This window comes from Myodes glareolus, chromosome 8 (assembly GCF_982192425.1).
Source record: "Myodes glareolus chromosome 8, mMyoGla1.1, whole genome shotgun sequence".
Lineage (NCBI taxonomy): Eukaryota > Metazoa > Chordata > Mammalia > Rodentia > Cricetidae > Myodes > Myodes glareolus.
The window spans coordinates 22,359,642-22,431,730 of record NC_142033.1 but is presented as its reverse complement, the minus strand read 5'-3'; positions in this window follow the sequence as shown (position 1 = coordinate 22,431,730).

Genomic DNA, 72,089 nt, shown 5'->3' with positions numbered 1-72,089 from the left:
ACTCCATTAGATTCCTATGATTATTTGTGTGTGTGTGTGTGTGTGTGTGTGTGTGTGTGTGTGTGTGTGTGTGGTGTTATACCATTCTTACAGCATTTAGTTATGACTGCTTTATAGTATGGTTACTTCCGGACACACCTTGGCAAAAGCATCTTGTCTTTATCTAGATATCCTGTAGTTTTACATTTTATACAGTTCATCTATTCAATCAGTACCTGGTAAGCTAATAAAAGACATAAAATAAAATTAGCTGTTCACATATTTGAAAATGACTATGTTCTGAGAAGACGATCACCATGAAAATATTGATAGCTGAATATGAGACAAGAGACGCTCCAAAGGGAAAAAAAAGTATGTATAATCTATTGAACATCTAGCAACTAATGACATTCTAAATGCAGCATTTCTACAAGGTAATGGCATGTGCTGAAATTCAGGACTCTGCATTGGTATTGACAAAGATCACTAATGGATTGAAAAAGTAGCAAATAAAGGCCAAAATAGTTCTTTGCTGGATACCAATTAACTGCTAATCTGTTTGCTCTAATAGGCCACTATTAGAGGAAATGATAAAATTAGCTATGCACATAAGAAACATTTATTGCCTACATATTACATTTGCCCTGGAACCAGTGCAATTCAGCAAACTTGTACAAAGAAATTGGACCCCAAACAGTTTAAAGTAACATTAACTTTTATCCCTACTGGCTTGAGACAAGGTTTCTTAAAACTCAAATCCTAAGCATTCAAAGGAAGTGAGAAAATCTGTTTCTTCAAATGATTTTAGAACAGAAAACTTCAGAATTGCTTTCTGTATCTCCACTCTATCTAAATCCCTGCTGATGTGGCCTTACACTTTCAGCAGGATTCCGTTGCTCCTGGGCACCAGACAGTCTTGTTAATAATGGCAAATCCTTTCGGTCACTGGTTGGTGCTGTTGGAACTTTGATTGACAAGGTAATAAAAGTGTTAATGAGTCTGAGTGGTACAGTCAGGAATCAATAGCTGCCAATAAGAAAAACAATTCTGATACTTAAGTTTACAGAATTCTCTCAAACCAGTTAACTATTTCACATCAAAATAGCATTCCATTTCACAGTTGACATTTTTCAGACTTTGACAAAACTGTTATAGGCATTATACTGAAGCCTGCTCATGCTCACAATGGGTATTGTTCACTCAGCCATGCCTGCTGGCTGCCTGGAGTTTGCCCTTCCCAGTCCTGCTGATCTGAAGACGGTGCTTTCCTATGTGGAGAACAGACCTTTGTAACGTGGCTGTCCAAGGCAAGTTTATAAATTTATCTTAGCCTCAGATTTCACATCGGCTAAAGGACACTAATTCTCTTGCAAAGTATTCAGTAGGCTAAATGGTATGAAATATGTATAAAGCAAAGAGTATCTTGAACATTTCAGGGATGGCATATATGAATGCCTGACGTATGAACAACTTAAGCAAAGGTTGTCTCTCTTTGTTCTGATATTCTTTCTCATTGGGGTATCAGATTGTTATGCTACTTGGATGTGCGAGGTGTGCATGAATATTCATAATTTATTTGTGATACTTTGCTTTTTGTGTGTTTGTTTGGGACAGGCTCTCACTATCTAATTCTAGCTAGCCTGAAATTTATTATGCAGACCAAGGCCGCCTCAAATCCACAAGAATGTTCATTCGCTGGTGGTTCTGTTTTGATTTCTTTTTAAAAAATCTCTTTGAATCAATAGGAATTTGCCTCATAACAAAGTGTCTCTAAAATTAGAGGCTTAAGCAGAGCCACAGTTGTCACTCTCTTTCTAATGTGTCACCCAGATGTACTTCTGGTCAGTGTCAGCACAGGCTGAGAGGGGGTCTAGGAGTTAGTATGTCGTGGGGAGACCACAGAGACGGTTTGACCTCCTGCATCTCATCATCTAGCAGGCAAACCCAGGTCTTTATACATATCTTGGTCGTCATGCACTCAGGAGCAGCGTGATAGGCAAGAGCCCATAGTGAGCACTTGTCAAATCAGCTTCTTTCACATCCACTATCATCTTATTGACCTAAGTAAGACGCGTCGTCATGACCAGAGGCATTAGTGAAGAAGATTACAGAGGGAATTATTGGGGAAGTAAAGTGTTGAGGTCATCACTTCAACAGAGAAGTACTCTCAAGTTTCATTTACTTAGAGATCATCGGGAAACACATAGAGGGCGGGTTAAAGGGCTCATCCAGTAAAAGACAATTGCCACCAAACCTGGGGAGATAAGTTCCTTGCCTACAGAGTGGAAGGCAAGAATCACGTCTACAAATTGTCTTCTAACCTCCATAAGCACATGCCAAGGCATGTTCATGGAAGTACATGCATGTGTGTACACATATATATGAATACATAAATAAAATATAACTTTTAAAAAATATAAGAGAAAAATAGATTTTTCTATAGAGCAATACTTCTCAAAGATAATGCAGTTGGGGTTAAATATATCAAAAGCTGTAAATGTGTTCTATTTTACATTTCCACTGAGTGTTTGATTAGCTTTAAATTATAGAGTGTGCTGAGGATTAGGCTGGAAACAAATAGACTGATTATACCACATGTGACCTTTTGGTTGGAAGCTCTGATCTGTGGGAAAGCGTTATTTTTATCACTCCAGTTGGGAAAGCATGGCATTTCTTCTGCTATAGTTGTTCTTCACTGAAATAAATTGTTCTACAGTTAATTATACTTTCCAGTTCCAGAAAGAAACCAATGCGTCTTAGTATTTGATTTGCTCATATTTCTGTGTCTTACACCTTCTATTTATTTGTCAATTTTTATTCTTCATGATATGATCTCGAAACAAAAGATATCCCTTTTTTAAAATGACAAAGGGGCAGAAGAATTGTTTTAGCTCAGGTTGTCATAGCAAAATATCATAGACCAAGGGGGGAGGAGGCATAAAAATCAGAAATTTATTTCCCCACAGTTGTGGAGCCTAGGAATCCCAGGATCAAGGTCCTACCTAGTTTAATTTCTGGGGAGAATTGTTTTCCTGGCCTCTAGCCAGCCAATCTCTCATTCTGTGCCTACAATGGATAGAGATGGAACTTCACCCTATCTCTGCTTAAACTACCTAAAATATATTGTATTGTCACATGACAGTCCCAGAATTATGGCCTCCTTTACCAGATCCATATGCTGAGGACAGAGCCTTCCATGTGACTGATTTTGGAGACAGGGTCTATAAGATTAGGGCTGCAACATACCAATCTATTGCGTGAACAGACATAATTCACCTTGAAGCTAAGATTCTGAAAAGCACAAGACAAACATTAAACCTTTATATACTTCTCCCGTCCACGGGAGGCTGACTTGCTCCGTATAGTCTGTGGTTACTATAAACTTCTGCAGGTCTCCACATATCATCAGCTAAATCAGCAACTGAAAGAGGGAAACAAAAATAAAACTGAGAAATATTCTCTGAGGCTTATGAGGCTGAAAGTCCTTTTTAGTAGGCATGATCTGAAGCAGCAGGTAGAAAATCCTGTCAAAACTATGTATGCCTTGGTTTGTATTTCTTATAGCAAATAAACATATAGATACCTTTATTGAACTATTTCCTGTGAAACTTTCTCCTTATTTTCTGGATTAACTATGTATGGTATCACCGAAAATAACACGAGCATAAGACTCAACTCCTAAAACATCTTTTCTCAGAAGAGTCACTGTTTAAAAAACTAAAAACTAAGACTTTTATTTTGTAAATGGTCATTTACCAGGAACATAGAATAAACTTACCTGAAAATGTCTGGAGATGTTTTCCTTTACAAAATGCTGTCACATCTTGATAAAGAACTGTCTACAAATCTGTCTAGTGAATGTATTTAAGAATTATCAAAGTTCCTGTCTCTGTTAACCCTCTTATTTTCCATGACCACAGAGGAGTCTGAGGAATAATTGATTTACTACTGCTTTTGGAAGTTCTAACTTGTGGATTATTGCTGAATTTCAAAAAGACATTGAAAAACCCAGGAGTAATCTGTCCAATATACTAGCAAAGCTAAATGCTATTATATTATTGGCTTCTATTTTAAACCCATCATAAAAAAAAAGTAGTTGAATTTAGACTGCTTGACAATATATGTTAGCATGGTCTTACAGTTTCTTCTAAATATAACCTGGGGGGTTAGACGGCTGTCTAGGATACTGTGTTAGTCAACTCCGGGTTGGTTCAGTGGAACAACATATGGTGGTTAAACAATAGTTCCTCTCTCATGGTCTCCAGATGGGGAATTCCAAGAACATAGTGCTGTCTCATTCAGTTCTTTAGTGAGGATCTTTTCGAAGCTCTTCTCTTTGTATCCTTTGGTGGAGCGGAAGGAGAAAGCAAGAATGCAAGAGACCGAGACATAGAGCCTTTGCTATTTCTCTAGTGAGGATGCTTTCTATCACTCTGACAAAATAATGAAGGTTATTAACTTATGAGGAGTCAAAATTTAGTTTGGCTTGTAATTTCAGAGGACTCAGCCCATGTATGCTTTAAACCAGCAATAAGCAGTACACAATTGTGGAATTTCATGGCTAAAATAACTGCATACATCACCTGCCACAGAATGCAATGACAGAAACAAGTCAGGGTTTCCATATCTCGTTCAAGAACACATCGTTATGTACTAACTTTCTTTCACTACACTTCAAATTTTGGAGCTTCCATTATACCCTAAGAGAACCACAGGACAGGGAACAAGCCTTTGACACATGCACATTTTGGAATAATCGAAAACTCAAACTATTGTAAATATCAATCCTATGATATCATGGCTCTATTGTTAAGGTATTTAATCATATCTGATTTATCATCCCCACGCAAGCACATTTCCAGAAAAAGCCACATGAAAACTAGAGCTTTGTGACATGAACTCAGAGAGGAGATGTGACGCAGCCCACAACAAAGAGCAACTGCCTACTCCAAAGTCAGATTCTAGGCGATTTGCCATAACAGAACTTTCTATGAGGTTCCCAGTTGATTTGTTTTCTTCTGTTCATGTTTAATAATACTGTATAACTTAATTCATTTGCTTGATGTATCTAAGACACACACTATTTCACCAAGTTGATTTAACCCTGCTGTCCATAAACTAAACGTCTTCCTTGGAGTTTGACTGATATAGTGGTCTTAGGACATTTCATCCCAATAACCTTACTCTCACAATAGGTATAATACTGTTACTTACAGTTTATTTGCCCTAATGAATTTTCCCTTTCACAAATCCGAAGGTGCTATATTACTATTCCACAGTCGGTGGCTGTTTAGAAATTTCTGAGATTAGCCACTGTTTGTTTTGTCATAACTTCTTGGACTTCCGAAATCTCCACAGTGATCATTTTCTTTCTTGAAGGAGATTACATATTTCTTTAACTAAAATCTATTTCTAATTTCATATTTTGTTCACATGATGAATATTTTTCTTTCATTCTGAAAGTAAAATATCATTCAATATAAAATCTTAGAAAACAGATATTTCCTTTCATATTCTAACTGAATTTGTTCTACCATTATTTGATTTACATTACTGTTAATGGGAAGCCAGCTGTCAAGATGTCATTCATCTGTCGGTCCTCATGTTGGGTTTTTCCTTGGTAATTTATTTTGTAATGAGTTGTATTTGTCGACTTCCCCATGAAATGCTGTCGGAATAACCTTGCACACCCTGATTTTAATATTCCACTTCAATATTGCCTAATAATGAATCTATAAATTTGTTCCTATATTAGAATTTTACCTGCTTACAGTTTGAATAAAATGATTTTCACTCAGCCTTTATGCCTTGCTTCATCTTGTCAATGAAATTTTAACATTAGCCACCTTTCTCTCACGGCCCTATCCTTCCCAAGCAATTTTTAAAAGTGCTCCCTCAAGTCACCACTGGATTTCATTTCTTACATTTGCTTCAACACTCACAAATAAAATTATCTTGCCAATGTTCTTGCTGATGGGTCTCCGCCTGTGCCCTTTCCCTCTCTTTCCAGTTATAGGAGAATGTAATGTTTCCTGGCAGATATCTCAAAGGTCCTCTCCCAACTCACACAAAGGATTAATAGGATTAATGAAGTTTGGAAATCTAAAGACATAAAACTCATATCTCACCTTTCTCTCTCTCTCTCTCCAGCACATAAAATAAAAGTGTTTGTACATTAAATATAAGCAACAAACATAGATGTTTGTATATATACATATAGATATATGTATGTATATATGGGGATGTGTAGATGTACAGAAAGAAGAGATGAAAGATAGTGTGTGAGATGTGTGTGTATGTGTGTGTACATGCAGTCTCATTCTTGTAGCAGGTTAGTCTAGAGCTCACCATGTAGCCCAGGCTATCCTGGAACTGGCAATAATCTACCTGTCATAGTTTTCTGAATGATGTACTTCTAGGTGTGAGCCACCAAAATTAAATTTTGTTTATATTTGTGTAAAGGAGTATGGAGATAGTACAGTAAGGGGAAAGAAACATATTTTAGATTTTTATAGCATTGCCTGCAGTTTCAAGTGTATGAGGATCTTTCAGTTAACATTTTAGTAAGTTCAGAGAGCAGTAGATGTAAGAGAACTAGGGCTGTAGCTTAGAGATGAAGCACTTTCCTACCACAAACAAGACTCCAGATTCAAGAGATTCTGTTTTCCAGTGCTGAAATCTTAGACAGAAAAGTCAGTCAAAAAATTCACTAGGGATTATTTCATTGAATAAAATCTGACCTTTTAGTTAATAATAAGGAAATTATTATTTACCCGAAAAACTTTACATTTTTTCTTTTTCTACTCTTAGAAATATACTTTTAGCCTTCTGTCTGTTAAAAATTTTGACACACCTTTTCTATACTCCATTCATACCTCTAAAGGATGCCCATCTATCTATTCTTCCCCCTATAAGTGTTTGTCACATCAAAAGATGTCAGGTACCAGCATCAGCATCTTCACATGGCAATAAAGGGAGTCAGTGAAGCTTCGCTCTTGGGAAACACCATGCTTGACTCTCTGACAAGGCTCCATCCACATTGCCTGTCAGTTTGGATAGCAAAACAATGAACATATACCACAAAAGAACTTAACCTTGCCCATTTGCTCTGAACAAGCTGTAAAGAAAAGGTGCCCATAAAGGAAGTCTATATAACTAAATTTCATGGGAAACAAGAATATATTCTTTTTATGAGAAATCCTAATGCCTTGGAGCCTGGTTGTGAGGCACTGCATCTCAACTCTCTGAATTCTTTTTTCCTGGAATAAAAATTTTTTTTTAAAAAAAAAAGATGGATTGCTCTCTGAACTAACAAAATTCAAATGGCTAGCAGATTGAGCTCTGATACCTTTCCTCCAGTTTCTGAGAAATTTGCAATGCAAATATCCGTTCAAGATTCCTTTGGCTACACTAACGCTTATGTGTGTTGTGCCAAAGAAAAGAGCTATTTGTGAGTTTAAGGGAAGAGGATTCCTCGTTCTGTATGTGCACACCTGGGCTCCAGTCCCTCGAGAAGACGCCTCAACAGCGCCAGTATAACAAGACAATAACAGCAGCATAATAGAGATTTATAGTGATTGTCCAGAAGTCAATAGGGGATGGCTCACACAGTAAGCGGAACCATAACAAGTGTCAGTTATTTCAAGCAGAAAACAAAAGCAGAGCCGTTTGATGCAAGCTAATGTTTGAACCACAAAGCCACATTGAATCTGCAGGCTAATCATGGTATAGCCTTCCTCCCAACATGAAAAACTGAAGAAGAAAAGTCATAAAATATTAAACTGCAAAGCCTACAAGCCAAATTACCTGGGAGACGTTCACTTTGTAATGAAAATGCTACTCTTTTTATTGCTAAATGTGCTTCTTAAAGGCCCAAACCAGGTCACAGGTGTGTTTTTCACAGTAATAAGAAAAGCTTCACTCCATACATAGGAAACTGGTTTTTAACTTTATTGAATCAGCAGAAGAGACAGCAATTTCAATATGACATACATCTATATCAATGGGGGGGGGTCTGAATGGCAGCTGCTCATTTTGCTAGGTATAGTCATGTTCCCTGTTTCTTCCTATGGTCTTCAGCATATATTTTGTGAATTCCTAATAGTGGAAGAATGGGTATCTTTGACTCTTTGGCTTGTTCTTGGTACCCTTTTCCTCCTACTGGGTTACCTTATCTAGCTTTGATATGAGGGTTTGCACCTAGTCTTCTTGCAAATTATATGCCATGTTTGTTTGATATCCTAGGAAGCCTTCTCTCTTCTGAAAGGAAATAAAGGAGCAATGGATCTGGGCAAGAAGAGAGGTGTGGGGAGGGACTAGGAAGAGTGGAGGTAGGGGAGGCTGTGGTTGGAATATAATATATGAGAGAAGAATAATTTTTTATAAAAGAAAGAAATGCCTTTATAGGAAAATTACAAGAAGGGCAAGCCAGCTTCACTCTTCCTTCAAGATTCCCAATGCAGAATCTGCCTTTACCATATAATGGCCTAAACAGTGTAATGGAAAGAAGGTAGCCCTGACTACACCCTGTTTTCTCATCACTATATCAAGAAAACCCTTTACAACTCTCGGCTTCTAGATGGATCTCAAGCCAAGGGAAAGTACTTCTACTCCTGATCTCTAGCGAACATCTGTAAGAGAAAACAGATTCACAGCTACCTTCTAATTATTTGATAATCTTTGAAAGTGGGAAGCTATTTTTATAGGTATTTTCCAAGAAAATAAGTACATTCTCCATTTCCAGAATAATCTTGAATCTTCATCATCCAACACAATACAATACATTTATGGTCTAAAAGAGATCCACAAAATGTCTGTATGTCTGAGGTATCTCTGATGAATTATAGATATTCTAAACATGGCTCTCTGACAACCAGGATGATGGTTATTGCTTATTGACTTTCTACTAGGGTTTCTGCTAAGCATTTCACATGCATTATCTTATTTAATTCGAGATGCTATTTCACCAACACAGGAGTCGTTCATTCCTAATTCTCCCTTTATGATCCATCTCAGGTGTCTTTGCTAGAGGAGGTTCAATCAGTGAGACTCAGCAATGGAAAAATAAAATGCAATTCTGAGAGAAGTCTCTTCCTACATAGAGCATCTAAGTGTGAAATGTTCATGATTGCTTGTGGATTGTAGGAACTTCTACCAGTCCATCCCATCCTGTTAAATGTCTCATCAATATACACTATTTTCTCCTTGTTTTATACATACAAAAATAATTTTAAATAATGACAAAAGTTTAAAAAAATTCTCTTATGTTAAACTTGTTTCTACATACACATATTTATGAATCAATAATTCTATGATAAGATTACTGAGAACCATGAGAAAATAATTATAAAATTATTGCTTTAAGTAACTTGATATTTCTTTTGAAAATATGGAAGTGTAATCTTAATTTATGATCCAGCTTTTCTACAAAGTGTCACGTAATAAGACATTTTAAACTTTACATCAAAGGTCGTTTCTATTTTGTGATGACTCAGCTATGTCACAGAAGCATGCCAGCTGCAGTGGACACCATATAAATGAGTGAGTATAGCTTTGCTTATAAATCTTTGCAATAATTTAAATTTTATATACATATATTAGATATATAAAATAATTTATATTTTATAAAAGCAGTAATATGATATTATTACTTTTAATTTCTCCAACTATAGAAGGGCTTCAAACCACATTAATCAATGGCCATGAAATATGGGTATATAAGAGTTATGTTTATTCAATAAACTAGTTTGCCAGCCCTTAAATATAAAATTATTTTATATTTATAAATTTATATTTATAAATGTTATTGTCAAAACATTTATAGAGCTGTTGACAATATATAAATATTAACCTATATATGATGATTTATGTTGTGCCATAATTTGTTTCCCATGGGTGTTCAGTATTTATAGTGCCTTAAACAAGATTTTTAGACTTTCACAGACAGTTAAAATTCTCAAGGAATGTCATTATCTGTAGTTACCATAAGTGATGTGGGATTCCCCTCTATGTGCTATGAACAGAATTGGTTAATGAATAAAGAATCTGCCTTGGACTGTGATAGAATAGAACTTAGCTAGGTGGGGAAAACTAAAATGAAGACTGAGAGAAAAAAAGGTGGAGTCAGGGAGAAGCCATTCTGAGTCTTATGAGGCTCTCTCATATTTAGAAGCGAATGTTTCTATGTGAAGGGAATATCTACACAATGATACCAATAGCTGAGAGTTATTGATACCTATGATAGTTTTCACAACTTATTATTATTACGTTATTTGGTTCGATATCGCAAGCAGAAGACTTAGAGAAAAAGATTGTAAGTCATCACAGTTTTAATATTTAATACACAATAAGAATAGGTAACATGGAATAGTTATCACCAAAGATATATATCACTTTTATTTTTCAAAACAAAGAACGAATCAAATGTCAGGGAGTATCCTCAGAAAGGTTGGAAAACCCCTGAGAATTATTTAAATGAGAACAGGGAACTCATTTCCTTGGAATGTATGAGTAGGAACTAAATGTGTTCTGATATGGAAATTTTATTCCGTTTCTTGACTTCCGAGAGTGCGTGAACTGAGCAATTCCATTATTGGTGAGTGTGCTGCTAAATTACCCAGATTAGGCTTCGATTGAAACACTGGTCCATTTATTTCTGTTGCACCAGAGACTCCTATAAGAGGAATGAAATAGGAGCTTTATGGGTCAGGCCTGTAATCACCAAGGACTTTATGGTCATCTGTTTCTGACCTAATTTCATAACTTAACAAGTAGAATTGGAATATTGGCTACTGTGAAAAATTCAGCAATAAATATTTTAGGAACTTTACAGTTTGGTTTCCTTATAGATAATTTCATTACAGCCCTTTTCCTAAAGGTAGCATAGTTTAAAAGTAGCTATTAAGATGTAAATGCTTTAAAATGTTGAAATGTCATTGGTTTTGTCATGAATAGGGAAAACATTAACCGAAAACAAAAGTGGAAAACAGGACGACTCATTTAATTAGCTATTTTTACACTTTAGGGAAGAGATAACCTTGTAGGTACTGAAGCATTCATACTGTGAAATGCTGTATTAATCCAATGGTAGACTATTGCTCAATGAATATTAGCTTAATATCTACTTACTCGTGTGGGCAGTTAGCAGTAGGACACAAATATGTTGACATTGCAGATGCTTATGTGTTTTCTGTGATTTGGTCACAGCAGGAGACGACAAGGATCTTCTACCTTCTTCCTCCACTCATCACACACCTTCTAACAGAATGAGTCCTTGGATGTAGTAAGGAATGCATGGACACAGGAGACTCATTTCCAAGGCAAGGCTCCGTGCACCTTCATGAGCATAAGATGGTATATTTCCTTATACCACGGAATGTCCGCTCCTTTTCTTCTCCCTCACTTTCCCTAATGTGTAAATGGAAAAGGAAAACAAAATGAAACCATGAAAAAACAAAACAAAACACCAAAGCCTTCTGAGCAGTTTTCAGAGAAATCAATCACCTTTCCTAGACACGAGATGCCTAAGAGTTAGCATTTTTTTTTTGTCACTTTGTTTACAAGGGCAAAGATCATTTAACAAGCATTTGTACGAAATCATTGTATTCCTTAAGATCCTGTTGGGTGCACCTGAGCCTCCCTGGGATTTGTGCAGATGGCTCATGGGCAGTGACAGGAGTGGATATCTGCACTGTGGGGGAGACTGTTTTTCTGTCAATAGACTGAAGATTTCAGTGTCCTAGGTAGGTAATCAGTAAGTATCACAGTCAGCCAGCCCCTGTTTAAATGTTAAACAGATTATGCAGAAACAAGTTAAAATAACCATGCTTACTATGTTTGCCAAAAACAACCACCAAACAATGTTTTAGTTTTATAAAAAACAGTTGTAATCAGTGTTTTGTAGTATTAATTTCTCAATGAAATTATAAAATTTCTCCTTGTTTCCACCATAACAAAATTTTGGGTTTCTAGAAGTGCCAGATATTTTGTTCGTATGTGTGTCTGTGCGCACATGCATGTGCACATTCATGCCTGTGTGTATATGATTCCCTAGTTTCCATTCAATTAATTAAATGCATGCATGTATAAATTAGATCTTGTGATACTCAGTAGTGTGTCAATTTGTTGAATGGTAGGAGAAAGAAAATAAAAAAATCATAAGGAAAACTTCTGGAAGTTGAAATGGTACATAGTTTGTTATGGTGTGTGTGTGTGTGTGTGTGTGTGTTTCTATTTCACCACTAAAAGTAGGGAAGAATGGCTTTTTCTGTTCTTCCTGATTAGAGGGCTTCACTGGATTTGTGGCAAATGAATTGACAAGCGAGGACACTGATGACAAGAGAGTGATAATTGATGGTGGCAGGTGGGGGCCTGCTGTACTGGCATGTCCTGTGGAGGGTGAGCCAAGGACATCTATCAATCAAATTGGTGACAGCAGTCAGGGAGACTTAATTGGAGATTCATTGAACCTTTAATGATGTGACAGAGAAAAATCAGGACGTTTAAAAGGTTCCTGGGCTGTTTTTCCCTTTGTTCCAATAATTCTCATAGAACTGGGAAGTAGACATGGCTCTAGGGTTGAACAGTCACTGTTTTTTAGTCAACGTTAATCATATTGTTCCGAGAGGTAGATTAGTAAAGTGTTTATGCCTAGTCCAATGTTGGGTGACAGCTACACCTTAGATTTAGAAAGTTGCCTGTCACATGGCTTAAGCATGATCAGAGATATGTACCACATGCTCAGGTGCATAGAGTTACAACCAGGAGCACATATTAGTTGCAAAAGTCTGAGTTTCAAGCCCCGTGAGGAAGTGACTCTTCTTTCCAGCTCAGTGATTCAACTATCTTTTCCTTCCAAATGCGTTTTCTCTTGGGTAAAGCGTACTTTTCCCAATGTTAGCCATGTAACAAAGCCCCAAGAGTTTGAAGGTATATCTCATGGATATAGTGGATATAAGATGATCTTGCCATATAAGATTTATGCAGTCTTATATGCATTTTCTTATTAATTTAAAATGAAAATTTTGGACACATGTTCTATGTCTTGCTTTGTTTAAGTAAATTCAAGGTGAAAGAGGTTGGACAGTTTTTTGGAAGAAGTTATGATCTTGTGAGGGGCAAAGATACATGTATGTTGAATGTTGCCACATGATAGATAATAGCTGATAATTATTGATAATAGCTGAGGATGATGGCCAGGATGGGACAGGCTATAGACAAAGGGACACTTCTGTGTCATACTTCATGTCTCTTGAAACTTATTATAATTACTAGAATCCCTGCTGTAAAACTTGTGGAGAAGGAAGGGAACATCTTGGATTTGGCAGAGATTTTGTATATAATGAAATTTACAGTTAGCCAAATTGGAGTCATTCCATTGAATGAAGAAAGAGTTTACCCGTCTCTTTTGTCCCCTTCTAGCCATTTGAAGTTGACATTTCAATGCGTATTATTTTCTCCACAAATTATTTCCTTATGTATTTATAGATTTTCTTGAAGATAGCTCATAGATAGTTTAGTTGGGAACCCAAAGCATAGCAAATAATATACTGATTTCTCATTATTATTGAGACTTAACTACAAGTAGCCAAACATATATTTTTTTCAGAAAAAAATCATTAAAATAATTTTAGGCAGGTGGTATATGAGAAAGTCATGTTAATTAGAAGATTTGAGAAACACATTTAGAAAAAGAATACTTTTTGTTCTATATTTACTGAATTGGAAAATTTGTGGTAAAAATGCTGATGTCATAAAACTCTCTGGTCAGGCGATGGTGGCACATGCCTTTAATCCCAGCACTCGGGAGGCAGAGGTAGGTGAATCTCTGTGAGTCCAGGATAGGCTCCAAAGCTACAGATGAACCCTGTCTCGAAAAAAAAAAAAAAAGGAAAAAAAAAAGAAAGAAAAAGAGGAAACTTTCTTATCTTTATTTTTGTGGCAAATTGAACAAATCTTATAATTAGCTTCTATTTTAGAAAACCACTACTCCTGGTGTTGGTTTTACATGAAATATCAGTGCGGACCAGGCCTCCTATCAAAACCTCTCTTGGAAAGGAGACATGGATGCAAAAGTTGGGACAACTCTTTTTTTTTTCCTTTTAAATTGTTTTTATTGTGCTATTCATTTTTCTCTGTTCTCCTCCCTTCCTCCCCTCTCTTCTTCTCCCTTGTCCCATGACTCCCATGCTCCCAATTTACTCAGGAGCTCTTATCTTTTTCTACTTCCTACATGGATACATGTATGTCTCTCTTAGTGTCCTCTTTGTTGTCTAGGTTCTCTGGGGTTGTGGGCTATAGGTTGCTTTTTATTTGCTTTATGCCTAAAAGCCACTTATGAATGAGTACATATCATATTTGTCTTTCTGGGTTACCTCACTCAATTTGTTTTTTTTTCAAGATCCATCCATTTGCCTGCAAATTTCAAAATGTCATTATTTATTTTACCACTGAGTAATACTCCATTGCATACATATACCACATTTTTTTGTCATTTCTTCAGTTGAGGGGCCTCTAGATTGTTTTCAGGTTCATAATACTGCTATGAACATAGTTGAGCACATGTCCTTTTGGTTTGATTGAGCATCCTTTGGGTATATATATACAGTATTTTGGGAAATCATTGATCGCTTTCAGGACATTCCTACCAAGTATCTATGCATTCACAGTCTGGCCAGGTACAACAGGACAGACTTGGCTTTTTTTTTTCAACAATCTTTCATCATTTTACACACCAATCCCATTTCCCTCTAGCTCTTCTCCTCCTGCTCTCCATAACTTCTCTACCTCATCCCTCATCTATTTTTCAGAGAGGGTAAGGCTTCCCATAGAGAGCCAACAAAGTTTGGCACGTCCCTCTGCCCTGTACCTAAACTGATCATGTATCCCTCAAAAAAGCCAGTTCAAACTCTAGAGATAAATCCTGGTCCCACTATCAGTGGCCCCACGGACTACCCTAGTCACACAATTGTCACCCATATTTAGAGGGCTTAGTTTGAACCTATGTGATGTGGAATATCCATATATATATATATATATATATATATATATATATATATATGTTGCATGTTGCTTTTATTAGTCAACGAATAAAGCTGTTTTGGCCAATAGTATAGCAGACGAAAGCCAGCTGGGAAATCTGAACAGAAATATGTAGAAAGAGTAGGCAGTCAAGAGTCAAGGGGACGTTATGTAGCCGCCAAAGGAGAAAGATGTAATGTAGATGCCCAAAAAACAAGAGGTAACAATATGAAATAAAACAATGGGCTAATTTAAGATGTAAGAGTCAGTAAATAAAAAGCCTGAGCTAATAGGCCAAATAGTGTTGTAATTAATATAGTTTCTGTGTAATTATTTGGGTCTGGGAAGCTGGGGTGTCAAAGAGGAGGCTCCGCTTATACCTATGCAAGTTCCCCTGCTGTCAGTCCAGACTCGGCCCATCATGCATGCATGTTTTGTTTTTTTAAGCCTGACTGTTTAATACTTTTCCTTCTCTGAGGCAGCACTCATCTTTTTGAAGTTTCTAGTTTCTGGAATTGCTTTTACCATTAGTCACTGAATACTTAGACTACTTGAACATTCTCTGGTTGACTGAAGAGGACTATACTATGTCTCATGATTCTCTACTTAAAAAGCATCACCACACCGCAGTTGGGTTTCCTCATTCCTTGTGTGCCATTATGGCTTATGTCTCTTTACCACTGAAATTACTTACTTTACATATCTCATCTTAACTTCGCATTTCTAGGTCCCTCTAAGACTGTTTTGTGAAGGTTTGAATTCAGCTTTCAGAAAGGAATGATCAGTTTTGAGAGAGAAGCACACAATTGTATTGGCTAGCAAGATGCCTATAATTACTTAAAAACAATTGTCTTCAAGTTTTTGGTATATTAACTTGACAAGGCTATAGATAGTTGATCAAATCTTATTGTTCACAAGTAGTTTTATGTTTTCCAATGAGGTTATAATTTAAATCAGTGGACTTTGAGTAAAGTAAATTACTCTCCTCATCCAATTATTTGAATGTCTTAGTAGAACAGGGTTGAAGTTTCTCTCAGAAAGGAATAATTTTGTCTGCAATGTTTTTCATAATTAACTTACAGCATCACTTTCACTCAGGATCTCCATGTTGCTGAATTATCCCATAATGTCAGGCCTATCAACCTCCACAATCCTCCCCTCCCCTCTCCTCTCCTTTCCTTTCCACTCCTCTTCCCTCCTCGTCCCCTCCACTCCTCTCCTCCCATTTCCTAACATCCATTTATATACATCACGCATCCACTATTGGTCTCTATGGAGAACTTGCATAAAGTCCCCCATGGAAAGCTTTGTATAATCTTATTTTGATGGTATCATCTAACATATTCTATTTATCCATCTATTTTGTATCATCTAAAAGTCTGAAAATTTTGAGTGGCATATTTTGCGTCTCTTGAGATTATCTGCAGTCCCTAGAATACTCACTGCAAAAAGAAAATTATGAAGAAGAAAAGGAAGCTCTTGGATTTTCCATGAGAAAGACTTTGTATGAAATGGTAACTACAGTCAGCCAAATTGGAGTCACTTAATTGATCAGACAGAGACCATCATCTACCTTTTCTGCCTGTTGATCATGGTTAAAAGTGAGCATCTCGACATATTTTTTGTTTGAATGCTGAGAGTTGAGTGTATTTTCACTAGTCTAAGTGCAACACATTTCTTCCTTTTTATGTTTTGAATTAAAATATAATCATACAATTTATCATATCACCCACTTTAATTATTATAAAATTGATGCTAATAGAAATTTTCTTCATAGAGAACTCTATCATTCATTGATGGTTGTGTGTATGCCAAAGAGCACTAAAACATTACCCCTTTGTTCAGTTTTCTCTGGTAAAGAGGCATATGTCAATAGTTTGAGCAGCTGAGTACAGTAAGTATTATGGACATGCATAGTAGCACATAGCTGACTAAAATTCACCTTTAAAACATTATGTGTTGTAGGATGCCGCTTGTTTGTTCCAAGGTGCCTAGACTCCCGAAATTATCACTCAAAAGCCATATTATTTGCAACACTATTTGGCCAATAGCTTAAGTGTATTTCTAGCTAAAACATATCTTAAATTAACCCATCTCCATTAATCTGTGTATTGCCACGTGGTTGTGGCTTACCAGGCAAAGTTCTGGTGTCTGTCTCTGGCGGGGCTACATGGCTTCCCTCCCCAAGATTATATAAGTAGTGATGGTTTCTGGGGAGCGGAAAGGCTTAGGCCAGCAGATCTGTCTGGAAGCTGGAGCTTTCCTGAATCAACACTAAGGCTGGATGGGTCTTGGGAAAGGGACCATATGGTGAAGCAGCTGCCTTGAAGTCACCTGTGCTCACAGAAGTAGCCCTTCACCTATAGCTCTGAAAGTAACACCAAGAAACTGACTTTCCTCGGGCTAGATTTGTATGGAATCACTTCTTGGGGCTGTTATCAAATTTCTATTTAAGTATGCAAAAGTTTGTTCGTATTACCCAGAAGAAGTGATACAGCCGACATGAATGCAGTGATTTGGTCAATTCTTTCTCCTTAAGAAGTTTACGGTCACAAAGATGCTCTTAGCCACCCGTGATTCCTCTATATTTAACATATAGTATCCTCTGTATAATTCACAACAAAAGAGGAGCATTTCTTTAAAATGCATTAAAATTTTTAAAATAACCATGTAAGTGACTGTTCTGTTTCTACTAAACTATTGTCAATTTTGCTCAGATACTTTCTAATTTACTCAGTAACTGTAACATCCCATCTTAGTATTCCACATAAGAAGCATCCTGACATTCAAAGTCTGGCTGGATGCCTTTTGTTATTGAAAATATCACTTATTCTTGCAAATATGCTTTACAATTTTCTTAATTACATAGAGAAACCCTCATGTCTTGTGTAGACAAGCAGTCTTGGACTTATATTTAAGCTACCCTTTTCTAAGAACTGATAACATATGAATCACCTAGACATCTTGTTAAACACATATTCTAATCAGTAGATAGGGATAGCATGAGAATTTTTGCATTGCTAACAAGTTCCCGTGTTATAATGATGCTGCTGGTCTATGGAGACACTTTCGGATATGACCTGCTGAAATGTAGCAACACAGTTTTTCACTGTTTTGCACGTAACTCAGCAGCTCCTCCTGATGGGATCGTGCACTGACTTTCCAGAGGAACCTGGTCTGACACTGAAAGTCCACACTTTAGGTTCCCGTTCTAATTATAAACAAAAAATAGCAAATATACTTTTAATGAAGCATGAAACCAAATTGCAAACATCCTCAAATATTTATTGCTGAAAATAGCATAGTAGCCAATATTTGAATCTAGTTATTATATCATAAAATTAGGTAAAGGATGAACGATCATGAAGTTATTTGGGCTTAGTAATTATGGGCTAGTAAAATACACTAAAATTCCTCACATTCATAGAATGGGAGTTGTTAAGTCTAAACTAAACCCTAAGAAAATTTTCAAATAGATAATAGCTGTTAAGTATCTCCTGGCAAACTAAATTTATCTTTTCCATTCTGTTCGCTATTATAATGTCTCTCAAATATTATTACACACAGTAATCTCCTGCAGATTTTGTTAAATGGGTAATTAAAAAGCCTTAACCCCCAAAATGGATTCTAGAGGGCCAAGACCATATCCGAGAACCTTAATTCTACCAAATCCCTCTGATGGCCACTGCACAGTTAATGAACAGAAAGAGAGGCACTGCTGCAAAGTCATAAACCACTCTGAGCCTGACTGCTGCTGGTGACACTTGCTTCCAATCCTAGAGCTCCAGAGACAGAGGCAATTGCAATCCTGGGAGTTCAAGAGCAGTCTGGTCTTCATAGAGAGTACTAGGTCAGGCAGGACCACATAGTGAGATGTTGTCAAAAGGCAAAGGGAAGGAGAGGAAGGAGGGAGGGATGGAGGGAGAAAGGGAGGGAGGAAGGGAGGGATGGAGGGAGGGAGGGAGGGAGGGAGAAAGGGAGGGAGGAAGGGAGGGAGGGAGGGAGGGAGGGAGGGAGGGAGGGAGGGAGGGAGGGAGGGAGGGAAGGAGGAAAAAATGTCAGAGTGAAAGAGAGCTAACATTTTATTTTCCATTTAAATTTATTTATTTTAAATTTTCACATAATAGTTTTACATCCATATGAGGTAAAGTGAGAGTTGCACGTATTTTTGTGTGCATGCGTGTCTGAGTGGGCAGAAGTACCTACGTGCATGCACGTGCATGTGTGCACACGTCTGTCTGTTAATGTGTAGAGGCCAAAGATGCCTGTTAGTGCACTTGGAGGTCAAAGATGAACCTTGACTGTTGCTCAGAGCTGTCCATGCCTGTTTTAACAAGGTCTCTCAATGGGATGTGAGGCTCACTGGGTAGTCTCAACTGTCCGACAAGCAAGTTTCAGGGATCTGCCTGTCTCTGTCTCCAGAACTGGGATTATAGTGACACTCCCCAACTCCTGGTTTGTTTGTTCTTTTTATTTGGAGGCTGAAGATCAAACTCAGGTCCTTGGTCTTACACAACACACACATGACCTGCGGAAATCTTTCCAGCTGCCTTAGTATGATATATATACTGACACACATATATACACACACACACATATATATACCCAAAGTAAATCATCCCATTTGCATCAACAACCTGTCTGTCTCTTTAATTTTGGTCAGTTCTCTGCAGTGGGTGCTCAAAATCTTCTCCATTAGCTATTAATAAAAAATATTCAGTTAATTGTTGTGAAGCATGGTTATGATACTGTGCTACAGAATATTAAAGATTATCTCTAATGCACAACTGCATCTCATTACCCACCCACCACTCTATGCACCTCCCCTCCAGCAGAAAAGGCATTTTAATTCCTGACCCTAAGAGAAAGATACAGGAATCTACATGGAAAGGAGAAAGATACATAATCTCCTGAGGAAATTTGGAGCATGGAAGTCATGGGAAAGATTAGAAAGGGAGAAAAATGTATAGCTCAATGAAAACAATAAATAAATAAATAAGGACAGTATAGATCATAAAGAGGAAAAAAGAGACTCAGGCACATTCCTTTTCTTTGTTAGATATGGGACTAATGTGCTGTCTATCCAAAGAAAATACTCTGTAGAATCCCTTTGTTAGCATGAGTTAAAAAAAAAAGTCATTAATGTGCATTTAACTGTCAGGAGTTGGAAATGTATGTAATGCCCCTTCTTAAAGGCAGCAGGGCTGCCTGAGAGTACAGTAAACGCTTTGCTTGGCCTAGTAACTAAGTCTCAACATTTGTTAATGTTTTAAGCCTTGGATTTTGTTGTTGTTATAAGCAAAGCTTGTAAGGGCCAGGAAGTGGATGGCACTACGTACTCTTCTTTTAGTCTTGTTTCAGTTAGAAAAGGGTAGTCCGAGTTTGCACTGAAGGAGGAACAGCCCTTCTAAGCTGGATGTTTTCCACTTGTAATGTCCTGTAATTTGGTTTTAAGGAGAAGCATACACACAAAGGCTCGAATAGCACCCAGCAAATAGAAGACATCCCTGACTTTGTTGAATGAGACTGGAAATAGAACAAATAAAGCCAATGTCCGTTCTATTTTATTGTGTGTGATAACATTTTAAGGAAAAAGGAAACATAGCTGGGGGCTTGTATCATGGGGAAAGTCAAGAAATAACGTAGTAGGGGAGGGGACTTGTAAAATAATTACAGTAAGAACCCATCTGTCTAGAAGTCACTGAACCTGAGCCTAACCAAACATAGTCTGAAACAATTGAAAGGGGAAGAGGGCTGTGGCCCTTTTGTGTCATCTGTACGACTTTCGAAAACCTAGAGCCCAAGAATTACAAAAATATATTGATGGTGACAGTATAAAAACACAACTCTTGCCTCAAAGAAGCTAAGAGTTACATTATTCAGGTACCAAATAAATACCCATGACCAAGGAGCGGATTCAAGCTAGCGCCAGTTCTGTGTCCCAACACGGTAGCAGTCTGATGTTGTTTTTACAGTAACGGAACAAAGAGAGTTACAGGCAAAGGTGCTTGCCGTGTACATTGGAGGACGCTTTAGGTAGGCATGCTAAAGCCAAGTGGGAGAGGAATCACTGCTATAGGCCTCAGATACATGCTGAATGGCACCACTCTTAGCCTTTTGGATGGTAGCAGCTAATCGTCTGCTAAATTAATATATTCCAAAACTTTGTTCATCATATGGATGTTAGGAAGAGGCTAACGTTGGTCCAGGATAAATTGGAATTACTCTAGGCCTGCAGCATCCCAACCACTACAATCTTTGTCGTACCCATTGGTTGATTAGCCTTAAAGAAGGGTCAGTGAAAAGTGTAATTTCTTTCAGAGACTTCCATTCATACTTACTAGTTCTCTCCTTTTTAATATGGTCAAGTGTGTTATTGTCCTTAGTCTTTGTCAAGCCTGTAGAAAGCCCACCTCCCAACACCTGTCATCGCTGTGGGACTCTTCATATCCCCTTAGGGGGAGAGGATACTTTCTTCTCCACTCTCACAAGCTAAAACACTGCTGAGTAGATTAACAGGCTTTGAGCCAAAAGCACAGAGGCTCAACCATTTCACTTGCCCCCAGTGGTAAGGATGGCATATCCCATTGGGAATGTCTCTCTCGGCCTCAGTCCCAAAAATACAGACCTGAGAACCGTGTGAAGATTTGATCGCATGAGGCTGGGCACATGTGTGAGAAATCAGCCTTTGCTGTACCAGTCCTTTGAGACAGCATTATAGGTGCTCTGGAGCAAGAGTGATACTGGCTAATTCAACACTGTATCCAAATGAAGCCATTTTTAAATGTCTTACTTGTACTGATCTTGCCCTCTCTTCTTGGTATTTGTGCTTCCATTTCCTCTGGCTGAAGTTACACTTGCTCTCCATTTCTCGGCTGCTTTAACTCTTATCCAGCCCTTACACCTCAGCTTGTAAACCTCCCTGATCTCCCTAGACTGTGGTAAGGGCCCTCGAACAAGCTCCCTAGCAACCAGGCTATCCTCTCTCCACATGCACTGAATTGCAAATGCCTGTTTATTGGTCTGAACTCCTCTTGAGGCTGCTTGCTTAGCCACAGCAGAGACAGCATCTGTCCTGTCTCTAGTGTTCCCTCCCTGCCATGTCTAGTGCCTGGTTTGTAATAAACTTACAGTTCAGTTTACCAAGTGAACAAGTAAGCAAATAAACAAGTACAAAGGATGAGAGGTCCAATACTAAAAGTACTAAGCATAGAGTTTTTGAATCTCAATTCCCAGATCTCTCTATTTTTTTTTTATTTTTTTATTTTTTTTTTTTTTTGGTTAGGGAGAAGGTTCGAGACAGGGTTTCTTTATAGAGCTTTGGAGGCTGTCCTAGAACTTGTTCTGCAGACCAGGTTGGCTTTGAACTCCCGAGATTTATCTGCATTTTCCTTCTAAGTGCTGGGATTAAAGACGTGCGCCACCATCACCGTGCTCTAAATTTCTATATAACTATTTAACTTGTTAATTTCAAAGCAAATGAAAGTGGAGATTTTCCCATATCCAAAATTATTTAAGAACTTTTACATTTTTTATTAAAAATATTTTTTCAGGCAATATATTTTATTATGCTTCCACTTCCCCAACTTCTCCACCTCTTTTTACCTACCCATTTTCCCTTCATGTCTCTCTCTCTCTCTCTCTCTGTGTGTGTGTGTGTGTGTGTGTGTGTGTGTGTGTCTACCTATCTCTATCTCTCTCTCTTTCTCCTTCCCTCCCTCTCTTCCTCCCTCGCTCCCTCTCTTTCCAGAGCTCAAAAAATAAATAAAAACTCAAACATTAAAAAATAATAGACCGACTGGTGCCCATATGAATTTACAGAGACTGTGACACTATGTGCTGGTTCACATCATTCAGGTTCCAGCAGTGAGATGGTGCAGTGAGCTAGGGGCCCCAGTCCTCACCAACAAACTATTCGAAAGTGAAACCAGCTGGTGAAGGGACAATCAGTTTTCTCCAACAGAGGGTCACTGAGCATATCAACTATACTCCAGGGCAGGGCCCAAGGCCAGGGATAGTTGCCCAACACAAAAGAAACTCTGTGTTGTTTTGGCATTTGTTTTTTGTTTTTTGTGGGTTTTTTTTTTTGCCTTATTAGAATTTCTCTATTTTAATAGAGCATTTAACCAAGCAGGAGTCCTTCTAAACACAGAATACAGTGCGGCTGCATAGGTTGTGTTATCATAAAGCTGGCCTTTTGTCTTAGCTGTATAAACACAGACAGGTAAGCTAACCAATCTGTGCTTTTCTGCTCTGTATATAAAATGAGATTAAGGGAACATTAGTTCTGTATCCTTGTCTAGGATTTGACTTGGCAAGGCCAGTCTAGAGCTCAAACCAGTGCCTCTGAGGAGTCACGGCTGTGGCTTCTGGGGACCTGACTCCTCCCCCTTGGCTGTGGTTATCAGTCCTCAGGCAGCTTTGTCTGAAGTATCCTGTGTTCTCCTTGACAACGTTGTCTGACTTCGCTCTCCGCTGACCTTGGCTGTTTTTCTTCCTGTCAATAGTCTATATCGCTGTCCTTCCTAAGAAACTTACTTGGTTTATGTCATCAGTTTATGCAAGACCTCCTGGTCCCAGCTATTGTTTTCATGTTCTTTATTTTCTCGTCTGCTCTATTTCTCCTTCCCAGTCTTCCCACTCAACTGTTGCAGGTTGGAGAGACAAATCATTTGTTAAAAGCACTTGACATTCATCCGGAGGACAGGGGTTCAATTCCCGGCATCCAGGTGGCAGCTCACGAACCTTCAGTCCCTCCAACCCCATGGGATCCAATGTCCCCCTCTGGCCTTTGTGTTGGGTTATTCCCTCAGGTCACAGGGAATTGAGTCTGACTGTACTGGACTACAGTCACTAGCTATAAAGAACAACTTAGCCCCACCCTTACTGTCTACTCCTGAACAAAAAATATACTGAGTTATGGAAAACAAACCATCCTGTTCTGTCAAATCACAGGAAAATAGCTGAAACTTTCTGGTAGCTATTCGTGCATTTGCAGATTTATATATACCTGTCCCCAGCCTCTAAGCACTCTCTAACTTCATCCTCCAAAAAAATTTGGGGTCCCTTTCTATTCCAATAAATAGTCTCAGCCTGTTGAGATAAATTCTGTCTGCTTCTCTGCTTAATTTTTCTTACACTCTATGGGCACTGCACACACATGTGGTGCACAGACATATTTGCGGACAAAGCTTCCTTACAATAATTTTTATATATGATGAGATCAAACAGAATCACTGTGAGATTTGAAAGGGAAATAGGAAAAAAAACTCTATTATGGCAAATTCTATGTTAGTACCAATACTATACCAAAAGATTATGTGAAACTCAAACACAAATGTGGGTTATTTCAGGTTTTGCTGAAGGTTTCCTTTAGGCTATAGGAGTTTGTCCAGGACAGCGTATAGATCAATGCTTCTAAATTGGAGGTGACTTTGCTGCTCCGAGACATTTGACACTGTCTGGAGATACTTTGGCTGTCACAGCTGGGGGCATTCCTGGCATCTAGTGGAAACAGAAAGGATACTGCTGAAGTCGCACAGTGGGCAGATCACCCCACCCCCAGGCCAAGAATTAACAGGTCAAAATGTCAATATCTCCAGGGTTGAGAAGCTTGGATCTACATTGATTTCTGAGCTTCCAAGGACAAATCACTGCATTTTTTTCAGCTTCTTGGGTTCTCTCTCCATAAAAGATAGCTAATAACACCTGGGCCTTCCTACTTTGCAAGGATGTTGTAAAGATAAATTTAAGCGGAAAGATCCCAGCTCTCAGAGGGGAAAGGGTACTATTATAGCCCGAGGTGTTATTACCAAGCTGTGCCGGCACTTTCGCTCTCAGGAAGCCAAATGTTCTACTTGGAAATGATAATTTCCTCCACTAAATGAGCATTTTAGTTCCCAGAGGGACTCATTTTGTTCACCTTTTGCCATCATTGGATTGGGCCCATTACAGCTGTTGTTCTTCCTTTATGTGAAATTTCATAGCATACATCACAACAGGGCCACTCTTGGAGGAATGGGCACGCTGCAGCAATCAGCCGCACACATGGAGCCGGCTGTAAACCATCTCTAACACAACTGGCCTGGGTATTTATGTGCACAGACCTCCAACTCGGATGTTTCATCTTCTTCAACACAGAATATAAAATAATACTATTCTTATGAGTCAGGGTGCACATCAGCCACACTTCCAAATCCTGGCGTGTGTTAGCAGATCAATGGAAAAGCACAACTTTCATCCGTTATTTATAAAGTGACAGCCTTAAAGGCTAATTGGAATGGGAAGGGGAGCATGTAAGAGAACAAGGGAAAATTCAGGTAGGGAAAGAAAATCAGAGAACCACAAATTGATTCAACCCATATTAATTCAAACACCTTAAGTATGTAATTAATCAATAACCTGTGCAGGAAGATTGCTCTGCTTGCATAAAATTAAAATGCAACAGCATTGTTGTGATTAGAAGAAGCTAATGTCAGTGCTTGAGCCCCCAGATGTTCAGAGCAGTTGCTTTCTGATAAAAATCTGTGTTCACAAATTCCTCCCAGGGTGAAAAGCACTGGCTAGGGAAGGATTTCCCTAATGTGACTGATGTGTCACTGTCTGGCAGCTGCATGGTGGAGCTGAGGCAGGCACACTGTGCAGGGCACTGAAGGGGAAAGTTGGGATGACAACGGATAGTATGAACCAGTTCATCGGATTCTACCTGTGCCTGCCTCAGGGAATGTATGCTAGGCTTCCTGCTAGAGCTCGTTCTGGGGCCAGAAAAGGTGGAGTAGCAGCTGTGATGGAAGTGACTGAGTGCCCCCAATCTAGGGAAGAGGCTCTGTGTCCTACTTTCCAGTATTAGCGCTGCTTGTTTTGGATGTCATAGGGAGACACTAGCCTGTGACAATGGAAATCAAAGTCCTAAAGAACAGATTTTCATCTCTCTAGATATTGACCCAGGCACTGGATATCTGCATGTTGCTTTCCTCTTCTGTGAAATGAAGCTAATGGTCCTGCTATAATCCAACTATTGCAAAGACTGAAAGAGTTGGTGACTAGATCTCATTACATTTAATGTTTGGTTTCAACCCAATGAATGCATATTTACTGATCTATTTATAGAAAAACAATTTTTTGTATTTTTTGTACCAAGGATTGTGAAACTTCCTTGTGAATTCTCCTTTCAAATCTTCTTCCTCAAAGTGCTCTCTGGCTCTATCATACTATCACACGTTCCCTGCTTCACCAGAGGTACTGTCCTTCACTCTAATTGGTGACACATGCATCTGTGATGGATTCTGTCCTTGCCATGCAGCCCACACTCCTGTCTGGGCTTGGCCTTTATCCATACTGACACTAGTTGTAAGTGTGGGTTGTAAGTGAACACTCTCTGTGGTCAGTTCAGTAATCCTTTTTGACGAGAGTCTTACTACGTAGCTCAGGCTAGCCTCATACTCTCTATCCTCCTGCCCCGCCTCTTCGGGAACAGGGATTACAGATTTGTACCACTGTGCCTGATTTAGGCACACTTTTGCATGACTTCATTACGTAGTTCAATTCAGAAAAAAATAAAAGTAAGATTCAAGTTGTCCTTTCTCACCACAGACCTCTTTTGAATGCAGTGTAGAATCCACGGCCTAGGGCCAGATTGGAGAGAGGTGAGAATAAGGAGAAAACAAGCTTTTGGAGGATTGAGCCAATTAGTCTTCTTCCCTTGTCTGTGTATAAGCATGTGAGGCAAGGCTTGACTTTATAGTCAAGACTGGCACTGAACCCCTGATCCGTCTGTCTCAGATTGTTGACACATCTTTACCCTTCTCTAGGATAATAGCATGTTAAATTCCTAGATACTTTTTAAATCTATCACCCTGAACTGCTTCACTCCACCCTCGCCTTACTGTTTAATGGCAGCTTATTTTGTAAAGAGATATAAATAAATCCACAGTCTGAAAACGGGAAAGCACCTGCTATTTTTCCAAACAAGGGAGGTTGCCGCTTTTGTCTAATCAAATAAACTAAACTGCTATGTGGCATTCAAAGTCTAAGCGGCTGAACAAACGACAGCTTAGCTTGTCCATGTGTCCTTAAAACAACCACCATGACCAGCAAAGGAGAGCATTTGCAGCCTCACGAGACATTTATTTCATGTTAGACAGCTTATTGTTTGTTTTTTGTTTTTGTTTTTTTAGCTTGAGGCATAACACGAAACATTCCTCCGGACAGTGCCAGCCAGAGTCTGTTTCTCAGTCACTGACAACAGACTGTTGTGGTTGTTTCTGGTGGCTCAAGTCTATTATTGAACTGCAATCTTCAAAAACTATAAACGTCCACAAAAAGAATACACTGTCAGTTCTAATTGGGTTTCTGATCAGCTGTCCTGTTAAGAACTTACTTTGGAGCCTCCTCGTTTTCCTTCCTCTGTGTTCAGATATATAACTGGACAGAACTGTGGCACAAAGCAACTGTGTGAGCGACCATTAGCTGCCAGTGGGATTCAACATTGCCTTCCATTTGATTATTTACCTACTGTTCCCAAGGATTCGGTCAGACTCTGTAACGGGCAAAAGGGGCCAAGCAGGGGACAACCATCAGGCCTGACATGAGGCAGCGACAAAGGAATGAACTTAGGCTCCATCCAAGGCTTGCTCCAGTTGTTTGGGAAAAGTCCCATCCATTGTTAATAAGAGTGATGGTTCGGTGACTTTCCTGGACCAGCTGTCAGACGACAAGATTAAAAGGCAGAGACTGCGCGGTTATAAAGAAGGGTTGCTGTTTTTATCTGTCTGCCTTGTCACATTGATCATAAAGGACAAAGTCATCTGTGACTAATGCTGGACAAGGGCGAATCGGGGCCAGGCAGGTCCTCCTGCTATCAGACAACGCTGAGAGTTTGTTCACCTGGCTTCTCAAGAGATAACGGCAGCCTCCCTTCCAGCTTCTCCCCCTCTCACTCACCGCCAAAAGTACGGGTGCTCGAAAAGCCCCCAGTCCAATCAGCAGAGCCCAGGCCAAGTGGACAGATGGTGGTTTTTGCTGCAGGGGAAGCTAATGGCCTCATGTGATAGTGAGCTCATCCCCTTGCCTTTCGGGAGAGGAGACGGAGCTATTGAATTAGCTTTGCGAAGGATCCTCTTTCAGCTTAATCAACATTTGCAGAAGGAGAAATTAGATTGTACAGCCTGTAAATGAGGCTAGCCACCTCTGAGGCCAGACGTGGCTGCTTCTGCTCACCGTAGAGAATGGGCTCAATTTGTACAGCCAGGTCAGGCTTGAGTGCCTATTTACCAGCAATGATAGTCCATTTCGAACTCTTAGTGTGTTTGCCTCGAGAAAGAAAAACAAGTCAGCATCCTCAACTTTAAACCAGAAGATCTCCCAAATTCAGACTCAGACTAAGCAGCCTCAAGACAAATGCAGCTGCTTTCTGGGCTGGCCTTGAAGTTCCTGATTGTTAAAACCCTAAAATTTATTAGGTGCTGTATTTGTTGCTCTTCTAGGCAAAGAAACCTGTCTTGAAGGTTTGCAGCTGTTTAGCTGAGTTGATTACAGTACAGTATCAAAGTAAGTCCTTGTGCTGAAACTTCCTTCGTTCAATTCCATGTTATCTTACACCTAGTTGGGGAAATCTCCAATGCTGGTCACAAGAGTTTGAATAAAGCAGATCAAGCCTGTAGTGACCTTTAGACAATGCTTAAAAAAAATCGTGGCACATGCAAAGACAGCGACTTTATATGTTGTATGAAACAATGCTTTCCTCTAAATTAAATGAAAAGGACTGTGCCTACTTTACTTTAAGGTCTCTGAAAGATTAAGCTTTCTGAAGTGAATTATTTTTATTTCTTGTACACACTGCACACACTCACTATTTAATAATGCATGCGGAACAACTGATTGAAGGAAATTTTGGCTCTGTTTAAGGCATATTTTATTTAAATATTATACAACTAAATCATTGGTATTGAACCCACATACTTAAAACTATTTTCATAGTTCTGACTTTTAAAGAGAAGGACCATATGCAGGCTTCTCTGAGGAAGATTAACCAACTTTCACTGTTGGGAAATTGAAATTTAAATCAAAATTGTATCTGTACCTCTGCTTTTCCATGTTCAGAAATTATAGTCTGGGATGCAGGCACCAGGGGATCGCAGGCAGCGCAGACACACAGTGCGCAGTCTCAGAGGATCCGCAGGCAGCGCAGACACACAGTGCACAGTGCTCAGAGGATCGGTACCACCAGCCTTTGTTTTTCCATCAGCTCTAGCCTACCCTAGTCTCCCATAGCTCATATAAAGGAATTTGGGTGAGGGAGAATTCATCTTGAAGAATATGTTTAAAAACTCAAACATCGTCATTGGAACAGGGATTCCAGAAGGTCCCAAACCCTGAACATGCGAGCTGTGCTACAAGATAGGAAGGAACAATTTTGCAAGATGAGAAAGACATCACTCCAACAACATAAAATTCCATTACAGACACTATAGTATACAGTATAAATATCACCACAGTATGAAAATGCAAAATATTTACATATGAAACTCATAAAGTAGCCAAAACTAAAACCATATAGCTCATGTGTAAGTAAATAGTCCTCAAGTTAAATTAAAATCATTATGATAAAATGAACTAGAAGCTCTCTATGCCATACAACTATTTCTCTTTCAAATGTTGTGGATTCATTCTGAGTTAAGAAAAATCAGGTTTGATCAAGGAAGATCCCCTGAAAAATGTCTGATAGGAGTGGATGGCTCAGATGATCCAACATTTCAGAGCACCCCTGTTTCCGTTTCCTCTGAGTTCTATATCCAGAACAGCCTCAAGACTGCTGGCTAAGATGATACATCCTCACAGAATTCTCCAGGCAGACTTGACCATGATTCTAAATTTTCTTTGGGTTCCCATAAGATTATCAGTGCCCTAATCAGTGAGAAGAAGCCTAAGAAACTATGCCCACATTCCCCCCAAAAAATGAAATATGGGTATTTGTCTTTGTTTAGAGTGTTGGTTACAAGTTGTTATAGATAATGATCAGGAAGAAAGACAAAGGAGATGAGATTCAGAGTTCTTATTTTGAAAACATAAAGGGGGGAAAGTGCTGTGGGGTAATGCTTTTGTATCCTGTAAGATTTGTCACTTGTATTGGTTTAATAAAATGCTGATTGGCCAGTAGCCAGACAGGAAGTATAGACAGGGCAGCTGGACTCATAGAATTCTGGGGAGAGGAGAGGCTCAGTATGCAGTCGCCACCCAGACGCAGAGAACACAAGATGAAAATGCCTCACTGAGGAAAGGTGCCAAGCCACATGGCTAAACATAGATAAAAACTATGGTTTAATCTAATTTGTAAGAGCTAGTTAATAATAAACCTGAACTAATAGGCCAAACAGTTCATAGTTAACATAAGCTTTTGTGTTTTGGGGGGGACTGAATGGCTGCAGGACCAGGCAGGACAGAAACTTTCATCTACAAAATGTAGAGAAGATAAAAATTTTAAGAAAAATGACTACATTAGTAAAATCTAGATTAGTACAAATTACAAGATTGTGTTATTTTAAATTGTGTTTTAGAGCCAACATGTTCACATTAGACTCATGTCAAATAAAATAAATTGTCTCTATGTTTACTAAGAAATACACTTCTTTTTTTTTAATCTGTTCACTAATGATATTTGTTTATTGTCTTTGATCATGCCTGAAGTGCATTGAGGAGAAAAGTATAACCTTACACCATCATTGTCACTTTGTCATCACAGACCTCATCAATAATTACCATGATCATCACAAAAGCCAATATTTAATGAATATTTCTAACCTCCAAGAGCTATGCTTATAAAAAATTCCAGCAAATTAAAAAATAAAATTAGTATTGCTGCAAAAGGAAAACAACAGAGCTGTTATTCCACAGAGATGTTTTATGAACAGTGCTGGACAGAAGTAGGGAATGGCAGGGATCATGGAGACTATGGATAGCTTTATAATGAAGAAAGCCAGCACAGAACACCTACCATTCAGTTTTGCGGAGGAGATAAATTCCAATAAGGAAGCCTGCATATTGGACAATGATTAGGCAAAGGAGACCCTTAGCAGGCCCATAAATAACAGAAATGCTTGCTGTGAAGAAACCTACAGTCCTCATAGGCTCTGAGCCCAGTTTATATCACTACTGGACAATCCAGAATGTTTCATTGCCCTTACTATTAGAAGCCTCCCTTTTATTGTTACCTAATGCATCCAAACTTCTACTCACAATACTGTCTTAAACTCCATTCACTTGAAACTTCACCTACCACCTACCCATCATCCTGCATCCCACAAAATGGTTGAGCATTCTGAACAGCCCTCTCTAAACAACTTTCCTACAAACTTCTAGAGAAATAGTCAGCCAGAGTGATCTGAACAACTTCGTTCATGGAGCCCCTGCAAAGACCTCCACACAAGTGAGCAAACTCTCCGGTCCTACTAGTGCAGGTTGGTCGCCAAGCAACCCTGATGTACTGAGGAACATCATGCTCTGTTGCAGGGAGAGCATCACTGTGCCCACCCAGAAATGCTAGCAAAGCCTAACACTATTACAACTCAGAGAATGGCAGGCGTCTTGTACTGACAGCCATGCCCAGACCTGCTAACAAAACTCCCTTCCTAGGAGCTGCATATGAGGTAGTGGAATAAGCCCACTACACCCTGCAGCAAGAACTAATGCAACAACTACAGGAATCACGATATTAATGATACTGGCTAACTGAAGACACTATAAGTACTCTGTTAGCACAGTGCTAGCCTAGACCAAAGCATGGCCTACTAAATCATCACCCTGGAATATATCTCAGGAAAAATAACTTCATCCCAAAAGCTCCTATGAAATAAGTAGAGGCAATTCATCCGATGGATGTACAGATATCAGTGTAGGGACCCAGGAGGCATGAAAATGAAAGAAAACATGTCCCCAAAGCAGCACACTCCCTAGCAAGAAACTCCAATAATTAAATAATAATTTTAATTAAGTATATAAAAACATAAAATAATTGTTTTAAAGAAATTTCCACAAGATAAAAAAAGATAAAAACGGGCAAACAAATTTTTAAAAATTGAGGTAAAATCATTTTATGAATAAGAAATTCATAAAAATAATCACAGAACAAATCATAAAGTAGTATCAGAGCTTAGTAATATAATAAATGAAATATTCAGATGTAATAGAATCTGAATAACAGAATAAACCAAACAGAATATTTTTAGACTGTGTGTGTGTGTGTGTGTGTGTGTGTGTGAGTGTGTGTGCGTGAGTGTGTGTGTGTGTGTGTGTGTGTGTGTGTGTGTGTGTGTGTGTGTGCTTGAGTGGTGTACATAGGGACTAGTTAGGTATCTTCCTCAATTGTTCTCCATTATATCTTTTAAGGTAGGGTATATCAATGAACCTAGACTGGCTGGCCAGGAAGCTCCAGAGATTTGCATGTCTAGGCCTCTCTAGTTCTAGGATAAAGAAATATGTCAATAAAACCAACTGTTTTATGTAGATGCCGGCGACAAAACTCAGGTCCTCTAGTTATACAGCTTTGCAGTCAGCCTCTAGTCCTGTCAACAAATACTAGTAAAGCTTACCACAAAAGCCATTGAAAAGGCACATGACTTTTCTTCAGGAGCAAATAAGACAAACATGAAATATGTTATGAAATAAATAAATAGGTTATGAAATTATAAAATTAGATTTTAATAGCCTGCCTGCAGCAAGGTAAGACTGCAGGCAGGGAGATTTCTGACCAGCAAAAGGCACTGATCCTGTAGCAGAAGATACAATGGAGGGGTAAGTGTGCTCCTGACTTGCCACACAAGCCCTGTAAGGGAACACACAATTTTCCCACCATCCTTATCTCCCTGGGTATTCCGAAGGGGTGGCTTCCCCCAGCTAAACCATCTCTCCCCCTACCCCATTCCCACTTTCAGCCAGGAAACCCTTTCCTTCCTCTCTCCCTTTCTCGGGGCATAAAATCCTCCAACTCAGCCTGTGTGGGTGCCGCTGGGACGGGGTGGTGAGTGCAAACGGGCAGGAGGGAGTTCTTTTGTTTTAATAGCCTGCCTGCAGCAAGGTAGGACTGCAGGCAAAGTGACTCCTGGCCAGCAAGGGGCACTGATCCTGTAGCAGAAGACCCAGAGGAGCAAAGAGCCATTGAAGAGTATCTGAAGGAAGAGATGGGCAGGCACCAAGGCAAGAACTCCTCCAACAATCTGAAAAACAACATGAAAACACCAGATCCCAGCGATCTTACGACAGAAGAACTTGAACAACCTATTCCGGAAGAAGTAGAAAACAGTGTCATTATGAAAGCAATAGAGTCTCTTAAACAGGGTATGAATAACTCAATTAAAGAAATAGAAGAGAAATATAACAAAAAGATGGAAGAAATGAGTAAATTCGTAAACGATACCCTGCGAAACCAAAAAAAAAAAAAAAACCAATCAAACAGCTAATGGAATCAGTTCAAGAATTGAAAACTGAAATGGAGGCAATGAAGAAAACACAAACCGAGGGTCGACTGGATATGGAAAACTAGGTAAACAGAGACTTCAGGAACAAGCATAACCAATAGAATATAAGAGATAGAAGAACGAATCTCAGATTATGAAGACACCACAGAGAAAATAAACGCTCTGACCAAAGAAAACAGTAAATCCAACAAATTCTCATCACAAAACATTCAGGAAATCTGGGACATAATAAAAAAAAACCAATCTAAGAATAATCGGGGTAGAAGAAGAAGAAGAAGAATAGCAAATCAAAGGTCCAGAAAATATATTCAACAAAATTATAGACGAAAACATTCCCAACCTAAAGAACGATATTCTATGAAGGTTCAAGAAGCATACAGAACACTGAATAGACTGGATCAGAAAAATACATCCCCTCACCATATAATAATCAAAACACAAACCATTCAGATTAAAGAAAGGATATTAAGAGCTGCAAAGGAAAAAGGTCAAGTAACTTATAAAGGTAAACCTATCAGACTTACACCAGACTTCTCTATGGAAACCATGAAAGCCAGAAGGTCCTGGATGGAGGTGCTGCAGAAGCTAAGATACCATGGTTGCAAACCCAGACTACTATACCCAGCTAAGCTATTGTTCACTATCAACGGAGAAAACAAAATATTCCAAGATAAAAACAAATTTAAACAATACGGAGCTACAAATCCAGCCTTACAGAGAATATTAGAAGGAAAATCACAACCCAAGGAATCCAACATTCCCTACACTGCCTAAAATAACTCAGACATCTAGCGACCCTTCACAAGCACAACTCAAAGAAGGAAAACACATATACTCTACTACCCAAAAAAAAATGACCGGAGTCAACAACCACTGGTCATTAATATCACTTAATAACAATGGACTCAATTCACCTATAAAAAGGCACAGACTTAGAGATTGGATACGAAAACAGAATCCAACATTCTGCTGTTTACAAGAAACACACCTCAACCACAAAGACAGACACCTACTCAGAGTAAAGGGTTGGGAAAAGGTTTTCCAAGCAAATGGACCCAAGAAACAAGCAGGTGTGGCCATTCTATTATCTAACAAAATCGACTTCAAACTAAAATCAATCAGAAGAGATGAAGATGGATATTTCATACTCATAACAGGAACAATTCATCAGGAAGAAGTCTCAATCCTGAATATCTATGCCCCTAACATAAAGGCACCCACATATGTAAAAGAAACTCTTCTGGAACTCAAGGCAGTCATCAAACCACAAACATTAATAGTAGGAGACTTCAACACACCACTCTCACCAATGGACAAGTCAATCAGACAGAAACCTAACAGAGAAATAAGAGAATTATTGGAGGTATTGAATCAAATGGACTTAACAGACATCTTTAAAACACTCCACCCAAATAGGAAAGAATATACATCCTTCTTCTCTGCAGCTCATGGAACCTTCTCGAAAATTGACCACATACTCGGTAACAAAGCAAACTTCCACAGATACAAAAAAAATATTAGTAACCACCTGTGTCTTGTCAGATCACCATGGATTAAAGTTAGAATTCAACAACAATGCTACTCCCAGGAGGCCAACAAACTCATGGAAGTTGAACAGTCAACTAGTAAATCACCCCTGGGTCAAGGAAGAAATAAAGAAAGAAATTAAAGTCTTCCTTGAATTTAATGAAAATAAAGACACAACATACTCAAACCCATGGGACACTATGAAAGCAGTGCTAAGAGGAAAGTTCATAGCACTAAGTGCCCAATTAAATAAAACAGAGAAATCACACATTGGAGACTTAACAGCACACTTGAAAGCTCTAGAAAACAAAGAAGCTGATTCACCCAGGAGGAGTAGAAGACTGGAAATAATCAAACTGAGGGTTGAAATCAACAAAATAGAAACACAGAAAACAATCCAAAGAATCAAGGAAACAAAAACCTGGTTCTTGGAGAAAATAAACAAGATCGACAAACCCCTATCCAAACTAACCAAACGGCAGAGAGAGAACATGCAAATTAATAAGATCAGAAATGAAAAGGGGGACATAACCGGAGACACAGAGGAAATTCAGAGAATCATTAGATCTTACTACGAAAGTTTATATGCCACAAAGTTGGAAAATATAAAAGGAACGGACATTTTTTTAGATAAGTACCATATACCAAAGTTGAACCAAGAACAGGTGAACAATCTAAATAGACCTGTTAGTCGTGAAGAATTAGAAGCTGTTATCAAAAATCTTCCTACCAAAAAAAGCCCAGGACCAGATGGTTTCAATGCAGAATTCTACCAGAACTTCCAGGAAGAGCTAATACCTATACTCCTAAATGTATCCCACAATATAGAAACAGAAGAGTCATTGCCAAACTCCTTTTATGAAGCTATAGTTACTCTACCAAAACCACACAAAGACACAACCAAGAAAGAGAATTAAAGGCCAATCTCACTCATGAACATCGACGGGAAAATTCTCAAAAAAATACTGGCAAACCGAATCCAAGAACACATTAGAAAAATTATCCATTATGATCAAGTAGACTTCATCCCAGAGATGCAGGGCTGGTTCAACATACACAAATCTATCAATGTAATCCATCATATAAATAAACTGAAAGAAAAATACCATATGATCACTTCATTGGATGCTGAAAAAGCATTTGACAAAATTCAACACCCATTTATGATAAAGGTGTTGCAGAGACTGGGGATACAAGGATCATACCTAAATATAATAAAAGCAATATACAGAAAGCCGACTGCTAACATCAAATTGAATGGAGAGAAACTCAAAGCCTTTCCACTAAAATCAGGAACACGACAAGGCTGTCCACTCTCTCCATACCTCTTCAATATATTGCTATTGCTTGAAGTTCTAGCAATAGCAATAAGGCAACATACGGGGATCAAGGGGATTCATATTGGAAAGGATGAAGTTAAACTTTCGTTATTTGCAGACGATATGATAGTGTACATAAGCGACCCCAAAAACTCTACCAAAGAACTCCTACAGCTGATAAACACCTTTAGTAACGTGGCAGGATACAAGATCAACTCCAAAAAATTGGTTGCCCTCCTATACACAAAGGATAAAGAAGCAGGGAGGGAAATCAGAGAAATATCACCATTCACGCTAGCCACAAATAGCATAAAATATCTTGGGGTAACTCTAACCGAGGAAGTGAAAGACCTATTTGACAAGAACTTTAAGTCTTTGAAGAAAGAAATTGAGGAGGATACCAGAAAATGGAAAGACCTCCCCTGCTCTTGGATTGGGAGAATCAACATAGTAAAAATGGCAATTCTACCAAAAGCAATCTATAGATTCAATGCAATCCCCATCAAAATCCCATCAAACTTCTTCACAGACCTTGAGAGAACAATAATCAAGTTTATATGGCAAAACAAGAAACCCAGGATAGCCAAAACAATCTTATACAATAAAGGAACTTCCGGAGGCATTATCATCCCTGACTTGAAACTCTATTACAGAGCGACAGTATTGAAAACAGCTTGGTATTGGCATAAGAACAGAGAAGTCGACCTATGGAAACGAATAGAAGACCCGGATATTAACCCACAAACCTAGGAACACCTAATTTTCGACAAGGGAGTTAAAGGTATACAATGGAAAAAGGAAAGCATCTTTAAGAAATGGTGCTGGCATAACTGGATGTCAACCTGTAGAAGAATGAAAGTAGATCCATATCTATCACCATGCACAAAACTCAAGTCCAAATGGATTAAAGACATCAACATTAATCTGACCACTTTGAACCTGATAGAAGAGAAAGTGGGAAGTAGTTTACAAGATATAGGCACAGTAGACCACTTCCTAAGTAGAACCCCAGTAGCACAGACAATAAGAGAAACAATGAATAAATGGGACCTACTGAAACTGAGAAGCTTCTATAAAGCAAAGGACACTGTCAGTAAGACAAAAAGGCAAACGACTGATTGGGAGAAGATCTTCACCAATCCCTCATCAGACAAAGGTCTGATCTCCAAAATATACAAAGAACTCTAGAAACTAGACACTAAAACTCTAATTAACCCATTTAAAAAATGGGGTACTGAACTGAACAGAAAATTCACAACAGATGAACTTCGAATGGCCAAAAGACACTTAAGGTCATGCTCAACCTCCTTAGCGATCACGGAAATGAAAATCAAAACCACTTTGAGGTACCATCTTACACCTGTCCCAATAGCTAAACTCAAAAACACCAATGATAGCCTATGCTGGAGAGGATGTGAAGTGAGGGAAACACTCATCCATTGTTGGTGGGAATGCAAACTTGTGCAGCCACTGTGGAAATCAGTGTGGCGGTTTCTCAGGAAACTGGGAGTCAACCTCCCTCAGGACCCAGCAATTCCACTCTTAGGAACATACCCAAGAGAGGCCCTATCATACTACAAAAGTATTTGTTCAGCTATGTTCATAGCTGCACTATTTGTAATAGCCAGAACATGGAAACAACCTAGGTGCCCCTCAAGAGAAGAATGGTTAAAAAAGGTGTGAAACATATACACATTAGAGTTTTACTCAGCGGTAAAAAAAAAAAACAATGACATCTTGAATTTTGCATGCAAATGGATGGACATAGAGAACGCTTTACTGAGTGAGGTAAACCAGACCCAAAAAGAGGAATATGGTATGTACTCACTCATAAGTGGATTCTAGCCATAATTAAAGGTCTTTGAGTCTATTATTCATGATCCCAGAGAGGCTAAATAAGAAGGTGAACCTGAAGAAAATCATATAGTTATCCTTCTGGATATTAGAAGTAGACAAGATTGCCAGGCAAACTTGGATGCATGGGGGGTGGGGGCTAGAAGTAAGGGGAGAAGGTTAGGGAATGGGGAAAGGGGGAGGATTGGGGATGGTTTGGGGGAATTGGATGGGGGGAGGGAGGAAGAATGGTTATGGGAGCAGGGAAGTTTATATCTCAACTAAGGGAACCATTTTAGGGTTTGCAAGAGACTTGATTCTGGAGGGCTTCCTAGGCCCAAGGAGAGGTCCCCAGATTTTTCCCCGGGCAGCAAAGGAGAGGGTGCCTGAACTAGCCTTGGCCCATAACCAAGTATTTTGCATGTCACCACAGAACCTTCATATGGCGAAGGATGGAGATAGAGAAAGAGACACTATTGGAACACTGGACTTAACTCCCTAGGTCCTGATGAGAAGCAGAGGGAGGGAGAACCGTGAGCAAGGAAGGCAGAACCAGAGGGAACCTTCATCCAACGATGGATGGAGATAGAGACGGAGACCCACATTGGAGCACTGGACTGAGCCCCCAAGGTCCAAATGAAGAGCACAAGGAAGGAGAACATAAATAAGGAAGTCAGGACCGCGAAGGGTGCGTTCACTCACGATACAAGGTGACTGATGTAATGAGAGCTCACCAAGGACAGCTGGACTGGGACTGAACGAGCATGTGATCAAACCGGATTCTCTGAATGTGGCTGACATGGGGGCTGACTGGAAAGCCATTGTCAATGGCACTGGGTCTTGTTTCGTCTGCATGGACTGGCTTTTGGGGATCCTGGTCTGTTTGGATGCTCACCTTCCTGGACCTGGAGGGGGCAGGAGGAACTTGGATTTCCCACAGGGCAGGAAACCCTGACTGCTCTTGGGAATGGTGAGGGAGGAACAGAGGGAGTGGGGGGAGCGGGAGGGTATTTGGAGGAGGGGAGGAAGTGAAAATTCTTTAAATAAATAAATAAGGAAATTTAAAAAAAATAAATATGGTATGAAATAAAGTTGTAAAACTGATTGACAATTTTTCCTTCTAATTTTAAGTCTCCAACCAGACTGAGGGCTATATTTTTGTTATTAGAAATTTAGCTCAATTTGCTTGCATGTATCAAGAAGGTTGTCTCTACAACATGCATTAAACAATATTTCCTACTTCACTGGCAACTCTACCTTATATCTTATTTTATGTCAGCATTAAAGATTAAGATACTATCTCCCAGCAATTGTAGAAAAGATGAAAACAATTTTAATAATTACTGAGTTGCTCATTACCTCAATGATTCCATTTCCATAAAGTCCTCATTTACATGTTCAACTATGGACGCATGTACAATGATACAAAAACTTAAGAGTAAAACAATATGGTATCTGATATCACTGATAACATTTCTGAGACATTTGCTTATTATTCAAAATTTCTTGCTAAAGAATACTGTATATAAAGTTCCCTGGGTGAAACTGTTTTAAAATTATTTAACTAATAGAGTGAAAGAAATACCTTGGATTGAAAGATTTATACCCTAACTTTTACTTCTACATCTGAAGAATTTTTGAGCACTTACCGGTTGCCTTTTGTTAGATGATGAAGATAATAATAATAAAAAAAATGGTTCTCCCTTAATGCAGTCTAAAGTGGAGACACTTGTGACCGAGTGGTAACTACAGGATAGGTCACGTACAGAGGTCTCTCAAAATATTCAGAATACCCAATATATCTATAATAGTTTATTAAATGGCAGAAGGAAGGAGAGGTATGCAATTACTTAGGAAGATATTACAATCAGAGGAAATTTCAAGAGCAAGGACAACAAAATGAGAAGCAAGGAAAATTCAGAGAATATAGCTATGGATAGCCTGAAGTAAATACAACATGAGCAACATTCTCAACACACAAGTATTCACTTTCCCTTTAGAAATCAGCATCGTTGGAAGCGATGACTCTAACTCCATACAGTGCCATTGTAGAGTTGTTTGTTTATGTGGACCTTAGATGTCTATTTACCAAAGAAATAAAAGAATACTGAAGTAGAACTGAAGGGTGATGGAAAACACAGTAACTGCTGCTCCTGCTACACCACGCATGACATGCATTGCTAAATAAATGTCCCTTGTGACACTTGAGAAACAGGAATTAAATAGCAAAGCCCTAACTAATGGTTTAAACTTAAAGACATACTGAAATCTCAGCAACATAATAGTAAAAGGGGGGGCTATAATCCAGGACAGCCAACATGATTATTAGACATGCCTAGGGAAACTGGACCTCAGAGGGAGATTGTTGGGCCTACCATCCCTGCTGCTGCCTTAAAACACTGGCCAAAAAAAAAAAAAAAAACTCAAAGAGGACAGTCTATTTGAATTACACGTTAGAGTCCACCATTGAAGGAAAGAAAGGCAGGAAGTCAAGGCAAGAACTAAAGGAGGGGCAATGAAAGAACCCTGCTTACTCATTTGTTTTTCCTCTCAAATTCTGCTGCTGCTTTTCTTATAGCACTGCCAACAATGGGTTGGCCCTGCCTACGTCATTTGGAAGTCAAGAAATTGCCCTCATAGACAGTCCCTAGGCCAGTCTGATGGAGACAATTCTTCAACCGAGGTCTCCTATTCCCAGATGTGTCAAGTTGACAATCAAGATTAGCCAACACAATTTCACATGTGTTGCATATAAACTCTTAGTGAACTTGAGCGTAGTATCTTCAGGAGATCTAGAACTAAAGGAGTCAATAAGATAAGTTGCAAGTAGCAGATTTTTCAGCAAAGGGAATAGTCAAAGTAAGGCAGAAAATGTTCAATGACATCGGTTTTAGAATCTATAAATGGTGACAATAGGATCCAGCTTCCATAGATAAGGAAAAATGGAGAGGCGATAATAGCTACATGTAGAAATCAGAATCCTAGTCTCGAGAATGACGTTTACTGGGGGAATTTAAAATAAAATCAACTGAGAAAACATAGTAGAGTTTTCAAAAACTTGATTGTCAGGGACCACAGAAACCCAGAAAAACTTGGCATCCTGTAAGCACCAGGTTTAGGACAGCATGAGGAATGTGAGGTCTCACCTGGAGCTGGTTATAAGATTCATAAAGTATCACGTGACTCTGAAACTGACATCATAAGTCTACAGGTAGAAGAACACCAGACTTGAAGTGGAAGGAAAGGCGGAGGTAAGTACCAAAGTACAAACAACCACTTCAACGGAAATATCTAGGGAAACATCTAGGAATACTCAGCTATTTTCGTACTTGAAAAAGCAAATGAACTTGAAATGAATAGAAACTGAAGTCACGTGTTTCTAAATATATTGTGAAGGTTGACCAATTGCCAGAGGTTAGAACAACCTTGGGGGCAGGAGGATTCAGAACATTTGGGTTCCATAATAAGACAGCCACACAATGCGTGCCGCATAATTGGGACTCTGCTATAAGACTGTCATTCCTAAAAGATATTCAAGTACCTCCCCCAAGATGAGATTCAAGCTACACAGGAAGGAGTAAAATTGCTCACCATCTACTCATGGAAATTCATTTTCGATTATCTTAAAGTGCTTTTACTCTGTAGCATCATTTTTGACGGTGAGTGAAATCACAGTGCCAGGATTGTTTTAAAAAGTAAATGTATCACTCATCAAAGGCAATTCTGATGTAATCAGCATTGACTTTCTAGGAAGACGTTTTACCCATTTAAAATATCTGCTTCGGGTCCCATTTCCAACACTCCAGCAGGATACACACAATTTGAAAATGACAAAACCGCCCATCAGAAAATCTCCTTTTGAATACTTGTTCCATGGGCTGCTACTCATTGAGTTACAAATAGGAAGGCTAAGAGTACAATTATCATGACTTGTGGAAGGAGGATTCTGAGGCCATTGGGCATATACTAATTTAGTTAGTTCATTGAATATGCGTGAATATATTTCTTTTTATCTGATCTTTGTCATAAAGAGACTTAATAACATTACAAAATAGGATTCATGAAAAAATATTTGAGGAATAAAATTGAAATAAAGGATAATATCTGCTTTCTTTAAAACGGGGGTTTTGATAATAACACAAACACCGATTTAGAGAACTATTAAAACTCTAGCTACAAAGGAAATGAAAAACTTGCATTGTCTGTATTCCCGTCATCTCCTCGGCTGCCCATCTCATAATACCCTTATTGCAACTGACATGGGGCGATGAATGCAGAAATGTCAGACCAAAAGGAGCATGTAAAGATAAAAGGCTATAGGGTAAAGAAAAAAAATCCACAGAACAAAGGCCAGACTGCATGTTACTTTTGTTACCATTTTGTTTCCAAAAGCTGCCTAGGTGAAAGCCGAGAGCTAGGATTCCATAGAGAAAGAAGCAATCCACAAAGGGTACTGGTGTGTCTGAAAAATTATCGTACAGGAAAAAAATAGAAAGGATACTACTGAAAGTGTGCTCGGAGCTCACCCCCTCTATCTCTATTTCTACCTATGTACCCTCTTTTTTCTCCTTCTCCAAACATCAGCTCCACATTCACATACTGAAAGCTTAAAGGATATCGAAGGACTCTGCCAGAGAGTAGTTACCCCAGCATTTCCTATAACATCAATGGCAAGCTTCAAAACCTGAGAATCAAGTTCAGCAGGAGCCATTAGGTTCTATTGTGCAGAAATACAGACTGTAACTTAATGCGGTGAGAATCATGAGTATCAGCAAGAATGACTGCTTCCCTGTGCTTCAACTCCTCTCTCTTCTCCAAAAAAGAAAACTGCTCACTGCAATCTACCAAAGAAAGAAAATCACGTCCTAATGAGTTCACTCTGTCAGGCATTAATAGTACCTCCCAGACACACGTCTTCTTGTCTCCCACAGAATATATTTTAGGTACACCAAGTCTCACAGAGAGGAGTTTCCTCTCTGAAGAGCCCTAAACACCACTGTCAGTTTACTTGTAAGTACTTTGCTCTCCGCAGCTTTCTGGATGACATAGTACAAATGTCAACTTGCCTTTAATCTCTATTTTTACTCCACTTTTCATGAAAATCACCTTATTTAATTTTACAAATTCAGTTATTTAATAAGAATTCCACCAATACTCTTAGAACATCTGTAGGATAAAAAGCCCTTAATTTATAATAACATCTGCAGAATTTTCCACAAGAGACTTAGCATCCAACATTAGGTGAACTAAAGGGTCATCATCTCTGAAGAATGAAGAGGATTCGGAAGCTGCTAGAGAACACCTAAAACTCAGAGGGAAGGAACCATGTGAGTGTTGACAATGCAAGTTAAAAATTTCTGCTCATTCCTGTTTCTGCCCTTAAAAAATCTGTTAAACTCAATGAAAGACGTTCCTTTGGATGTGAACCAAAACTCTTACAGCGGGCCCCTTCTTTTCCACCAGCCCTTTAAAATGGTGTAACCAGGTGAGAGTCAGGTGACAGGGAGGAACTGAAAAGGGAAATAACCTGAGATTGTTTGTGTCTTATATTGATAGCAAAATAAATACAGTTATGGGTCTTAGTTATATCCTAAACAGATGGATAAAAATAAGTTGTATTATTGGTAAGCAAAGAACCAGAATATAAAATCTGAATTAAAATTTTTTGTCTCCAATGAAAAGTGGAAACGGGAAAGAAAAAATTATGGACTATATGAATGCCAAACGAACAAGTTGCTTCTCAAAGCAGTGACAAAAGAGTTGAACTAGCACATAAATTCTTAAAGTGACTGCAATTTAGTGTTCTGGAGTCTGGAAAAGAGAAGGGTGGGTGAGCAAAAAAGAAGGAAAGCAAAGAGAGTAAAGACATTCCTTAAGCAATACCACATAAAATACAATTTAATGTGATGAATACCGTAGACATAAAGATGACAACTTCATATCGGAAAGGAAAATAGAATAGTAAGAAGATATAGTAATCATGGACATAAAGTCCCAGTTAGATAATCTCAAAATATATAAGTCAAAATTAAAATAATTGCTAAGAAAAAAAAATGTTTTAGTGGAGATCTAAATGCACTGATCTAAAGAAAGACAGACCAAGCAAAGAAAAATAATACAGAGAACCAAAACTGTACCTTTAACAAATTTAACCTAACAGATACATTGAAAATGTGTGTTTAGTAAACAGAGCATGTGCTTTCTAATTTTTCATGTACATAGAGATACTAAAAGCTTTGCCTTGAATTAGGTTAAAACACAATCTAAATAAATTACAACTTATTAACAACATACAGATTATATTACAATCTTTTAGCCTTTAATTAATATACAGATGATACATTTGTGTACAATTGCATATTACAGGGTAGTGTATGATATTTTAATAAATGCATTAAATGCATAATTATCACAGTAGAGTAACTGGTATACTCATTGCCTCAAGTATTTATCATTTCTTTGTGTTGGGAACATCAAGATCCTTTCCACTATTTTCAAATTTCCCACTAGGTTTTCAGGTCATATTTTCTAAGCACAATACAAAGAGTTTGTAAATAAAGGGGTGGGAAATAGCTCAATTATAGAAAAACTGCCGCCCAGAATGAGCAAGATTCTGGAGTTTGGGTCTGCTGCACCTTAAAAAAATAATAATAATCAAAAGAGTAACAAAAGAATTATACGTATAATTAAAACACAATAATACTGTTTACAAAAAACCAATTACTCAAGGAGGAAAGAACTAAAAATATTAAATAAATAAAGCAATGGATGATAAAATACAACATGAAGTAATGTAGTAAACAGGTAAAACAATGACAGACGTCTACTGGAGGGAACCACACAGACCCAAGGCGAGAATCTACAACTGGTGTTTGTACAAATGGACATATAGCAAGCCACCTTCTTAGTTTCCATGTTTAAACTCATAGATTCGTGCTGTTCACAGGCATGGGAAAAGAAGTTTCTTCTGAAGTTAGTGTGGAGACTTATAACTATTGAAAGCGCTAAGGATAAGTGACTATCACATGCTCACCCTAAAGGAGACATCTGTATGAGCCTGCTCCTAGGCAGAGAGACAGTTTCAATTCCCTCAGTGTGGCAGTCATTGATAAGTTGTCCAAGCTCCAATACAGAATACCCTAACTATGCTCATATATGCAACCCCAATTAAGCTGGAGGTTGGGGGGGGGCGTGAGAGTAGGAAGAGGACTAATTAGGAAAAATGAGAAGAAAACAGAATCAGAGGAAGTGGGAAGAACCTAAAACAGGGGAATGGAGAGCGTATATGATGGTCACATACATTGTGTATGTCGACAGAACTGTCAGAAGATGTTAAATCCAAAAAACAGCTAACTAAATACAGAAAAGGAACGGTAAGGAGAATGACTAAAATGAAATTAGTCAAGCATAAAATGAAAAAAAAATCAGATATTTTTAAGATCAAGCAATAAGAAAATAAAAAAAATAAGAAGGTCAATGACATATTTAAAAAGATAAAAAAAAAAAAGGTAATGATTTTCCAGTGGGATTCAGTATGAATCAGGAGAAACAAATATGTAAGCATGACAAAGGAGAAGGATTGTGGGAAATGGCTCAGTAAGTGATCCCTGTGCAACTATGAGGACTTGAGTGCAGCTCCCAGCCATCTGTGAAAGCCGAACACGTTGACATGTTGACATGCATCTGTAACTCCAACACACAGAGGTGATAAAGAAAGCTCCCAAAGCTTGCTGGCCAACCCGTCTAATCAACCACTGAGCTCCAGGTTCCTAGAGAGGCCCTATCCCAACAGAATGCAGTCCTTGTGAAAGACTCTCTAGGGCCACATCTGGCCTCCACTCAAACATACATACACACGCACATGCACGCATGCATGTGTGCACACATTCACATGCATGCACACACACATGCATATCAACAAATGTGCACACACGTGAACTCACAACCATATAATGCCACACACATGCACAAAGAGAAGTTAAATATTGTTTCAAATCATGCAAAATGAGAGCATTTAATCAAATTAAATCTGTTACTTTGCAAACCATTAGGGAAGTTTTTATTTAATTGTATATCAGTAAGTAGCAAAGCAGTATCACACGTATTTTACAGAGGTCCTCACTTACGCAATAAAACAAAATGAAGAGATAAATATTCAAATAAGAAGTCAAAATTTTATGTGAAAAAATACATAACTGCATAAAAATAAAGAAGTAGACTGCTAAAATTAAGAGTGTGACAACATAGTGAATAAATGCTATCTAAAAGGGAAAAAAGAACCCAGCAACTTACCTCTAAAAACAAAATCACTAGCAGCATATATAGCAGTCGAACTGTGAATAAAACCTATGGAATATGCAAGCTAGCTTAATAAACCACTATGGAGAAATATGAACATTACTAAATGGAACTTAATGAACATTCAAGTATACCAAAGTAGATGAAGTTATATGCCAACCATAGGATGACTGAGTGCATATGTGGAAAACATCACTTACTCATTTTTAACAACAAATTCCTGAACTTCTGCATCCTAGACTCTCACCCGGGCTGTGATGTTGTTATATCAACGAAATAGAAAATGACACAATTTATCACAGGCATTCAGCGACAAATGCAGAGTGTTCTAAGGCCTTGAGCTGACTTGTCATGGGGCCAGAGCACTGCTGTTCACAGGTTATGTACCGTTCAGACTTTGTAGTGTGGTAATTCCAATGAGAAATTTCTTAAATTCATATGTAAAAATAAACTCTAAAAATATGATAATCCTAGAAGAGAAAAATCAATTGATGGAGAGCAATTCAATCAGATATTAAAGTTTTACAAGACTGTACTAATCAAGGCAATGTTGTTAAAGAAAATGATATGAAATTTAAAAATAAATGTATTTGCACATGTGTATAATAGACAATTTATTCCAGTGTTACTCACAAATATAACACAACATAATAAGTTTGTAGGTCCATAGATTAGTGGAATCCCTTGGGGAAGGTTTGGGAAAACCTGGTAAAACTATGTGTTTTGTTCTTTAAAAATAATGCTAGCATGTTCCCCGAGTGACCTGCGAGCCAGGCAGAGGCTACTGCCAGAGAGGTGCAGGTTCCTCGCCCCAGAGCTGGCGGGAGCACCCAGCCATGCAGCCGGGAGAGTCAGGCGGGCAGGTGACCAGATGGCGGATAAAAGGCTTACAGGACATAATAAATAGACGTAAGGCTAAACATAAAGGTAAACATTTATTACTTAAAGAAGAGGGAGAGAAAGAAAGGCAGAAATAGTAAAAGAGAGAGAGGGGGGAAAAACATGTGTGCTCGCACCGAGAGAGGGAACAGAAGGAAGGGGTTAAGATGGCAAATGAGAGGTCAGGAGTGGCTGGGAGTGAGCGTGGCTTGACCCTTAAAGGGACCAGAGATCAAAAGGAATAACAATGTGCATGCTATATATTCTTAGCTTTAATCTTCTAGGGAAATTTTCATACAAAAATATAAAGAAAAAGCACACTGATTAAAGTATTGTTAGAATAGCAAAGCGTGTGAATCATCTTTAAGACAAAAAGATATGTGAAATGTTGTAGGTGTGGCCGAATACTGAAATTAGACATACCAATGCTAATGGTCTCTGCTGTCACCCTGGGTGAACTGAGAGATTCCTGTGTTATTATTACTAATAACATTTCTCCCGTATGAACATTTCCTGAAACAATTTACATATGAGGCAGCACCTGAGCAGGGACTATTCACCCTCAATATATGCTGTCTGAGGCTTCCAAGTGGGAAAAGTAGAAGGAAAAATCCACCCACATATGAAAGATAAGTTCTTCCAGCATGACTGTCTATCGTGGCTGCTGTCACTGTAGAAAACAGATCCACCTTCAACCTTCCAACTGGGCTCACACCAATGATACTCTAGCAAATTTCTATGTCTCCAGCCTTCTTTAAAACTTCAGAATTGATCTCTTATCCTGAGGTTTCCTGCTTCTTAGGCTGAAGAGCTGCTTTCGTGCCTCTACAGTATGTAGACAGGAATTCTGTGATTACTCAGACTTGAATCATGTAGTACAACAAATCTCCCCTGACAATCAGTCTGTTCTCTGATACAAGTATGCACAGACCTTAGAAGAAATTTTGTTAACGAGATGAATATGACAAGAACACCAAAATAGCAGAGAAGATATGCTTTGAGCAAATATAAAATATGTATAAATTATTCAGGCTATAAACTATCATGATTGCATTTTTGTGTGTGCTTTTAGGTGCAAATAAAGACAGAGGATAGTCCCCATAGAAAGCAGATGTGAGTGGAAACCGTCATGGTTGGAGTTTAAATAAAAAGAAGTCCATGAAATCACTAATGCTTGAGTGTTATTTTGCCAATGAAAACCAACTAAGATGCCAAATTCATAGTGGAGTGACACCCTCCTTGACAGAGATGGAAAAGGAAGCTAATAGTGCTGGCAGATATCAGTTCCCCCGTTAGCCTGCTTATACAAATAGTAAACTGAAATATTGAGAGAAACTCTGTATTTCCAAAGACCTGGAGAGTCCAACTCAGGGCGGTTATCTAGACACCTGATATCTTACATTCATCACGCTGCACTTTTACTAAATTATTTCACTGACCTTAAGAGGTGACAGGAAGGACAAAGAATGTCTTATAATCACATTCATAGAATATTTAAAACAGTATCATGTGTACAAACTACCCATCACAGTCAAAGAAGTTAAATGACTTGGTCAAGTACATACAGTTGATAGTGAATGGTAAATGAACCCTTGAGTTACCCAAAATCACAAGGAATTAAGATAGGATTGGAAGATTAAACTCGGGGCAATGTTCTTAACAAAAGCAGAATACATACGGCAGAACATTTAAGTAAATATTTAAGAGCAATGACAAATACACAAGTAGATGATATTACAGGGGGTAAGGTAGAAGTAGGTCAGTAGAGAAATAAAGAAATACTGTGAATTATGGGAGTAAGATGTTATCTACACTAGGTGATATTATTCTCTCTCTACTGTAGATGGTCTGATAACTCTACCAAGACTCACATACTAAACCCACCTCCACAGGACTGGACTGGAGGTTTTCTCTATGATAAACACATCATGCTTGGACCATGATTCACAGCTTTGAGGTTACCAAGTATCTTCATTGTCAGTATTGGTTGTAATTGTCAACTACTCACTTACTAATTGTTAAGAGATACAAAGATTGGGGTGAGGCTACATGTAGCATTTTGTCTTAACTACAAATATTAATAAACTGGATTTATCAGAACATAAGCATCATTTGATAATGGGCACAAGATTCCACTCTCAACATGGGCAGCCTCTAGGGCAGCATTTCCATCCCCTGGACAGGGCACAGAGCATTTTATTCTCGTGCTCACTCTGCCCAGGGCTAAAACAGAAGTGTGAAGATTATTGTTCTCCTAGAAAGATACATGTATATAACCACAGGCCAACAACATCATTAGCCACCCATTCAATACTCCAGTGGTGATTGATGTGCAAAGGAGAGCGCTGGTCTCCTGGGACTGTCTAAAATGGCTCCTGACAGTAACAGTATTACTGTGGTCAACCACCAGCTGTTGGTGTTGATGTGCTTCCAAAAAAGAGAAAGAAAGAGAAAGAAAAAAAATACATTCCCAAGACCTTAGGGCTTTGAACTGTGGGTCAGTCTTATATATTTAACATTGTTTTTTTCTCATTTGAGCTCTATATGGGGTATATTAGAGTAAGAACTTATATTTAACTTCTGTGTCCATAAAAGGAGGTAATCTTACTGGACATTATTAAAATGTATTGTTGCTGTTTATTATTATTATGATTTTATGATTTTTCATATTGATTTTAAGGAGATTTTTATTTACTTCCTTTGCTCTATTTCCCTTCTTATAACAGTATTCTATGACCTAAACTTAAAAGAAAAGTTTGATTCTAAGTTATAAGACTTCTATGGTATCTCCCTTAATGAAATAACTCTTATTGTGGAAATAAGAAAATGTTCTATAATTTTAAAGATTAGAACTACAGTAATTCATAAGAACTATCTGTCTGTTTGTCTCCCTCTCTCTCTCTCTTTCTCTGTCTCCTAAGATGACATGAAAATGACAGAAAAAATAATGGCTTCGTGGATGGCAATTTTGATGATGTTTAGTTTGAGGTACATGATAGATTGGAGGCGGGGGATACTGCAATTGCTCCTTAACTGAATATAAGCCTACGAAAAGAAATGCCAGCAAACAAAAGGTAAAGTGTGCTATTTCCTCTCCCTGCTTAAATCACACTGAAATAATGAATGTGTATTTAAAATTAATCTGTACATTTTCATCCAAAGATGAAATTGTCAGCAGGTTCAGGAGACACCGAGCTCAGGAGTTAGATAGACGTGGACATAAGAGCTTGAAAATGTTAGACCAGAGATTCAGAAGAGTATTGAAAGGTCTAAAAATCACACTTGAAGTTGTAGAGAAATTTCTTATAAACAACAAGGAGAAACAAATTCTGGGTATCAGTGAAATTCTGAATTAAAAGTTCCTTCCTTGTGGTAATATCTTGTTTGTGCTCTAATAAATAAAGCTTACCTGAAGGTCAGAGGGCAGAGCTGGCCATTAGTTAACCATAGAGGCCTGGGGGTCTGTATAGACAGACAGGAAATGATGTGGCTGGGCAGAGAGAATGTACGGCTGGAGTAGACAGTAGTTCAACCCCCTTTTTGGCTGAGGAGTTAGCAAGGTAAAAGTTGGCTGTGACTTGCTCCTTTCTCTCTCAGATCTTTCAGCATTTGCCCCAATATTGGGCTCTGGGTTTTTATTATTAAGACCAATTAGATCTGATGCAACCCTTTTCTCCAATATGGAAGATATTGAAGGTGCGACAAATTTGAAATGTTCAGAGAGGTTCCATAAACAAGTTCATTGCAGAACTAAATACTTAGTAGTTTTAATACACATAAACTTAATATGCTCACGTATTATGTGTCAGGCATTTATAATTCTGTATTTCACAAAACGATAACATTTATTCAACTCATTCTGAAGCAGTCAATGGACAGTGATTGTAAACCTCCGCTATTGTCAGTCTTGGAACAAATCCTAGAATGTATGATGAGACTTGAAAGAGGAGTAGGAATTGTTCTGGTATTCTGTTTCCCTCCTTTCCTGGATTATCATTTTATCTACTCATTGGCAAATCAGGATTCTCTATATCTAAATTACCATGTCATGTCCTTAAATCATTTTCTCATTCAATATTCTATCATGTTCTTTGTTTCTTCTAAAGAATTCACTTTGCATTCTTAAAAATGATCCTGCCTTGACATTGTGTGCAAACAGTCTCCCACAAGTAGCCACCTAGCACCCTGCCTCAATCTGCTGCATCCTCTATTGACGGTAAATCTTCTAGCATAAGCAAGCATAACTATTTGTCTTCCTGCAATTTAGACTTTGGGAAATTTATCTAACAACTGTCCCCGACTGCTATATTACTGCTATATTACATGCACGGTTTCCACATAGTACTGGTATATAAACTATCAAGGAAAGGGTGTGAAGTCTATGGTTGGAAAGGCAGAAGACAGACGAGACTGACTTTTCTCCATATCAGAAGCCAGATTTTCCAGAGTCACATATTAATCTGACCTTTGCTCTTGCGGTTAAGCCAATGTTCATCATGGGTTGTGCCCTTTAAAAAGCCATATTTATAAGAAGTTCTTAAAATAGAGATGTTTTATTTCACTTGAAAAACATTTTTTTACTTATTTAACATACCAACCCATTCCCCCTCTTTCTCTCCTCTCATCCCCTCCACTTTACCATCAACCCCCTGCCCCATCCACTCCTCCTCTATTTCCATCCAGAAAGGGATAGGCATCCTAGAGGCTTGCACAAAGCATGGGGCAGGACCAAGCTCCTCGCCTTACACTGAGGTAATCCAGCATGTAAAATAGACACTCTCAATAAAGCCTGCCTAAAGGTGATGAATAACCGATATCCCCTTTTCACATTTAGGAACCAACTGTGACTTAAATTTTAAGAACTGTGTTTTATAATATTTGTATGTATTCTTTAAGCTTTTCATATATGTATGCAAAGTCTCTTTACCATATTCAGTCCCCACTGCCCCCCTCTGGCTTCCTTAAGGATCCCCTCAACACATCTCCCTCTCAACTTCATGTCCTTTTCCTTAGCGAATTTTATATTTTTAACGCCTTGAATCTGCTGCCGCTATGTGTGTGCGTATGGGCTTAGTCACTGGGACAGGTAACTAAAACTTCTGTGAGCTCATGTGTTGAACAACCATGTCATATTTAGAAGAGAGTATTTCCCCCTAACCCTCTAGACTTCATATTCTTTCCGATCCCTCTTTTCTTCAATGTTCCCTGAAATATGGAGAGGGAAGAGGTTGATGTAGTGACCCTTCCACCGCTGAACAGTCACGGCCACTTATTCTCAGGACATTAAACAGTGCTGAAAATCTCTGCATTAATCATTACTCTGTGTAGGAAACATCTCTGATCGAGGTTTAAAACGGAACAAATCTATGGTCATAAACATAAATTTTAAAAGGCAACTTAGAAAACAAGAGTAGAGTCCCCTCGTCTACCCTATGACCTCCCTAGCCATGGTTTTGACCAAGTGTATAGTATCAGACATGAATTCCCTTCTGTAGAGTAGGCTTCAAATACAATCGAGGAAGTGGTTGACCAAAATCAAATGTGCATGAAAAACCACATGGAAACCTATGATCCAACAAGTGAAGTAAAACATTGAATAAGAAAGGGTGACCTAATACATATATATAATATGGAAGAACAGGATGAGGGAGATCACTAGGAGCTAAAGCAGAGTTGTAGAAGAGGTGGGGGAAAGGAGGCAGTAGGGAGTGGGCTAACCATAACCAAGGATATATAACAAAGCCTTGTGAAAACACACTAGTTCTCTAGCTAATCTTAAATAACTCTAAGGAGTCTAAACAGAATTACTCTGCCTGACTGAACAATACCGCTCCCAGAAGACATACATTATTGATGAAAATATCACTCCCAGGCTGAGATTATCTCCTTCCAAGTTATTGATAAGGGAGGCCTCGGAGGTATCAAAAACAAAAGAGACTATAGTCATTGCTCTTAGTTACCCACCTTAACTAGATAGTAAAACCTTATTGCTGAAGACACCATACCCTTGGGTTGCAACACGAAAAGAAATCAGTCCCTGACAGACTAGGAAACTCTCCCTTGCTGACTGATTTTATGGTTCTAGAAGGCACTATACAAGCTCCCTTGCATGCTGCAATACTGCCCTGCCAGATAAGATGTGTCTGCGGTGCAACAGTGACAAAACATTGAATGGGAATAACCAAGAACTACATTTCATGTGGCATTGATTCACACCTGCCTGCCCCATCCTTAACATTCATTTACCTGGTAAAACTTCCAAACTTCTTCATTATAAAGGCTTCCCCTTATGAAATAGCAGCCTGTCTAAACTCCTCCTCGGGGTTTCCTGAAGTCCTATGTATTTTCGTCAGAGATGCAGCTCAAGTTGTTCTACCTGCAGAACACTGCTGTCCTTGAGATAAGCTGTGAGACTCTGTTTTATAAAAGTAACAGGAAAAAATATTCACTATTCTTAGTAGTAAGTTGGTAATCAAATCTCATGCTTCAAGAAATAAAGTAATTACTTCAGGATTTAGAAAACAGAGCCAACTTCATCCCTAAGCAGCACTGCCTAAGTCACTGGTGGTTTGGGGTATAAATTTAGGTACGCATTTAAGTATGATTGATATGTGTTTGTGAGACAGAGAGCAACATATATATTAACAGAGACATTGGTACGAGAAAAATAAGCTTTTTCCTCTTAAAGTACTGGTACTACTCAGAAAGAAATCAACCAAGATTTCACAGGATTGCATTCTATTTAGGAATAATAAATCTTAGACTTTCCCTGTTTATTCATATCTTTTCATGTCCTTCTTCACAGTGGAAAGTTATGCCTCTTGAGGTTCTGCTAAGTTCACAATTGGCAGCCAACATTTATAAAAAGATAGCTTCTAGAATTCTTCTCATAAAACACTTTTTTCTCCCTGTTGTGTCTTAGGTACATTTGACAGTTTGGAAACAACTCATATTTTTCACTGTACGACCATCTCATAAAAAACTCTTTAAAATATAGTAATAACTGCTCCTCACATTTTCCCTTGTCAACTAGGGATGGGCAGAATAGCTCCTGTAAAGGATGATGAAAAGAAAAGCCAGTCTGCCACCCAAAACATGGTGGTGACCTCAGGCTACACCAGGAACGTGCACAAGCACATTCGTGGAATGGAATCCAAGAAGTATGACCCTTGGGACTCAAAGAGATCTGGATTTCTATTATAAAGATGATGCGTAGATTGTTGTATCCTGACCTAAGTATTCCTTAGGAATGCTCCCACATTGTATCCTGTCTAGAAAACATAAAGAGTATGATGACAATTCATCAAGTAAGTTCTATGTTTTAGTAAACTGTGTAACTGTTACTGCTAACACATACTTAGTCAGTTTGAATGAAAATTAAATACTATCAAGTAAAATGATATATAAACCCATGCCAAAAGTCACCACTGCCAGTATTTTCCCTAGTGCAAATCAATTTTTAAGTTAATTAGGCTACAAACAGAATCACTAAATAACACAAGTATTTTTTGATGGAGTTATTATTTGATTTGTAACCTGAAAATTGTCAAAGTCTTTCCCCAAACAATTACCACTTCAAAACTGCCAGAATTGCATAAAGACATATTTTGCAATGAAGTCAGATTTGTGTATTAAAACTTAGGTAGGATTTCTTTAGATTGGAATGAGACCAGAGGCATATGAGAATGTCCCCCATATGCTCCTGTAGTTGAATAGTTGAATGCTTAGCTATCAGGCAGTGGTATTACTTGAGAAAAAGATAAGACTGATTAGAAGGTGTGGCTTTGATGGAAGAAGTGTACCACTGTGGGGTAGACTTTGAAGTTGCAAAGGCCCATTCCCAGTCTCTCTCTCTCTCTCTCTCTCTCTCTCTCTCTCTCTCTCTCTCTCTCTCTCTCTCTCTCTCTCCAGATGAGGATGTAGCTCTCACCTACTGTTCCAGGATCATTCTTGATACCATGCTCCCTGCTATGATCACAATGGAGTGAAACTCTAAAACAGTAAGCAAGACCCCAATAAATGCTTTCTTTTTCATTGGAGTTACCTTGATTGTGGCATCTCTTCACAGTAATAGTACAGTGAGTACAACAGACTACAATAGAACAGTAGAACAGACTAAAACAGATGGAAACAGAACACATTGATTTACATCAACCCTGCTAGACTATAAATTACTTAAAGGCAGGTCTGCAATCTATTCTTCTTTACATACTCAGTGCCTGACCTGTAATATAGACTGTCAAGGAACTAAACTGCTAGTAACCTCAAACAGTGGCATTAATAAAAACTCTTATTGACAGTTATTAATAAACTAGTTTGAGTCCAAGGAACATGGAGCTCATTTTAAGCTAGAAACTATGCAATTATACTGATTATTGTGGCTTCTCCACTTTATATTGTTCTAATGTGAGAAATGAAAGTTAACTGTCAATACCATCAGAAAATAAAGTCAAAGAGTGTGAGGAATGAGAGTATAAGCAAAGAGGTCATGACTCTGATGGGGATACCCATGGAAATAGCTTACCTGAGCTAATGGCTTACCTGAGCTAATGGGAGCCCACCAACTTCAGCCTGACAACAAGGGAACCAGCATAAAACCAAACTAGGTCCTCCGAATGTGGGTGACAGTTGTATGACTGGGACAGACTGTGCGGCCACTGGTAGTGAGTCCAGGATTTATCAATATTGTTTGTACTGGCTGCTTGGAACCCATTCTCTTTGGAGGGATACCTTGCTCTGGCTAGATATAGTGGGAAGGGCCTTGGTCCTGCCTCAAAGCAATGTGCTAGACTTTGCTGACGCCCCATGGGAAGCCTAACTGTCTCTGAGGAGTGGATGGGGGTGGGATGGGGGAAAGGTGGAGGGAGCAGGAAGAGTGGAGGCAGTGAGAACTGGGATTGGCATGTAAAATGAGAAAAGATAGTATTTTTTAAAAAATTTAAAATAAATTTTAAAAAAGAAAATAAAATATAAGATATAAAACCCAAGATATATTTAAGAGGAAATCTCTATAACAAAGATATTTGCACAAATAGATACTCATATTTTCTTGTTAATTTAGTTTTATAACATCTATGAGGATTTCTTTATAAATTCATTAGGGTTATTGACAAAATAAAAACAAAACAAAAAACAGAAACAATTTTCCTTATATAATTCTAGCCATAAATGCAGAAATATTTTAGAACAATTAATTTTGTTTTGTTGGCATTTCCAAGGTGATGTTGGGTATTTTTAATTCTTATTAAAAATGCCAGTCACTTTCATTAAAATAAGAAAAACATTGTAAATCAGATGAAATGGAAATAACAGAAGATATACAGGGGTCCATTTTATACTTAAACAGAAAAGAGTACAATACAATACACACAAAAAATCACTCTTTACTCACCAAGTAAAATTCACAGAGTAGAATCTAAATGTATAGAATAGCTAATGCTCTTTTCTTTGCTAAATGATGATAGGTAGATATATAGATATATAGACAAACAGACAGACGAATAGGTAAATATATAGATAACAGATAATGTTCTCATAATTCCAAATACTGTACAATTTATAAGCATAAAAATACTCAAATTTATATATCCCTGGTATATACTACTCCAGTTTGGTCAAGGTTACGAGAGTGTCTGCAGGTGAGTAGTGGGAGAACACAGTAACTTGTTAGTCTTTGCTGATGAGTCTTTCAAATCTGTCAAAAGCAGCAAACAAGTAGGCAAAGAGCCTGGACTGTCCATCTTCTAAAGCTAGAATAAAATAAATGCATATTAGGAACAAGTTACTAAAGAACTTCCTCTCTTTGGCTAGATGTCCTCACTTTATTGAATAAAAAGTAAAATAAACATAGAAACATAGATTTTCACAAGTAAAGAATCAAATCCAGTAGTAGGGCATGCATGGGTGAAAAAGTAGGGGTCCCTATCACATAAACAATGGTTTCCTCTGCCTTTCACTTCCTCTCAGAAAACTCCATCCATAAAAAGTTGGCCCAAGATGGCACTTTCATATTTAGAATAATACTTATAACATTTTTAATAACATTAATAATAATAATAATAATAATTTCTCTTGGGTGTCATATTTTAGGCCCTGAAAAAATAAAGAATAAATAATATTAGTATATCCTAGATACAGAAATTTATGAATTTAGTGTAATGGTGTTACCTGTCTCCTTCATAACATTCTTATTACTATTTCTATGGAAAAAATTTTTGAGGACCTGGAAAAACATCTTAGTAGTTAAGATCAATTGTTACTCTTGTAGAAGACCCAAATTCAGTTCCAAGCACCCATAACATGGTTCACAACAGTGTATAACTCCAGCTCCTGGAATCTAGCACCCTCTTCTGGCCTCAGGACCAGGAATGCGGTACTCTTAAATATTTGCAGAAAAAAAATGTATACATAAAATTAAAAATATAATTTTTAAAAATCTCTGAAATGACTCTGCTTAAACATGAACTCTTTGGCTCACTTCACAATACTTTTATTCCTGGAACTAACTCAATAAACAAGAAAAGATGAAAAGTTTGAATAGAGCATTCAATAAGCATTTACAGTTAACTATAAGAAGGATGAAAAAGGTAGATCATAATCACTATACATTTTAAAGTCCTAATTGTGATATCATTATACAAAGTTGCACTTTCATTATGAAGACCTAGTTACTGACTAAAATGAAACACTTACAACTTATAAAAGGGTGGACTTACTTAAGTTCTGAGACTCATAAATTTCGTGTGCATAAGTACCATAATATCCTTCAAAACTTCAATACTTAATTGACTCAGGAATTCTATACAGTTGCCAGGCAGTCTTTTCAGTATATAGCGAACATTATTTGGATGTGTCAAGCATTTACTTCAGAGATTTGTGAAATTACAGGGAGAAATTGGGACAGTCCCAGAACGGCTGAGTGAGCCAGGCTCTGTGACTGTGGAAGACAGGACAAAGTTGGAAGCCAGGACAAAGGTCAGCAACAGAAAAGAGAAACAAACAAAAGGGGGTCAAATATGAGTCAAACAAGCCTCACTGAAAAAACAGTATTATTCTGGAGAACTTTAGAATATAAGGACAGAGTTTGACAGACAAAAACCTCTAACATACCTCCCCAAAAAATATTCTTTGGTGAACCTTCAATTAGCCAAATCAGTGACTGAATTATCTTCTATGTGGCATAAACAGGCAAGAGAGATTTCTTTATGATATTCTTTATGAAAGAAGTATTTTTCAAACTAGTATACTAAAGCAGGGTTGTTTTATCAAAAGAGAGAAAATAACTACTCACAAATAAATATAAATTAGTTAGAAGTTAAAACAGGTTCATAATGAAATCATACATTCCCAAACCAAGAACACCTCTTCTATCTGGGCATTTCCCTTCTGAAAATTAAAAAAAATAAGTAAAAAAACCCTGAATGTTAGCATCTCAGGCTCACTGTTTGTCAGCAACTGAGAGCTACCAGCTGCCAATGTCGTTTCAGTCACTTTGCCCACACATACTCTCTCTACCTCGTATGATTGGAAGGGTTTTCTAATTTCAACCGCCAGTTAGTCTGCTCACTCAGGCATCTTCCTTCAGCACGTGAATCCTTCCTTATTCCAAGGTCACTCTCCCCTTCCATCCCTGCCTTCTATTTGGCAGTGAAATATCCAGGTGTTCTGGATTATTAAAAAAATGCACACACAGCTCACCCTGCTCAAGAAAGATTATATTCATTTTTCATGGGGTTTTACATTCCGCTATAAGCTATCTGTGTGCTGATTCATTTTCATTTTTAATTAGGATGTCCTCTGAATTTCCTTTTTGCTCTTGCAGATGAGAAAAAATTAATCAAGAGTTGTTTTGTGCACTCAGAAATGATAAAAATGCAATTCTTGTAGAGGTGTTATCTAAAGGTAAGGATCTGGAATTGGGTGTTAGGTGTTAAGATTATCAAAGTCAAATTCTCATTCTAAATGTAAAACATGCCCCATAAGCCTTATTATATGAGGTTGAAATGGTGATTTTTAGGAAAGAAGATTGATCCCTGGCTCTGGTTCTAAGTATCTAGTATCAACTTAACAGGGTGTCCATTATCAGCGAGTGATTATGATAAGTGCAGCCTTGGAAGCAAGCAAATCCCGAGGAATAATTGGATTTGCTAAATCCAAACTGACTTTGGCTTTGGTTCTGGTACCTGCGACAAGAAAGGACAGCTGTTCTGGACACCCACCAAGTAAATACTATTAAGCTCATTTCCACAAACCTTTTGGCTATGATCAACTGAAGTATCAGTTTAATCCATTCTATGCCTCCTGTCAGGAGACTTCCGTTGCCTTGACGTGCTACTTAGAGAGGTTATGGGGTTAGATTTGGCAAGCCAAAGACATCTTTTCCATCTTGAACAGCTCTGCATTCTATTTATGATCCGGATGAAATGGAATGATAATGATAATGGCAGTAATAAGTTGGGTGGATGGATTTCTCAACCCTAAGGAGCTCAGGGGGATCCACTGATATTTATCTAATTGATCCCCACCACACGCTTGCTGCAGAGTCAGGTGGCATTATCCCTGGTTCACAGGCAAGAAAAACAGGACTAAAATAGTGAGCCTCGGATCACTTAGTAAGCCGCTTTGGAGAAAATAATACAGCCAAGACTTATCAACCTTCGATATGATGCTGTGATTAAAATAAACAATATTTTTGTAAAATTGTCGTCGTTGTAAGATTTCTGATCAAAATATATAGCTGTGAAATACTACTACCTGGTAATTGCCGGAGATTGCTGAGGGAGTATAAATCAATTAGAGGCGAATAATAAATGAGGCAATTAGGTTTGTGGTTGTATGCCATCCTCAAATGATCAATAAATTCTTTTTATTTGCAGGTATACACCCCTGTTTTGGATGAAGTTCCAACTGAATTGAAAAGCAGACATGTATCAGTAGTTATCGGATTCTTGTATGCATAATCCCAAAAGAAGTCAAATACCACTTTGCATACATAAGGCCACACATTCCAGAAGCAGAATGATGTGTGTTGTTTTTTTAATTAACTTATTTATTTATTAAAAATTTCCACCTCCTCCCCTCCTCCCATTTCCTTCCCCCTCCCCTCACTTCCCCTTCCCCTCCCTCTCCAGTCTTAAAAGCAGTCAGGACTCTGAATTTGGCTGACAATGAGGGGTGGCTGAGAAACCAAGGACAATGGCACTGGGTTTTGATTCTACTGCATGGACTGGCTTTGTGGGAGCCTAGTCTGCTTGGATGCTCACCTTCCTAGACCTGGATGGAGGGGGAATGATGCATGTTGTTTATGCCTCAAGATCTTTACATCATTAAAAATTACTTGAAATAAAACAATGGTCTTTCTGTAGCATAAAAGCAAAACAACTTACTTGATGCTTTTGATGATATTTAGATTATTATAAAGTAAAACATTCCAGACTGAAATGTCAGGCAAGGTTAATGTAAATTAACTGTTCATTAGCATCTGTTACAAAGTGACACTTCTAGAAAAAGGAGACAAGAGGCAGGTACACTGTACGTGGGCAAGATGGTTAAGAAGTAAGTTGCTTTTTTAGGCCAAGAACAGAAGGCTATAGACATTTGGGGAAATTATGAATACACCAGGAGTTTGATTTTGGCAAGGAATGAGAAGAAACCCCAGGAAAAGATGGAGGCAGTTAAAGGTCAATTTTGTTTATTAGCAAATGTTGCCTAGATTTAGTCCAAGCCAATCACTTTCCATGGTGCAGTCAGTAGATCAAAGAGAATAGAAACCATTCATTAACAGTGCAGCATTTTAAGAACTTCTATGTCTAATATATACTGAAATACGATGGAGACAGCCCTATATCTAAGGGCATATCCAAGAGTACCTAGATCCCAATACTGGGGACCACTCAACACTGTCACCTGGACAAGTGGAATAGCCTCTTCATCATCAGTGTATTTTTCTGTAAAAGGGAGATAATTAGGGTCCCCTTGCCTTTCTCACATAGTTATTATTTAAGAGGTAGTAAAATCATAACATCTCAATAACATAAAACTCCCGTATCAATATTTTCTTCTAACAGCTTCTATAACAACAAGCTAGACATTTTCCTTTGATATCTTCACCCACGTTCCATACATTGAAGAACTTGAAACTGGCATGTAAAAAGACAGCACCTTGAACAGAACTATGCACACATTTGCTAGCTGACCTGAATCTGCTATATTGGCTCAAGAAAAATACCCTAAGGCTTGGCTTAGTTTGCCTCCTCCCCGATGAATACAGTGCACAGCCAGCTCCTTCATTTTGTATGAACTGCAGATAGTTAACTTAGCCATGAGTAGTATTCTAGGGTTGGTTTTGTTTTAGGTTTCTGTAGTTACGATTGCTACTGCTTTTGGGGTTTTAGTGTTTTTATTTTTGCTTCTGTTTTTGATTTTGTTTTGAGTCAGTGTCTCTTTCTAGCCAAGGCTAATCTCACTCTGTAGTGGAAGTTGGCCTTCAACTCAGGACGATCTTTCTACTTTATCTTCCCAGGTGTTGTTATCCAAAGCAGGAGCCACAAGGCCCGGCAGTATTCTTGGTATCCTACTTCTGTTTAACATTGCTTTAACGTTGTTACACACTTTTACTCACACATACTTAAAATCCCTTTTGTTTATGTCTTATTTTCCCTTAATAGATTATATTGAAATTGAGGATAGCAGGGATGATGCCCTCAGGTTATTCATTTCTCCCTTGCCACTTTAGTAAAAGGCTTCCCTACATAGCTGAATCTATTTCCACTGCCATGGTGTCACTTCTGCGCAGCTGTGCATCTACCCCACACTGTGGGGACTCCAGCCTCACAGCCACAACCACTGCAGCTGACCTTGGCCTCCCCCGTGCAAGGAATCAGTCACAGTAAATGCTGCCTTGGCTTTGTCACAGGAGCTACTTCCCTACCCGTGACTGTGCCTGATGGTGGCCTGCCTCACTTACAGAGGCTGGAGGATTACAGACCACTGCTTTACTTCCTAGCACAGGTAGCCTCTCTGACATGATAAAAGTGGCCACAAAGTCCGACATATGTTTTTGCTTTACTGTCTCTTTTAATGTTAACTTGCCCCAAATTAAGAAGCAATAACTCACTTTCCCCTCTATCGACCCCATAAATAATACAACAAAAAGAAATAAAAAGCTAAGGTTTGACAAAACTAATAACGGAGGCACTACATCCCCACATAGGTTAATTGTTTCTATGTACATATATGCATATACAAGTGTATGTGTGTATTCCTAAATATAATCTGCTCAGTATGTGTTTTCAGTGTTGACCATTTGGGATTGGATAACCAATGGGTGTGCTCTTCTCTGGGGAAGACTATTTTCCCGAATCTCAGCATTCCTTAGGTGTCTATAGTTCTTATTATTAGAATTAACTTGATATTTTGTTTTTACTTTTTAAGACATCACTAAAAAACTTCGTGTTAAGTATATAGGGCTTTTCTAAGCAACTCACTACAAAAAAACATTTGTAGTAAACATAAATTCAAGTTTCAAGTAATTTGCCTTCTGTGGAGCACATATTCATGTTCAGAACGTGTCTTCATATTTTTCCTTTATTTTGATGAAGAACAATTGGCCAGGACTTTGATTTGCTTGGAAAAGGCCTTCTAAAGCATGCAATAAATAACTGTATACATTATTTTGGTCCATGTTTGGGACCCAGTGCTTTGTATAGCTTTAAAATCTGTGTCCATATTGAGTTTCAGTTACTCTGTGACCCTGTTTGTGTTCCTCATGGCTTTGCCATATTCTTGACTGGCCCAGTTAGGTTCTTGTCTTGAATATAGCCAAAACTAGTTCTTGTCCAACTACTGTTTGAATTTTCCCACTATCTGTAACTGGATAGATGATTGAAGAAGTGAATATTCATATCAATCAACTAGTCAATCAATTGTTCAACATAAGCTATGAGAGACAAAAGTGTAATCTAGCTGTGTGATGTTAAGCAACCCACTTAACTAATCTTGTGACCCCTCGATTTCCTCATCTTTATTCAAGGACAGTTCCTCAAAAATCTAGGGAGCATGAAATGTCAAAATAGATGTAATCAGTTTAACATGGTAGAACTCAGGATATAGAGCTGCAACCCCATTAAAGATACACTATACACTATGTGAAAGTTTTAGCCCTCTGACCTATTTTCCTTTGCATTTTATTTTGTTCCATTTATCGACAACCTTGATTATTTTCATTACACTTTTATTTATTTATTGAGAGAAGAGTTGCAGTCCAAGGAAGTGAGTGGACAAACTGTGTAGAAGTCAGAGGACAAATTGGAGGTCAGTTCTTTCCTTTCATTGTGTGGATCCCTGGGATGAAATTCAGATCATCAGGCTTGGCAACAAGAGCCTTTAACATCTCCATGGTTCTATCTGCAAATATTTGTGGGATAATCCATGTGTTTACTACCTGTGCCAGACCCAAGGAAACATGTGCACTCTGGGTGTTTTTAAGTGTACGCATAAGGAATAGTCAGGGTAGGCTAACACTGCACCCTTCAAACGATAATGGCAGATACAGAAAATAGATACTCAAGCCTGCCTCCTCTCTGAGAGCTTCGCAAACATCCCTGACTCGAGGCTGGAATCTTTCAGCTGTCTTTGAAATCACTGCTGTTTGTTTTGCTCCTGCAGCTTTCCCCAGCTGCTGTCACATCTGTCTGGGATCATGGCAAGCTTGACTGCCTTAATAGCGTGGTGTCTGCTGGAGCCTAGCACCTCAACTCTTCTACCATCATCATGGCTATCTGGGCTGACCTCAGTACTAAGCAGCGGCTTTCGTGTGGACTCTTGTATGAGGGACACCTCAGGCAGCAAACTGTCCCAGCTACTCCCTATGGCAGTGGGAGGAGGTTACAGGCTGCTAAACTCAGTCATATTTTATCAAAGCCTTTGATCTCAGGTTTGATCTTTGCCAAGATCCATGATAGAAACAGGTCTCTGCTCACATGGCAACTGGTGCTTACTAACTCGATTGCTTTTTTTCATGTTGAGCCTCCTGCTGCTTATACATTAATACCACATAACACAAAGTGAGAGGTCAAAGTATAAATAGGCATTTTGTACTAGAGGGCATTTTTCCATTCCCTCTATTGGCTCAATCCAGAGCCCTGCACGTTTGCAGGCATTTTCTTTGCACCTGCTTGAAGGGCATCATTGGATCATTTTTAATATGTTCTCTTTGAGTTTAGTATAGGTGTGTTTTAGGAAATCCAATGGAATAAAAAAATAATTTCATATGCACTGCTCCTTAATTTCGTTAAACAACATCCAATGTTAAAAATATACAGCATGAGTAAATGAGCCAGATTTTAACAAGAAATAGTCCCCCAAAATTCATATTTTCCTTATAAGTTTAATACCTCTTCTAAGACAAATGATCTGCCTTGCAGTAGTAGTTGAAATAGTTGTAAGGAGAGAATTCTAAAAACCTTAAAGAACTAGAAAAGAAAATCAGACACACTGAATGAAACGAGGAAAACAAAATCATTCAGGACTTAAACACCTAACCCGAAAAAGGAGCATGAGCTTGACTCTTCAGAAAACAGAAAGCCCATATGGTATTGAAGGGTAAGAAGGGAAATGCTAGAACAGAGATCATTTGGACAGTAGCAGGTGGGCAAAACTGGAACAGATGAACTGCTTACAGGCAAAGTGTCGTGATGAAGACAATCACTCAGGTAAGGTCCAGGGCAACTGTGGAGGAAGAGAGCGAAAGCTGCAAATTTAAAGTGAAGCAATGAGATATGGCAACCAATGGGAAGAGTAAAGGGTAGAGACACATAAGGCTACTGCAGGGTTTGCGTTTTATGTCAAAGGGAAAAGCTGAAGTGGAAGCTACCAGACCCTGGAAAATGCTGTTAAGAAGATAAGTACAGCAGGAGAACCATATACAAGAAAAACATAATCCCATTGTCCCTGCTTCAAGCATTAGTCAGCCTGACCATCACCAGGAATGTTTAAAAGAGACCAAAAGGCATTCTAAGTTCAAGAACTCTACAGTCTCAAGTATATGAGAAAATATGATCAATCAATAATCTAAACAAATCCAAATAAACACTATTGGTAAGTGGAACCAGGCCAGAAAAATTAAAATTAAAGATCTGACCACCTCTCTCTCTCTCTCCTCTCTCTCTCTCTCTCTCTCTCTCTCTCTCTCTTTCTCTCTCTCTCCCCCCCTCTCTCTCACACACACACGTACACGGACACATGCACACTCCGTCCCTTTGGTTCTGGTTTGATTTGCAGTAACAAATGAGCTACAAGCACGAATTAGGAAGAGGAATGTCAGAGCATTACAAGCAGGTCGGTCTTTGCTAAGCATTGTGTAACCTCGGATGTGGGGTCAGCTCAGCAATTAACCACTCACAGACAGATCTCATGGTCTCCTGACATTCTCCCCTATCTCCTCTCTACCTAAGTGGCTGTTGTTTCTCAGGGTTTATTCTTGCCTACTCCCTCTATGTCCTTTGTTGGTTTCACAGTCACCATAGATTGTACAAACTCACTATGATGCTTGTTCAACAACATTATCACCTAATAGTGTACTTTTAATGGCTGTCTCCATCATTAACCAAAATATATTCATATTATTACCTAATAAGTGATCTTCCTCCTTCCAGAATTAAATTTTGAGAACTATATCAAACCATAATTCCCATACCATGTCTATGATTGGACACATGTCCTAAATCTAATACTTGGTGTAAATAAAACTAAAATATTTGCATCAAGTTTAGTAAATAAGTAAGTTACTGAGACCTAAAATCTCTCCAAGAACTGGCTCTTCCCATTTTTTCAGACTCATTTGGTGAAGATGCTGATTCAAGACACTCCTTCAATATCGGTCTGATTTTTTTATTTTTCTACATGCCAGGGATTGTTTCACAAATCCATCTTGTTTTTTGAAATGGTTTGTGTTAACAAAACCCTCACACCTGTGGGCCAACCCTAACTGTCATCTACCTGGCCAGTACCAGAACTGCCATCTTCACTGCTCGCAGGCATCATCTTTTCTGATTGCTCCATTTCCAGGTTCTATGAGTACCAACTATTTTGACTCACACATGATCAAATCAAAGCTTGATTTAAATATACCAGTTCCCCTGACCTACCATATCAGAGCCTCAGCTAAAACTCCCAGATATTCCCAGTGGTGGCATTGCACATCTCTAATCACCCAGGGCTTGGAAGGCAGAGGAAGGCAGATCTTTATAAATTTGAGGTCAGCCTATCTACAGGGTATTTCAGGACAACCAGAGCTACACAGAGAAACAAGCAAACAACAAAAAAGAACTTCTAGGTAATAGTATATATAAGTATGTGTGTATGTATTATGCTAATGAATACTATATAACAAAAATGTAAGTAGATCTGCTGTTCTAAATCAAGGACCAAATGCAGAATATTGAACATATTTGCTCATACCATACTAGACTTAATAAAATCAGGACATAGTATTTCTTCAAAGTTGTTTGATTCCTTATTAACTGGATTGGAGACGAGGTAGGTTTTTTTTTTCCCTTTTCTTTTTGTTTGTGTTTCTCTGAATTGAGTTTTAATGAGACCACTCTGCCTCCTGGAAAAACTTCCCCTACTTATTACACACTCAGTGGTAAAACGTGTATTCATCAGAACCACAGCTGAGATGCATTTGAGAAAGTGATTTAAAGATGTTATTGCTGCCTTTGTTTGCGAGTTTATCAAAGAGAGCCTGGGCATTGTGTGGATTTCTGCCATATCAAGAATAACTTTGTCTTTCAAAAGTTCAAATGACATTGCTGTATAATGGCCCATTTCTGGTGATCTGTTCTCAGTCTACTTACAAGATACTGAAAATAAATGAAATCTAATTAGAACAAAAAGATCAAGCAATACTTAGGCTCCGCATTTCAGTTCAGCAATGACTCAGCTTTACAATGATTTCAGACCATGAGGGTAATTTGTCTTTATTTTATTATAACTTAACCACTAATTAGTGTTCATTGGCCATTTTCCACCTCTCTAAAATCTCATCATAAATAGAGTGTTTCATAATGAAATCTCTTCTTAAATATCTTGACTGAAAACTAAAACAAAGTGGATTTTTAAAATAGAACTCTTTCATTTTGTAAAGAAGTCTGAAGCTTCCAATAGCCTACTCCCACACAAGCCATATAACACATTAAAAATATTTTCAAAATCACTCATGCTTTTCCTAGTGAATTGCAAACATATAAAGTATCAGCTTAGTTCTACTCTGTCTGTCTATATCAGTCACTGCAGACTGAGAGTTTCTCAGAAGGACTTCTGTTCTATGGTCATTGTATCTCACACATCACATGTGACAAGTATTTAATTTGAATTAAATTGTGAGTCTCACAATACTGTTCTTTTATTTATGAAAAAAATACTAAGGCTACTTCAGATAATTTTATTTCATTTTCATCTTTGATACTTAAAGCCAAACAAACTTCCTCACCTAATCGGTGTTTATTTTGACATCTTTCACATTTCTCTGAACTGTTGATGTTACAAGCAGCAATAACTTCACAAATGACAGAAAATAAATTATAGCAAAGATAAACAGCCAAGTTCAAGTGACAGCCATCAATTCACAGCTTTTTCTTGGAAAAAAAGAAAAAAGAAACACTTTCTTACTTTCAAACCTCTCCCCATGAATGGTAAGTCTTGGTATAAGAATAACATGTACCAAAATGAATAATCCTACATAAATATAGCCAACTGATCTATGTCAAAGAAGCAAAGGCAAGACAATGACGAAGACAAACCATGCTAGAACAACTGGATATCCACATAGGAGGAAATAAAAAAAAAGTACTACACATATTTTGAACCCTTTACAAAAGGAAACTCAAATGGATCTTAGACTTTAATGTAAACTGTCAAACTACATATCACAAGGGGAGGCTAAGATGACCTTGGGTACAGTGATAACTTTTGAGATCCACACCAAAGGCACAACCCTTGAAAGAAATCCTTGAGAAGTTAAAATTCATTAAGATCAAAAGTTTCCTAGAAAGTGGCAATGTCAAAAGAAAAAAAACATAAACCATAGGCTTGAAGAAATTTTTTTTAAATGTATTGAATATATATGGAATGAATTCTTTAAATTCTAAGATAATTGCGTGAAGGAGTCAGGAAGATGGCCTGATAATAAAATGCTTCATAGAAACATGAGTATCTGAATTCAGGTCCCCAAGACCTGTGTTAGAAAAAAAAATATGTAGCAGTGTGCACCTAGAATAAAAAGAGGAAATACTAGGAGAGAATACTAAGAGAGAACACTGGGAGAATAAAGACAGGAGAATACTAGGCAATAGTAAACTTAAGTTTAGTGAGAAACCTGGTCTCGAAAAATAAGGTAAAGCAAGATAGAGGAAGAGACTCAATACTGACCTCCAACCTCCACACATATGCACATTTCTATAAATGCACACACATATACAAAACACATCACACGTGCACACATATGCAAATAAGATACTGAACAATTCTATTTTAAAATGAATCAAAGACTGTGGAAGGCCGCAACCACATTCTCCATTACTTTAAGGGGCAGAGGTAGTTGACCTCTGTGACTTCAGGGTGTGGCAGTACACACCTTTAATCCCAACACAAGGGAGGCAGGGGTAGATTAACCTCTGACTTCAAGGGGCAGAGGCAGATTGACCTCTGTGACCTCAAGGTGTGATAGTACACGCCTTTAATCCCTATTCCTGGGAGGCAGAGACAGATCTCTGTGAGTTCAAGGTGTTGTAGCACACGCCTTTAATAACTTTCCATTGCTGCTGTCCCTGCCTACTCCCGAGGCGTCATCTGGGTTGATGGGCAGCGGACCAATCCAAGAGTGACACTCCAAGTCCGAAGCAAGGACTGTTTCCTATATAAGGGACGGGTTCCCCTCATTCTGGGTCTCCGCTTTGTAAGCTTATGCTCTCTCTCTCAAGATGCATTAAAGCTTTTCTGCAGAAGGATCCTAAGTGTCCTGCATCGTTCTTGCTGGCGAGATGGTAGCGCGGGACAAAAGACCTTGACAGAAGTTTCAGTGTAGCAGTTTTCTTCTGCTGTGATAAGGACACCATGACCAATGCAGCTTATAAAAGGAAGGGCCTACTTGGGTTGAGTTCTAGAGGTATTAAAGTCCATCATAACAGGGAACCGTGGCAGCAGCAACAGACACAGCATCAGAAACAAAGAACTCATAGCACAAACCACAAACAGGAAGCTGAAAGAGCTCAAAAGAAATGACACAAGGCTTTGAAAACTCAAATCCCAGCCCTAGTGACATGCTTCCTCTAGGAAGTCCACACCTCCTAAACTGATGCAAACTACACCACCACCTGAAGACCAACCACTAAGAACACCTGAGACTATGGGAAACATTCTTATTCAAACCACTGTGTTCAGCTGACAATATAGGCAAAAGTAAAGAAGAATTTAAAAAAAAGTTCATGTCAAATGTCAACAGTGAGACACAAAACAATAATGTTGTATCACCAAACAGCAGTTAGAATGACCCAAATTCAGAGCACTGGCCAACTAGCAAATGGGAGAATGGAGCAACAGTAACTATCTGCCACTGCTGACAGGTATGTAAATATAACAGCCACTTTGGAAGACAGATTCTTTCTTTCAAAACTAAATAAATTCTTCTTAATTCCGCAATTAAACGATTTGTTACTTATCCAAAGTTTTAAATATATGTTCATTCAGAAACAAGTACACTAAGAGCTCATAGAAACTTTATACATAAAGTATAAAAATTTAAAAGAAAAAAATTGAAACATTCTTTGATGAGCAAATTCAATATACCTTGGTATTGGGGCAATAGAATATTATGAAATATCCAAAATATATATTAATAATAACTAAGTGAGCTATGAGGATATGGAAAGGTGCAGAGGAAAGTCAACTGCAGATCACTTAGTAAAAGTCAATTTTGCAACACTAAATGATATTCTGAACAAGCAAAAGTTGTAAAAGATCAATACATGCTGTGGAGACCCAGCAAGAGAATGGATAGGCAGAGCACAGAGAATTTTTAATATAGAGGTGATTGTTTGTGATAGTCTTTGTATACTTACATCATTATATAAATCCTTAGCACATAAACTGTATATTACCAAGAATTAATTATAATGCATATTTTGGATATCTGGTGACTATATGATATAGTTTTTCAGTTGTGATAAATATACCGCACAAGTACAGAATGGTGAAAAGAACAAAGACTTTTCATATGGGAAAGATCTTAAAAATCCCTGAATCTTTTCAGTTTTCCTTACTTACACCTAAACTACTCTGGAAGTTAAGAGTATTATTAAGTTAATACTTACATAAGCATTCTTTTGTAAGAATAAATCTTCAGTTAAACACATACAATGAGAATATTTAAAGCATCCTTCTTTTAACAAGGGTATAAACATATATAATAGATTAGGATTAAAGAGCATGTGGAATTATCACTTACCTCTGCATTGAATAAGCTCCCACTTTGTTGAGGATTTGGAGCAACTAGAAAGTTCACATGTTCTTTAAGAGAAAGGGAAGCAGTATAGGCACTTTGGAAAAATCTCAAATTTGTTTATAGTTACCACAAAACTCAGTAATGCCACTTCTAAAAACAAAAAAGTGGCTACTGAATAATCTATGCATGAATTCTCACAGTAACTTTGAATCGGTGTTTCATGCATAATAAAATACATTCCTAACACAAAAATCCTGAGATATCAGACTACACAAGTTCAAATGCTCAGTCCTCCACAAGATTGCCTTCCCTTTAGATGCAAGCTGTATGTATAAGTGTCCAGTCACACTTCCATCAGGCTAGCATTAAACTCAGAGATTTCCTTTATATATACTGACTTTCAAGAAGGACTTAAAGAATGCACTGAAATTATTGAACAAGTACGTACAGTTTATTAGGTGGAATACATCTCAGAAACAACCAGAGAGATGGGTAGGGTAGGGCCTGGGAGAATGTAAGGTACATTCAGGCCTTCCCAGCCTACTGGCTTATCAATGAGCTTACTAATTCAGAAACTAAACCAAATTTAGTGTTAAGTAATGTATAAAGCTCTCATTATCTAAGACTGAACAAATATTGGCCATGCACTCCTCTTGACCTGTCCCTGGAAGTCAGATAGCTGAAATATTCAGTCTTGCAACCCTGTGTTTGGCCTTTCAGGTAACTCGTTTCATCCTCACACAATCTTGATTACCCTACTCCCACTCCTATAAATTACAATATTAATAGTTATCTTCCTTTCAGTCAAAAATATACAAGAATTTTTGTAACTCTGTCAGGACCCAAAAAACAAACAATATGTATCCTCCATCATACATAGTACCAAAATACTGAAAGCAACCTAATACCTACATGACAGGGAATGAATAAACAAGTTAGAGAAAACCTACACAATGGAATATTTCTTAGTAATGAAAATGGAATAAAGTAAAAGTAATCTTTAGTAATGCTCTTAGTAATCTTTAGTAATGCATTGTGCCAAATGAAGGAACTCATACTTAATAAAATTTAGTCTATGATTCCACTTTTCAAATGATTAGGAAAGACCCTATTACAGATCTAGTGTGACCCACAGTACGATGGTTTGGTCATGGAAAAGCCTCCATAGGATCATGTACTTGAGTGGAACCAGAGGCTTTTCTGTCCCACCCAGTCCTGCAGCTATTTCTAAATAATTACTTAGAGACTTAATATTAATTACAAATG